Here is a 72,089-nt window from a genome sequence, read left to right on the forward strand (position 1 = left end):
GTAAGCAAAGCAAATAGTGACAGATTAGGTTAATGAACATTTGTCAAATTTAAAAAAATGCATATTTTGTGAATATGCATTCTGAATAAAATCAATTAAAGTATCAGATATTACATCACTGCTTATTTTTCCTTGTGTAGCTGTAGATGTCTCGTAAAACTGGATGTGCCTTGCTCACTTTACATATCGATAACCCCAGTGGTGAATTCACAGATTTCTCTGCATTTTTTTCTTTCCCCTTTTCTTTCTTCAGTTCTTTTATGATTTCATAAAGCAAATTTAACAATTTTCCACAGTTAGACTGCAGGTGTTAGCTCAGCAAAAGCTATATAACATTGCATGTGAACACACAAACATACTGTTCTAAAACAACCAAATGGTGTTGTAAACTTCCACGTGCAACAAGATTTCGCGTCATTAGCAATAATAACACTATATTTTTTCTGAGATGGTGGGAAGTAGCTGTGCTTTTATTTCACATACAGCTTGCTGTGTTTCTGCACGTGAATCTAAAACCGACTTATGTTTTTATAATTTGGACAAAAATTATAGAGTCTCGAGCCCTCCATCGCTGGCTTGAAGTGTGTGTGATATTATTTAAAATGTTTGCTTTACTCCATTATGTCTGCATCAACTCACACCCATGTAGGAATATGCAACAACAAACTGAATAAAGAAAAGATGAAGACATTTCAAAATGAGGCCTATGAGTAACATTGCTACACACGAAGCTTGTGAAGCCGAGTACTGAAAAACTAGTACCATGTTTCAGCTAATTCCATCAGAAAAAAAGCTCTTTTTCTGGTCTTAGATTATCTTCTTAACACTTGGGCACCTACAGGCACACTTCACTAATCTGCATGTGACAACCACCCCATGAGACCAGCCTGACCTTGCCACAACCATAGCTTTTACTCAACACTCAACATGGATGGATGGATGGATGGATGGATGGACGGACGGACGGACGGACGGACAGATGGATGCTTAACAGCTTTACCTGAGTCTTAAGAAATAACAGAAGGAAGTGGTAGAATATCTGATAGATATGCAGTATTTGGATTGGTGGTATGTTCTTTGAGGGATTCTCAAACCAAAACTGAGCCCAGGTTTAAAGAAATCCATATCCACTACTTATCACAGTGCCACCCAGTGTTCATGTTTCCTCAGCCTAACTCATTTGATCAAAAGCACTGACAGAAACAACTGAAAGAATTCATTCATTTTTTTCCATCCAAAGACTTGTGTGCTGTTAGGTGTTTGATCTCTCACCTTCCTCCTCTTCAGGTTGCGATTGGTGTTCACCAGCCCTCATTAAGGAGCAGTAGTTAGAGGAGTGGATTTCCTGAGACAGACGCCGTTTGTTAAACTTACTCATGGTAACTGCCGAGTTCTTCAGCAGTTGTTTGAAGAAAAACTTTTGTCACACTCACCTCATGGTTCTATTCCTTCCTTGCAGACCAGACCATTCTTCTCCATGTGATTCTCTTCGACTTTGCTGCCGTGCTGACTCTCCCTTTCAGTGGTGGAAAAGAAATGTCTCATTGTTCCTCCTTTAGAAAGAGCACCTACTAGTGCCTGCCCACCTGTCCGCCCTTCAACGCTCGACCTCTGTCAGTGGATAAACAGCAGAACAAACCCAATCAACAGCAAACCACAAAATATTAGCCAACCTCAACATCTGTGGATGCACTTATCGCGCCTCCTGGATCATCTTCATCTTCTCTAACCGTAAGAACATCTTAGACTCCTTCTTCTGCCAAGAACTAGTTCAGTGTGCACTTTCAGCCATTAACAACCTGCAGCGCGGATCCAGACAACGTTCTGTAGAAAACAATCTCAAGAATCACCTTCTCTGTTCAATTAACTTCTTCTACCTGAGTCTGGAACTGTTACCTACTATAGAGTCAGTCCATTCAAACATGACACAATTGACTTGTAGATATATTATGCTTAAATTATACTAAGTACTATGAATGTAAAGATAAAATAATAATTTCAGGTTTAGCACATTCAGTATCAAAGTTTGAATAGATAGTGCCATATTTAAAGCACAATCTTGAAACTATGTTACCTTCAGTTTTGTAAAAATGTATCAAATTTGACTTAAAAATGTGACTTCATAATTTAAAGCCTTGAAGCTGCAGCTCTGAGGAAGAGCTACTTCACAAAGGTGCCCCTCTATCTGTTATTCTGAGAATATGGTTCTGAATGAGAACATTATGTCATGAAATACAACGGGTCTTCTTGGTTGGAATCTAAAGCATAATTTTAGACACCATTATGGTCTGTCAATACATACATACCAAGCATAACTTCTTTATTTGGGACTAGTGCATTTTTTAAGTAAAAATTATTTCAGCACATTTGACACTTGTAACTATTTATGTCAATAGTTTCAGCCTTCAAAGGCAATCATGTCTCAGGAAACCTTTTGGACTCAATTAACTGGTTAGGGTGTGACATCATGAGTTTTCCAATATTTATTTTCCCACAGTATTTTAATGTCTTGAGATGAACCTTTTTTCTCACTGTTTTATTTCTGATGAGAAATCCTCATATCACTTGTGAGGTCTATATCTTTACAGGTTGTGATGTATTTAGTGATAATTGTTTGTTGGATATGATTTTATTGTTGCTGCTGTGTGTTTTCATCTGGTTTTCTGCTTTAATTTCTCTCATAAATCTAGGTAAATTATATATATATATATATATATATATATATATATATATATATATATATATATATATATATATTTCTTTTTTTTTTTTTTTTTTTTTTTTTTTTTTTTTTCTCACTACATATAAAGATGTGTGTGTGTGTGCGCGTATGTGCGTGCGTGTGTGCCTGCGTGTGTGCGTGCGTGTGTGTGTATGTGTGTGTGTGTGCGTGTGCACGTGTGTGTCTCAGTAGCTCTGGTGGTCTCTGAACTTGACTTTACCACTGTTTTCCGATAGTGTAACCAATGAAGTGCAGTAATGGAGTATAGTGGCCTGAAGTGTAGCTATGAAGTCTTCTCTAATGACTCTAGCACATGTGCATCTGGCTTTAAGCCCTCTCCTTAACGTCACTGGACACTGTATACTTTGTGCCTGAATGTGTGTGTGTGTGTATGTGCCAGGACAGCAAAGCTCAGGGCACTCCAGTGATCTCATCTGCCCTTAAAAGTGCTCCTGCTCTGGCTATGAAAGGGTCTGTATTTTTACACACATACATACACACGCACATGTGTGTCTTTCTATCTTCACAAGTACTTTGCACTGACTTCATTCGTTTTTCATTCATTCCTAGAGCCCAATCTAGACCCTAATCCTAAACCTAACCATTACCAGAATATGGCTAACCCGAAGCATATTTAAGCTTCATTCATAGTTTTGTTCTAAATCTAACCCCAAACCCAAAAACAGAACTTTTTCTTCTGGCACTTCGGGCCCCAGAAGAAGCTGTCGGTCCCCACAAGATGTTATTTGTTGGACATATCGGGCTTATGATGTATGAGGTACAAGACCACACACACACACACACACGCACGCACGCACGCACGCACGCACACACACACACACACACACACACACTCACACCTCTACAATGTATGTGTTCTGGAGGTTGAATCTGAAGGAAGTCGCCGGGCGACTGTACAAACATAATGCGTTTCCCCTCCTCATTACAGAAGCTTCCGTTTTCCCTCATTGTTTTTGTTCTTTTTTTTAACTGAACCTTTTTAGTTTCAGGTACAGATGTTGCAGCGCCATGTTGGGTCTGTGTGTTGCCGTCTGTTTGCGTGTGTGTGCATGGGTGTGCGGGTGTGTGTGTGGTAAACAGGCTGCTTTGCTCTGTGGAAGAAGGAATTTCCCCCAGCAGTCCCCATCAGTAATAGTGCCTGTAATGAGCTGCAGCTGTCAGCGTGGCTTCCTCACACACACATTCACATAAAAAAGCACACACACGCTCGCACGCATACACACTTGCTGCAAGGAGGAAGCAGTGAGTCACCCAGCAGTGTGCCGTCATACTGTACATCGGTAAACAGGGCAGCTCATCAGACTGCTCATCAGACATGAGACCTAAAAAAAATCTCCACTGCTTAAAAGATCTGTTTGCAAATTTACTTTGTAGTTTGTGGTTTTATGTTGTTTTACAGCTTGGAAGCTTGCAGAGCAACGTTTGTGATACCGTCAGTGTTTGCTTATTTCTTCATTGCCGTCAAAAATCCCTTTTTCTGTCTTTTTTTTTTTTTTTTTTTTTTTTTACAGTCGAAAGAGGCCCAGTTTGTATTTTACTGAATGCTAATTCTCTGTTCTTGGTGGTGCAGATGCTCTGGGCACAGAGAGCAGGCTTGAACTGTTTATGTGCTGCAGGATGTCTGAAACACGCATCTCTTTTGTTTGGATCTGGAGCATCCGACTGTAAAATCAGGTTAAATATGAGACACTTTCACATGCTCTGTATCTGGGATTGGTGTTGGTGTGTCACAGCCTCATGGAATAACGTCATAAGTTATAAACCACTATGTCTGAGTGCATTTGATCCTACTTAAGGCTGCTAAGAAAGAACATGGAAAAATATAGATCTAAAAATTTCTTTTTTCCTTACTTTTCTTTATCTAGAATGTATCCAATCTTTGTCGGTGCAAAGATATGAAATCATTTCTAATTTCAAATTTATTTTACATGTGTGAACAAAGGCAGCATTATGCAAAAAACACAAAGGACAATTTTATTGGCTTTATGGGAAACAGCAGTTTGGTGGTTCCTGCACAAATCACATCCGGGCTGAGCCCTCAACTTCGGCCATCCACCCAACCAATCAAAATGCAGGAACTCATCTGAGACTACAGACTGAGATCAAATGCAGTGCAGCACTAGACAAAGCAAGGAACCTGGTCTCCATTTTCTCCTCCCTGTTGACTGAACATGCATTAAAGCAATAGAAAACCTATCGGATAAGCTATATGTTCATGCTTTTCATCTGTTACTTGGACTTGCCTCTCTAATGCCACTGCAGGGAACCCCATTGCAAACCTTATGATTATTCCACCAAATATTGATTACTGAACTCTTCCTGAGTTAAAACATTAGTATAGTTGTTTCTAAATCAATATCAACTTGTTTTCTTTACATTATTTGAGACCTCACTGCTATGTCATTCTGCTTTCTGCTCATGTCTATTTGATACTCATGTCCCCTTGATGCAATACGCTCTATCTATTTGATGCCAAAAACAAAACAAACCACAAAAGCTCCATGGACTATAAACCATCATAGCTTATTTGCATGTGTGGTTCATTGGGGGTGGGCTTTGCACTCTGGAAGAAAATATTGCTGCACACTTCTGGCAGCTCCTGATGCTGAAGCTAGTCCCTTATACCTACCTAATGATTTGCTGCTAAATTAAGGAGCTATCTCTGTGTTTTAATGAGTCTGGACTGGCAATACCCATCTGGGTATAATCTGTGCTTTACAAAGATTCTTAAAACATAAATTGAGATTCAGTGAACTTTTATTCTATTTGTGAAAACACTGTGTTTGTGGTTTTCTTAGTATGGATAATACATTAATGCTGAGCAGCTAAAAATAAATTGTGCACCACCTTTCTACTGGTTAAAAAATTATTATGAGCTTAAGTGACAGTCAGTTTGCACTTCAGGCCCCACTCAACCTTGGGCTAGCTCTGCTCAGTTTTAGCAATCACACATATCTATAAATCAAAATCAGAGTAGAATACCTAAGCAGCATTTTCAGGTTACAGTTTGCTCACCTAATTTCTTCTGAAACTTTATTTCTTCTGAAATTAAACTTGATCCCCAAATTCTTTGCAAAACAAAGAAAATGGAGCATTTACATAAACTTCCTTTTGTTCTCCCTGGTGACTGCTGTTTTGCCTCGGTGACCTCTGCCAATTTTTATCTCATTTCAGTCCAACTTTGTAGATCAGACCTTAATTTTGAAGGCCGGATCACAGGACAGTGATGAATAGGCTGCATCAAGGAGGGCTTAAATTACCCCTCTCCCTGGTGGTAACACTGACCATAAGGAAAGGTGTGCGTGTGTGAGTGTATGTGTGTGTCGTGACCTAGTAAGAGCAGACAGAGGGAGAAAGAGGGCTGGTCAGCACTTGCCCTCTCAACCCTGCTTGCTCCACTGCAGAGGGAAGAAGAAGAAGAGAGAGAGAGAGAGAGAGAGAGAGAGAGAGAGAGAGAGAGAGAAAGGGAGGCGCACCGGATCTCTTCTCCCTCGCATCGTCTGCTTTTTGCTGCAAGTCTGTAACTTTTGAGGTTATTTGAGGAGAGTCAGATCCCGAAACGGCAGCTTTTTTTTTTCTTCTTCTTCTCCCTTCTTTCCATGTTTTAATGCAAATAGTTGCTCTGGAAGGTACCAAGTTTTTAATTGTTTCTACAAAGTAGAAATTTTAATAAAGGAAAAGGCTGCATAGAACTTCTAAAGGCCAAACCTGGAACTGAAGGCGTTTAAGCTCTCACACGTTTCAGTCATCTCTCATTTGACATACCGTTATTTGAATGGCAGAGAAAGAGCTCAAAAATCTAGTTTAAACTGTTCCAATGTCATTCTTTTAGTCAAGTACTGAAAAAAATATTTCTCAGTTGAAGTGATTTATCAAAACAGCCACTGGAATAGAAAATTTTATTCCAAATTCATTCCCTTTTGTTTGATTTTTTTTTCCAATTCTTCTTAACAAGCAGAAAAAAGTGAGTGATTATTTAAAATATCACAAAAATAATGCATTATTTTATTTAACATATTTAATTTGCAGTCGATCTGTAACTTTCAACTCTCTGGAAGTCAAATCAGTACATATTGTTTTGGAGCTGCTGTATAAAATGTAACAAGCTTTCTGCTATAATATGGGCAATATAATAAAAAAAATCTAAAAGCATTTTAGATTAGGTAGATTTACAAGCTTCTGAAAGGAGGTTCCCGTCCACACAAAATAAATGAGTTTGGGGGATTCTGGAAAAATTCTGACCTTAAGGTCTTTCATGTAAATAAACCTTCACTTTTTTTTTGTAATTACGTGAAAATGAAAGTTTCTGAAAAACAATAAAAACATAAACATCGCTGAAATAAAAGGTTGCAAAATCCAAAGCCCATTCCAAACTACAATTCTCCTGTTCTGTTTCCTGAACAGGTTTTTTGGTTTCCACTTCTGTCGCCTCTCCGCATCTAGGAGATTGTTTTGTTGCTTTATAATGTGGGGAGAACGATGAAAAAAAAAGTTTTGGAAAATTCAAATATTGTGTTTTATAACATAAGACTGCGGCGACATTGACACATAGACACCTCAGAACCACATCTGCCCGCATCGGGCATTTTTCACGCTCTGTCTCGATGTCCGTCCATGAAGAGCCATTTGCGGCACCTATTGCGCGAGAGACGATTCTTTCCCTGCAGCCTCCTCTTAACACACAGGCACACACACCCGGGCGAGTGAGTGCAAACACTGCGGAGGTTTCTGTGGTGTGTGTCTGTGGTGGGGGCGGGAGGACTAAAAGTTTGCGCGCTTGATGCTCCGTTTTGTTCTTTCGTTGCGGATGGAATCAGTGATCAAATGAATTACATGCGCGCTCATTCCGTGGATCAAACACGCGCTCACGCGCACACATAGGTTTATTTCTGTCTTGATCTTTTTGCAGACTTGTTTTGCAGCTCGTGCCGTGAGAAAAATCTTCTCACTTAGCGACTTTCAGAGAATATTAAATTAAAAAATAAATACAAAATAAATAAATGAATTTAAAAAATCAGCGTTTCTGGGAGGACATTGGAGATTCACAGCGACACTTTACACACAGGCCTCCTGGAATCATTACTCGCTCTGCGGCGCAGGAGTTTCCTCTTAACAAGCAGACACCCGTTAAATGGTTTCAGTTTGTGCTGCTCGAATTTATTACAAATAACCATAAAATAAAAGTGAGAGAGGAAGAGAGAGAGAAAGCAGCACCAAATCCTGCAGTGAAACTCTTAGGGCTGGGCTTCTTTGAAATAGTTTCACCTCTCGAATAGGAGGAGCGGTAGGGGAGGAATGGCACAATTCAGCTTATTTGGCAGCAGTAAAAGTAATCCCGGTCAGGTCGGTGATCATGAGGATGAATGATGGAGGAAAAGTTGCAATAAGGGCTGGAGTCACAGCTGAAGAGTTCACGTTGGATCCGGGTGCGCGTAAGACATCAGAGTCTGTTCGGGAAGTTTTTATGAGGCGGTCCAGTTGCCTTTCGTCTGTGGAATACATCTTAACTGCATTTGTTGGACTTCACGCGTCAACTGCGTGCTTGAAGTAGGCCCATTTTCATGTAACGTCCCCACGACACGCACAACACACACACTGAAACTGCTGCCTTAATAGCTTAAGTTTGAATATATATTTTCATATCATTATTTCTGATATAATCAAAATAGCCGAAGCGAGACAGTGAAGGAGAACTTCTCCAAATAGCCTACCTCAGCTGGCAAAACGCCTTTTTATGGCTATTTGACTTTTCTTAATTTTTCCCCCACACAATATGTTGAAAACATGATTTCTGAGCTGATTTTTCCTGTCCAAAGTTGACCAACAGAATATTTCAGACACAATTTCAACGTTGTTTTCGACAAAAGGGTCCTAGCAGGTTTTGGCAATAAGTTTTTATTTTTTGTCTTCTTTCTTTTCTTAACTTTTTTTCTTTTTAGACCTGTGGAGAGAAACCCCAACACATTCTAACAATTCCACTATCAATATATTAAATTCGAGGTGATTATATGATGATAATTTACTGGGATGATTCAGCCCCCCCCCCCTCCTCTCTCTCCTTCTCTAGGATCAGATCTTTACTTTCCCAACAAGGAAAACACACTCCGGCAATTCAAAGAAATCTATCCAAACGTCTCACATGAAAAGATCAAATAAACACAACATGTTTTAAACTGTGGTGCAACAAATGCTTGCTTGACATATTTGGGTTTGAACACAACTACTTTTTTGTACTTAGTAACTTGGAATAAGTGTTCATTTTCATTCATCATTTTTGAATCATTTTAATTCTTTTAAAGCGGAGCAAGGGAGGACAGTTAGTGATGAAAAGGTGCACTTTCTATGCGCCTGAACGCCATTTTTGTGTTTATTGCTGACTCTTATTTTGACATTATTGAAATAATTTCAATAAGTTATTAATGACGCCTCGTCGTTTGTTGTTTTCATCCTGTTTTTAGTTGTGCAAAATGATTCAAACGATCATCTAACATCATCAGCAAATCGTGGACTCGGGCTGAAGGAGCGGATGAAAGCGCGTGCGAGGTGTTCATGAATGGCACGTTATCCTCTGGGAGGGGTGCTGTCGTATCGTGTGTGTGTGTGTGTTTCCCTCTCTCTCTGTGTGTGTGTGACACTGATGGATGCACCAATGGAAAGACGGACAGATGCTTGGGCGGATCTAACGGCAGGCGGCGGCGGAGCGGCGCGCACAGTCGCGGAGAGATCGCGAGCGGAAACAACGTCGTTTCGCGGACGGAGGTTGATGATCGCAGCGGAGGGACTGCTTCGGTTTGATGCGCGCAAATTGGAGGATTTTACGAAAAAGCGCCTCGTTTTTTCTTTCTTTCTATTGACCAAACAGTGAGAAGGTGCAGCAGCACATCTGGCCCAGAGGAAGACGAGAAGAGAAGAGGGAGAGGAAGAGAAAAGAGTGAGGGAGTGAAGAGGGGGTGGGGGGGAGACAGCTTCTGGCAACTCACCCTTACCTTCCTTGATCTTCTGTTTTCTCCACAAAAACCTTACATCCACTGATCCGGAGACTGCCGCCTAAAAACACAGGAGAAGATTTCTGCCTCACTCCAAAATAATTAAAAAATAATTAAATAAAATAACAAAATAATAATCTTCAATAAGAAAAAACAAACACTGAACTGTACAAAACTGAACTGACAAAAGTTGTGAACTTTCTTGTAAATATCTATAATGACAAGTAAAAAAAGGCAGTAAGTTTACTAAGTTCCACTTTGGTCGGAAAAGGTTTTGCGCCTTTTGAGAGCTCAGCGCGCCGCTGCGGGATACGATCTGATTCTGACCTAAACAGCTCATCTCTACGTGAAGGAAGAAGAAAGAAAAAAAAAGAAAAAGCAGAGACGGAGAGAAAATTAAAGAAAAGAAAGAAAAGGAAAGGAAATCATCACCGGCAGCCGGGGAAGAGGCTGACAGCGCGGCGCCGACGCTCGGCTGCTCCGTGCGCTGCCTGGAAGCAGCCTGGTCCTCCTCCTCCGCCTCCTCCTCCTCATGTACATTATTACAAACAAGGGAGACCCAATCAAGCGCGTATCTCATCGATTCGCGCACTCGCGCACGCACGCGCGCGCGCACAGACGCACGTTGTTGTGAAGGGCGCGCGCGCCCATGCTGACTGTATGACTTGCCCCTCAGCAGATGTTTCAAAGCGCTTTCGGACAAAATCGCGGAGCAGCCTCCACCGCCTCCACCGCCTCCTCTGTCCTCTGAAAAAACATCTTCACGTGGCTCCTTTTATTATTATTTTTTCTGAATGAATGGATGTGTACGAGCTGCTCTCAGGCATGTTTCAGCTGTTGACTCTGACTCTACCTGAGAAAACCTATGGACGGTGAATCAGAGCATCAACCTGTGAAGTAAGTGTGGATCTCCGTTATTGTTTCTTTAAAAAGAAAAAAAAGAGATTTATTTAACCTTTATTTCCACAATGAGATTAAAAATGTCTTGTTCAACAGAAACCCGGCTCAGGCTGGTCAGCAATCGGTGTGTTTTTGGTGAATCAAACTGTATTCTTGAGTCCGGTGTGCATGTCCGAGGAAGGGAGGGGGCCGGGGGGCTTCAGGGATAAATCGGAGGCTAGAATAAGACAGGAGATGTCAGAAAGAGAGTGAGAGGGGTAGAGCCTACTCGGTGGAGGCAGAGGGGAGTGAGAGACGGAGAACTGCCTATCAGCGGCGGAGCGGCGCAGGGTTTCAGTTGTGTCAGCGCTTGATGTGTGGAGCTTCTCTTGTTTGCGGACTCTTGACTGACGCAATCATCTGTTGTTTTTTTTCCCCTCCAGCTCGCCTGTTGCCGCCTCCGACACAGAGTAAACCCGGAGGATCGCAGGGAGACACAAAGCGCCGTTTTTCCCTCTTCCTACCGCCGGAGGATCCGCCGCTCCGTCAGGTCCATCGGAGCCGGAGCGGAGCGAGGCGGCGGCGGGGGGAGGCAGCGCGACCGAGCGACCGCCACGCGGAGCTCCTGCTGCCGCTGCTGGGTCGCTCTTTCCCTATCCTGATTTTTTTCTTCTTCTTCTCCTTCTTTATTTCTCGAAAACTGTGCCTGTTCCTCTACCTTCAAACACACTCCCACCTCGATCTATGTGGGAGCCGTGAGAGCGGAGCCAAGCGGAGGGAGAAACTGGATCAAAGCTCCCTTGGATAACCCCACCCCCCAAGCCCCCTCAACACACACACACACACACACACACACACACACACACACGCACGCACGCACACACACACACACACACACACACACGCACACACCACCACCACCACCACCACCACCTCCCCGCAGCCTCGTTTCATCGTGGCCAGAGACGACTTCCCTGCCGGGCCCCGAAGCCGACATGCCGCGGAGGAAGCAGCAGGCGCCCCGGCGCGCCGCAGGTACGTGCTGGCTTTTGTTTCGCATGTTTTACAACTATTGCCCCCCCACCCCCACCCACCCACACACCCACCCACATACACACACACACACACACACCCCCCACATACACACACACACACACACACACACACACACACACACACACACACACACACACACACACACACACACCCACACACACACACACACACACACACTCACCTCTTCTACCCCCCACCTCCCCAGCTCTGGAGTTCACCTTCTTTCATGTATTTATTTATTTTTTGTTGATATTTAAACAACTGTGAGTAGCTTAGCATGAGTCTATATCAGAAAAAGAAAAAACAAATCAGAAAAAAGCATTTCTCTTTTAGTATTTTGTGGAAACTGGCCAGACTTGCTAAAACTATACCGAAATGCAAAAGTATAAAACAATACGCATTTCCGCTCTTATTGGTGAGGAACTGTTCATTGGACGAGGTCAGGCTCGGGATGTTACCTGATGCTGCATCGGGACGTTTTTGTTTTTTTTCCCACATCATTAAAAAAAATAATAATTTAATCGTTCATCATGTTTTAAGGAGACAGTTTGAACAGACAGATGCTTCCTTCTTTTTTCATGTTCACATTCAGAAATCATGGCTTGTTTATAATTGAGAGAAATGTTAATTATAAAGCAACCGCCCCACTGCTTCTCCTAAAAGGTCACAGGTCACCTGGGAGCATGTGTCCTTTCCAAAGTCCCAGTGTGATGGAAGTTTTTTTTTCAGCGCTGTTTTCTTTTTGTTCTTCTGGAATCATTTACAGTTTTGGGTTTTTCTGCCTGTAGATATTGACTTAGTAATGAAGGATCTACAGTCAAGGTTCGCTCCATCCCTCCGCTCAACATAAACACATTACTTTGATGCTTGGATTTCTTTTAAGATGATACTTATTGTTCCAAATTGTATCTATTTTTTGTTTTCTTTGAATGAAAATGTACGTTTTTATTGCTTCTTTTAAACAGAAATCTTTCACTATATTTTAAGGTCATAAAATCCCTTAGAAATATTTTAACATATTTAACATAGCCTGAGCCGGGTTTCTGTTCTTTATTGTTTTCTTTATTGTTAGTTTAAACACACTGATGTTTCAGCATCTTTGTGTTTCTTTCTTTTGCTTCCGAGAAAGTACTTTTTTTTTTGATCCAGTAAAGATTACTTCCCGCCCTGAGGGTTGGGAGAGTAAACAGGATGGAGGTTGGGGGGAGGTGGAGGCCTTTAATGGACCAATTGCCACCTTTGCCTTGATGTCTGATTGATCGCCTGTCATCTGTCTGTGCCTTTGATCTGTTCCTGCCCAATAAGTGTTAATAAATCAGCCTTTGCTCCTCCCTGTCCCTTGGTGAACTCTCCCCGGCAGGACAAACGGGCCTTCTCAGGTCCAGTCAGTCACTTCCAGTTCAGCACATCCTTTATTATTATTATTCATATTATTTTGTTTGATTTTTCTCTACTTTATGTGTGTCCCACAGTCCTGTGCTATGTGGGCCGCTATACGCTGATGAGCACTCAGACTGCTACTAAACCCAACTATTAGCGTCAGTGGAAAAGAGCAGCACTGCTTTTGCTCCATCAGAGGAGCCGTCACAGAGACTTTGTTTCATATTTGATTTAATTGTCTGCCCTCTGACAGCCACATTCATCAACGGCCCTAATGGTCAATCAGACATTGGCACGGAGACACATGCGCGCATGGACACACACACACACTTACGTATTGTCAGTCTGGAGACTTGCTTGATCAAAATGTTTTAGTCCTAATGGACACAGTGGGGGGTGAAGAAATGACTGGATGGATGGATGGATGGATGGATGGATGGATGGATGGATGGATGGATGGATGGATGGATGGATGGATGGATGGATGGATGGATGGATGGATGGATGGATGGATGGATGGATGGATGGATGGATGGATGGATGTGCAGCAGGAGGACTGCTGCCTTGTAGTGGCAGAAAATGAGAAGATTTCTTTAAGGAGCAAATCAGGGAAACATGAGGCAAAAGGAGGAGTTCATTCCAAGCCGTCCTTTCTTCTCTACTCCTCATCTTTCTCTCTCTCTCTCTCTCTTTTTTCTCTCTCTCCTCTCCCTCACCCCAGCTGCAAGCTGTAAGCTTGTGCCTCACAAAGAAGTGATGACAAACTGATTGCGCTTCAGTAATGGCAACAGTTAGAAAAGGAATGCAAATGATAGGTCTTGATTAGGATTTTTTTTTTCTTGTTTGTTTAGAGTTTTCGCTGTCCTGCTTGTTCATTTGAGAGCTGTGCGGATTTTAGATTTGACCACATGTGGTGTGCTGGACTTCCTCACCACCACAGACACACAGCCACACACACACATACACTTCCTGCCCAGGTGTCGCAGCGCGCCCAGCCAGCTAAACAGAGAAGTTGTTTTGCCAGCTTTATTAGCGTTCTCCTAATTAGCAGAGCGTCTGATGGTTCTCCGACAGGCCTAATGATTGGAGATGACAGGCTCAGCACACTTGTCACGCTCACCAATTAAGTGTACTCCATGCCTCCATGAAATCAACTGCATCTTTCTGTCGTCCTCATCTGTGCCCTAACTCTGCCCCTCCGACAGAGGTGAAGGTTGGGGCTTCCTACACAATCTTGAGAAGTCTGAAAAAGAATTGAATTTGAGTACGGTAAAAATGATAATGAATCACGTTTTTCTAAATTCTATATTTTTATCAATTGTTAAATTTTTTAAACAAGAAATCTGGATTTATAGACAAATATCATTGTTTAGCTTTGATTTGCACTGTGCAACTTCATTTATTTTGGTTTTTAAAATTTTGAAGTTAGTATGTTTTATGTATTGTCCGGTTTGATACTTTCTGGGCTATTGTAATTCAAGCCCAACTCACTGACTTCCTGCACACTGCAGCTCCATCCAGCCAGTTTGGTAGCCTTTGCTTGGCCTTGTCATTCTTGCCTGTTGTAGAGTTTAGTGACCTAGAAAGTTAAGATCGGATGCCTAGAAGATTAGAATTTTAGGCTTCATTCTTATTCCAAGATCTCGACCATATAAATTAAAATTTCTGTGAAATGATGTCTTTATGTTGATTTATTTTAAAGAATGCTTTGATTTACATCACACAACTCAGTAATAGTTTTGTTTTTGGAGTTACTGAGATGTTTTTCTGGGTACCTCTTCTATGTTCATCTCTATGTAGATTAACAGAGTTTTAATACAGTGATAAATGTTAGATATTTTAATAGAGTTGATTTAATTAGTCAAGATAAAAGCATGCAAAATGTAGTTTTATCACACTGATGAATTTGGCACTGTGTTGTGTCATGATCTGTGGAACCTCTATAGTAGTACTCTGGTCAGTATTAATGAAAAAAACAAACAAAACAAATACTGGAACAATCTTGAAATTTTATTTTGGAGTAGCATTCAACTTTTGACATAATGTTCCAAACATATAGTTCCCAAAAAGCGTACAACACTAGTTGACACCAGTCCCAGGAAGAGTGGTGCTCGTTGTGTGGAGCCGGTACGGGTCTGTTTTGAACTGGCCTGTGTTCTGTCACAGTGATTCTTACAGAAACGCATTATGTGTTCCCACACACGCCGCTTCATGACGAGGGGTATTTATTGTTTCAGTGCTCCTGACAGAACAGGAAAAAAAAAAAAAAAAGAAAAGCTCAGGCACCCATGGATTTTTGTCCTTGGGCTTCAAACAGATCATTGTTACTGTGAAGAAAGTTCCAACATCAAATATCTAGAACAGTCTGTTTCAGGAATCCTGCTCCGCTTTCATCTGTCCATGTGGCTTCACAGGTCTTTCAAATGAAGAATGTTTCAGCAATAGATTGTCTCCACACGTCGCCATCGCCTTCTGTCCTCGCACAGACCCACCATAGATTGATGACGTTGACATGGGTCATTATTAGCTGCTCAATGACACTTCCCCCTATGTAGAAGATTTTTCACCCAGGTTGATTTCCCAGAAACACCTATCATCAGCATGGTGTCCAGAAGGGCTAAGCATGATTTATGTAAATATTAACATCAAGACAGATTTGCTTCTGTCCAACAGGAGATAGATGGCAGCTAAGGGGATAAAGCAGCTGATTTCTGTGATTTCTCTGCTTCTGAGTGTATGTGAGCACGCGTGTGTGTGTGTGTACATTTACAAGTGTGTTTGATTGATCGTAGATGAGAGCGGGAGATTAATCATGCTTGATGTGTTAACGTTGCACTCGCGGTGGATCTAAGTCGAGATGCAGTGGCCCATTTAAATACACTCCCTCACGCAGATTCACCAGAGGAAAAGCGGGAACGCAGGCACACAAGGAGACTGGCGGGTCTTCTCCCGGTTTGGCAGGAACCAGAACACATTCCTTACGGGGAGACAGGACAGAGAATCCTTTTGGTTCGCCGGAAAAATGCTGTGTAACATGGCTATCATTGGATGCTGGGGGCTCTTTGCTTCAGAGTTGAACATGAATTCAAATGAGGCTTTTTGAAACACATCAGAATTTGAAATCTTTTGTTATTTGAACCAGGTTTATTGAGCAAAAATGGAATACTGGCAACTGAATCTGCTTCCTGTAAAATAGTTGCAGCCTCCACGTCTGCCTCAAAAATGTACCTTTCGAGTTTACCCTTTCATATCTCCCTTTCCGGCTGAAAAAAAAAAAATCTAAATATAAACGAGTTGGTCTCTGGAATTGGAACACAAGTTAGCCTTTTCAGGATACAGTTTTCAATCTGGCAAAAAATGTTGCAAGCTATGATTTGTTTCTTTCATGGTTTCCCTAACGCTCCTCTACATTTCAAAGAAATGACCTTTAAAGCACAGCAGTAGAAGTCCGTCGTGGAGTAATGAAATTCAGAGGTTACTCATCCCTGAAAAGAAAGTCGTGTGCTGCAGTATCTAACGAAGTGGACGTGTTCCAAGAGTCTGCGAAAAGAAAAAACTGCTCCAAAATGTAAAAATACCTAAGTTAAATAGTCCATCTCCATTATTATATTTTGATGTTAACTGTGGGATGATTCTGAGACAGTGTTTGTCATCTTTTATGTCTGAGTTCAAATGAAGAATATTTGATTTAAAATCTACGACGCCATGCTGTTATTTAGTGGAAAATGGACTGAAAAGTAGATATTATTTTTGTGTTTGCGCATTTATAAAACACTTTTTACACATCATTATATAATTTTGACTTTTACAGGCTTTCTTATCATATTGACAAAACAAATATAATATGTATTGATTTTCGACTTAATAATGTAATTGAATTCTGATGAGAAAACTTTGATAGATATCAAATGTTTGCAGGCTGGGTGACGAGATTTTGTGTTACGATATTAAACTAACAGTTGTAATGCATTTTTAAATGTTTACATCTGTTTTCATGTAATTAAAATAACTTCAGATCAAACTCTTCATATATTTGTTCTTTTAAGTATTTGAATATGTAGAAACATTTTTGATAAAGAATAGTGAGTCTAAAGTAGACAGGAACTTTCTTATCACTCGAATGTTATGATAACCATAAAGAAAGAAAAAAAAAAAAATAGCCTGAAAAAAATTAAAAATAAAATGTAAAGCATGACCTAATTGGTTTTGTTTGAAACTAAATATTAGAAACTAGAACAGCTGCTAAAATAACACCAATCTCTTTATCATTTGTTATTAACACTTCGTTACCCTCAGTAATGAAGGGTAATCACATTACCCTTCGTTACTGAGCTTTTGCTTTTTAATTAAATGGATCAGAAATAAACTACATTCAGGCTCACTATCATACTACACATGCATTTTATTTATTTTTTTACAAAGTTCTAAGTTTAAATGAATTAGATTCAATCTAAAGACAATGCTCAACTGAAACAACAGAGCCAAATAAAAAAAAAACAAAAACCGACAAATTTAGTAATAATTCTAACTAAATATGCTTAATGTTTATTATTTATATCTGCTTGGTCACTCTACCTTTTTTAAGTCAACACTCAGTGTCTAACAAATTAAGGCTAGCTAAATGACCAAACATTTTATGAGCTTCAGTAACTTGCAGCTTCAGTCCTTCAGTCCTTCTGTGTTTAGCTTGTTGGAAACATGCATCCAATGTTGTGACCTTAAATGATTAATTTTTATGACCTGAAATACTTTCAGCAGACTTTCTTTTAAACTTTCTTCAGCCCGTTGACAGACGGCGCCCAACAACAAGTGGGGGAGGGGAAAGGGCTATAAGTGGCAGTAGAAAACTCTGGGCAGTCCAGCACTTTATCTACTGTATTATTAGTAGATAAAGTAACCATACAGACAGAGTTAACAAGCTTACAGTATGAAGGTCGACATTCACTTTTAAATGAATGTCCAACTTGTGTCCAACTTCTCAAAAAAAGTTATTTTTATATCATTTTCATCTCTAGATATTTGGAATATCAGGGTTAAAAATCTTGTGGAGCTGAAAATAGAGAACATCAGGCGCCACAGTTCCAGATCTACCCTAGACCAAAATAATGAAAGGAATTGAAAGTTTATTAGTTTAGTAATAACATGCTTATTACTCAGAGTAAGATGTCTTTTCTGACCTATGAATTGGAAGTTTATGCGTAGTAAACACTTAGCATTAGCTAGGCTAGATGATTATTCATCTCCTGCCACTCATGTTCTGAGCATTCCCTCTCACATGATAACTGGAAACAGTGTTGCCTTCATAAGAGGGCTGAGATGTGTGTCGCTAGTATCAAAGAAATCTCTTTTTGGTATTAATACACATATTTCCAGTGAACTTTCTGCTTTATTTAAACCAGAAGGAAATGTAGCAGCCTTTCTTCAGTCAGCTAACGGGAATCAACAAGTGTAGTTAGCGGCACAGCTCGCAGACAACTTTTGACGAAAATAATTTGTAACGGCAACAACAATAAGAGACATTTTTAGCAGCTTAGTAACTAATTTTCAAACCCCTGAGGTGTAACCTAATATTAACCGCTGGACCTTTGCTAGTTCTAATGGCAAATTTAAAAGACACATTGTTAGAGACAGATCGTAAAAATTAAACAACTCCATTTCTGGTTTTCATCCTGTCGCTGACTGAAACTTATTGTACTTAATGATAGCTTTACATAGAGATCTTTAGCTAAAAACACGCTCTGTTCATTGTGCCTCGATGTGCCAGAATCCTCCTCTCAGCCTTACTTTGTGCAGAGTGAGTTTTTTCCCAGGCAGCAAACTGACATGGTGATTTGTTATGCCCCTCTTCTGCTTTTTTCAGCGCTCCTGCCCCACTCTGCCACTCTGAACCAAAAGACAGAGAGAGGAGATATGAAGTGGGAGAACTCTAGCATGGTTGAATATTCTATCATCGCAAAAGACAGAATGGGAATGAGATTGTAAAAAAGATTATGGGCATGGGCAAGTAAAGGTAGAAGTGAATGAAAAAGCAGACAAACGACAATCATTGAGAGAGAGAGGAAGAGGAAGAGAGAGAGGATCTGGAGCTCCCTCATATCTTCTCCCTTCCCCTCCATTTCTTGAGGATAAGTGGCTGATGGTTTATAAACAGTGTTTCTTTTCCTCCCTCTCCCAGAATCTTCCGTCATGGCTCCCATTAGGTTGACAGCTGTCAATTAGAGCTCCCTTGGTCTGGCGCACTGCACTTTATTGCAGGCAGTTGATGCTGTCATTTTGCTCCCAGTTTCGCCTTGAGCGTTATCACGAGTGCTCAAACAGTCAATAGCTGATGCATCAGCAGTTATTTCTTAAATTGGCTCACAAGGCTGCATCCTTTTCTCAAACCCCCAACCCCCTCTGCCTCCCTACCCCTTCACCCCCAATTCTTTTCCCTCTCTGCTCTGTCTGCCTCCTCCCTATTCTCCTTTTCTTCCCCAAACATTATTTTTGAGGAGAGAGCTATGGATTGTGGCTGCATCCGGGTAAGAGCAAATAATTCTGTTTTTGTCATCACAAAGAGATACCTGACCTCCAATTGAACATATTTTTTAAAATTGTTTTTGTGATTTATGAATTTCAGTTTAAATTGGTGGAATTAAGCCTGGTGAAAAGTGAAAACAAACATAAAAAAAAAAAAAAAATCAGAAGAAATAAACCTGTGCCAGTTTTCATTGTGGTCCAACAATACTTGAAGTCTGTAGTAAATCTGTGGGGTTTAAAAGCTGGAAAGAAACAAATGTTAAATTCCAGTAGGCATTTTACAGACATCAAAATTCTGAAAAGTTACGCTATGAAAGCTAGATTTTTCTGTCATATTGTTCCTAGACTGTATAGTCCTCTGAATGAGAGTCCAGTGTTTTTTTTTTTTCTTTTTTTACTTAGAGAGCTTTGACCTTTCACCTTTGGTTGCAGTACACTGCAGGTCAGCTGGTTGAAACTAATACACTTTCTCACTGGAATGACTAAAAGCTCTTCTATACTTCATCTGAAGCAGTCGACGCGCGGTCACATGGTTGCAGACCATTTGTATTCACACACACCTTTCATACAATGACCCAGACCATCCGAATAATGAAAGTGGACTAGTTAAAGCAAAATATTGGCTTCATCTATGGATGAGGGCCGATTTCAACAGTTTGGATGAAGTGTGGGAGAGCCGTAAATTGACTCTCTGCAAATACCTGTCGTGAAAATCCCAAACAGTTATGGTTTGGAAACTAAAGGAACACCATCGCTCATTTTCATACAAGTTAAAGCTGGTTTTGAATAAAGATTGAAAATCAGGTTAACTATGTGTTATTTATCAGTTTGTAATACTTCAGAAACAGAACAGAAAAATGCTACAATGGTTTTGTGACAAGCATTTGAAAACTACAAAGTTTATTTTATTTTTGGAATATCATTAGCAAATAGTACAGTATATGAATACAGCATTACATACATTTCATAAGTAAGTAAATTATGATTATGATAATTATTATGAGTTGAAGTGGGGCTTCTTATGATATTTTTTGTTGTGTTTAAGACCAATTAGGTAATTTTTTGTTAAATACTGTGTTATATATTACTGACACTATGAAACAATATACTTTTTTTTTTATTCAGTTGTCATGTTTTTAAAATACCACATTTTCTCATGCTTTTGATGGTCTAATCATGTGTCAAGCAAAACGCTTGCGCAAAACGAGATTATATGTAGAACACACTAAATAATTTTCTCCTCAGCCTCATTAACAGCCTCACCTACTGTAGATTCATCAGTCAGTCAAGTTTATTTGTATAACACATTTCGGCAGCAAGGCAAGGTGCTTTACATCATAAAAACACAAACACTCCACATCTTTGAGTTTGGAAGTCCTCCTAGCCATAACCCTAAACTTTAGCTCCCTCCACAAATTCTTTATCGTTTTTAGGTCTGGAAATCAACAGGGTCACGCCAAAGCAGTAATACTATTTCCAGTCAGAGAAAAAATATTACAAAAAAATAATAAAACTTTAATCTCCCATGAATATGAATAATTTAAGGGTTAACTGTGATTATAAAACTTTCATAAAACTTACCCCTGCCAAATGCTTTTACAGCACTTGGCTATAATAGCATTTGGCAGAGAGAAAACTGATATTCTTCAGAGTCATTTAAAACATTAGGCCAGCTTACAACAGTTATTGTGAAGAATATTACTTCTAATTTGATAATATTAACAGGCTACATGCTAGCCTACATTCTACTGCGTAACACATGCTGACTGCCAGCACAGTCCCTGTGGAGCAGGGCTCTGCTACCTGCTCCGGGTTTGGCTCTTACAAACTTGGTCTGAAAACAATGAAGATACAATAAAAGTAATTTTGAAAAAAAGTAATACAATAAAAATAATTTTGAAAAATAGACATAATCAATGTTTTTCAGGGAATAATTGCATTTAATTTTTACATCAGATGTCTTATACTTTCTGGTAACAAATATGCTTGATAATACTTGTTGCTCTAGACGTGTTTTGTTCAGCTGGACTGAGGAGAGAAATGTTTCTTTGCTGCAGACCCCTGGTCTAGAACAATCTCTTTTTTCTTGATTAAAGCAACTTTAATCTATGAGAACAGTATGCTGAACATTAAAACTGTGACATGGGAGCTGGAACTCCAGTGGAATGCAGAGGACAGAGGAGAATTGTAAGTGTGGAACCATGTAAAGGCAGAAATGACATGCCGTGTAAATAAGATATATTACATAACGCTAAAAGGTCATCTTAGATAATGTATATTATGATCTGCCGTCATAAAGAAAATAAAATAATTTTGACCTTTAAAATGAAGGCAAGAGATGGTGTTAGGATTCACACATCTTAAGGTGGACATCATCACCTGTTATCTCTTTGAGATCTGCTGAGAAGTTGCCTCTCTTGTCCTCCTGGAAAGGTTGGTAGGTCATTATCACTCATAATCGTCAATGCTAAAATAACAGCAAACCCAATTTTGAGCAAAATTTTGAAATGTCGCATAAAGTAATAAAAAGTGAATTAGGTGCATTTACATCTATTTTTGGCTATAATGAAGAAGATGTAGTGGTTGCAAACTAGCATGGACCAAAGGTCACAGAAAAATGAAGAGAACCTTCCTCCCTGAAATGAGTATTTGGGCTTTGAAAATTCTCATGCCTCTGGTACGGCTCAGGCCCACCAGTGGATGGGACAGTTTGCTGCTTCAGAATTTATGTGGCCAATCAGTTTCCTTCTCCTCTTTTGTGCATTAAATATTTCAGAAAATCCAAAAAACCCCTAAAGTGAGATTAAAAACTTTTTTTTTGTAAAATTGAGTTAGTTGTTTTGAATGTTGTCATTTCCAGCAACCTTTTCTAATGTGACCCTGGAAAATGTGCATATAGACAAACATTGATGGAAAAACAGTTAACCGGCCACTTGGACTGTGAATCTAATGACAGGCGCACGGCAGAATCAGACATACCAGATATTTCTGCGCTCTTACTGGATAAAATACTGGCAACATTTTTGCTTGAATCACTCCTAAAAACAGAGGCATCTTTTTGGTGGTCCATCAAGTAGCAGTTCTTAACTCTTAAGAAGACAAACGGCCTCTGCTTGTGGTTAACTCGGATCTGTTCCATGTACTTCCTGTCATGTTCAGCAGGGAGTTACAGACTGAAGGACTCAGGAACTCTTAAGAAACAGCAGTGCTGCTTGGAGGATGAGTTTTCCGAAAATGTGTGTGTGGGTTTGTGAGTGTGTGTGTGCGTCTTTTGAGTGTCATCTGGGCCTGACTCCAGGTCTGGGTTTTTCTTCTTCTTCCCCTCGGTGGGGGTCGCCTTTATGTCTGCAGAGTGTGCGTGTGCATCAGCGCACGCACACTCTGCAGACAATCAGAAGGCTTTACCTCGCTTTCCCACGGAGGATTTGGTGGAACCCAGACAAGACTGGCAGCTATCAGTCTTGTTTGTGTGTGTGCGTGCATGTGTGTGTGTGTGTGTGTGTAACAGTGCTTGTGATGAAAGGCAGGGGAGCCAACGAGAACCCATATGAGGCTCTGGTAATCAGGGCCAGCCGGAGCTGACATCCTTCTCAGACTGACAGCTCCTTCCTCCTCTCTGCATCTACACACACACACACACACACACACACACACACACACACACACACACACACACACACACACACACACACACACCCCCACACGCACGCACACACACACACACACACACACACACACCCACACACACGGCTCTCTATGTACTTTATATAAAGGCCACCTTTTAGTCTCTGCCATAGGCCAGAGATCCTTTTCTTCCCTCTTGTTTCAAATGTTGGGAATCTTCTCGTCCTGTGTGTCTCTGTGGCCGTGTGTGTGTGCATGTGTATGTATGCGTTTGTTTCAGACTTGGTTGTGTTGGAAATCTTTTGGTCCCACAAGGCTGTGTTGTGAAATGTGTGCATAAGAAAAGTGGCCTGCTTACTTCTGCAGGTGGATTTCTGCGTTCTTTGGGAGGCAGGTGATAGAGAGAGGAAGAGAGTCGACCAGCTGAAAAAAAGAAGAAAGTGTGAGAGATGAGAGAAGAGGGGAAGAAGGCTGTTTTATTTTATACTGTGAGGGCCTGTTGCTAATTAATGTTTCTTGGTCGGTTTCTGTCGGAGCTGAGTAATGTTTTTGATCTTTATGCCTGATAACTGCATACCTAATGAGATTTCAAAGCTGGTGGAGATGGGAGTTGCTGCTCCCTGCAATTATTGACAGATGCCTTTTCTCCGCCACTGGCTGCCGCGCCATAAATCCTTCCTCAGTAATGAGCTTGAGAAGTGCCACCCTGCCAGTGAGCTAATGAAACCGAGCGGGAGGGGGGAGGGGGGGTGTCTGCGTGTGTGCTTGCGTGTTCTTGTGTGTGTGTATGTGTGTGTGCATGCCTGAAAAAGAGTGCATCACACTCCTCTGACACATTTTTTTCTCTGTAAATGCACTCTGCAGATGTCAGCCACCTCGCCTGGTAGCGACAAAGAGAGAAAAAGAGTCAGGAGAGAGATAGTGAGTAAAAGTGTGTGTTGGGTGGAGAGGGGCGTCCTGTTTCTCCACTTTCTGAAAAGTTGGAGGTTGGGGTGGGCTGGCTTTTGGGGCTGAGGGGGTTCAGGTTACAGCCTTTAACTGAGGCTATTTGTCTGTTTTATTTGAAATACTAGTAACTTTGTTGCCAAATGGGCATTTGAGCTGCACTTTTCACATCTCCTTCTTTTCTATTTTTCTTTTTTTTTTCTCCCCTCACCAACTCCTGTCCAGTTCAGCCAGCGAGTGCAAAGGTCGCCACATAAACAGAGAGAAGAGGCATGTGGCGTTGGAGAGAGAATCCGTGTTGAGAGACCAAAACTTGCCGCAGTAAAAAAAAAAAAAAAAAAAAAGATCCCCCTCGGTGTGTGTCTGGTGAGGACTGGAGCACAGCTTTAGAATCCTCTCTGCGCTCCAGAAAGGAGCGCAGAGAGGATTCTGTGTAACAAACAGCCTGGATGTGGCTGTTTGTCGCGTGTGTTCGGAGTTTTCCAGAAAACCAGAAGAGGAGGGCAGGCCGCGGACGAGCGGCGACTCTCTGCCAAACAGTTGATTTCCCCCTCTCATCGTCGGCACATACATCACAGACCCACCCTTCTCTTCTGACACGCTGACGTGTGTCATTTATCAAACAGGGCCTTGCCAGGGCCTCACGTGTGTGTGTGTGTGTGTGGGTAAGGTGGGAGGGGTGTGTTGGTGTGTGCGCACACTAGCACATATGTGTGCCTTCGCGGTCTTCCCTTCTTGCCTCTGAGGTCCTCCAAGGGAGGAGTGAAGAATGAAAAGCGAGGAGGAGAGAGAGGAATAGAGAGGAAGAGGGTGATTATTGGTTGAATGCGTGAGTAACAGAATGAGAAAGGATGGAGGAGAGGAAAGAATCAGTCACACGTTTTTCACAGAACTGATTTCCTTTATTGCCTGTGGGAGATCTGGGAGCAGAATAAAAAACAAAAGATTTTACATGTTTAAGTATCGGTATCAAGGAGAAACAGCTTGACAATAAAGCAATAACAGTATGCATTGTGATCGATGTGATCAGTTTCAATAAATAATATGTTTGATAGAACTTTTAGTGTTCAGTATATAGAATATTCACTGAACTCTGATCCAGAACACGTTCCTACATCCCCATGGCATTCTGGGAGATGTAGGCAGAGGAAAAGGCTTTGGCCAGTCAACCTCTCACAGCCAGCTAAGCTAACTGGGTGGCATCAACTCACTCACTCTCTGTTTGGTTACCTAGCAACAACCCATTGTGTAATTTACACATCTATCTATCTATCTATCTATCTATCTATCTATCTATCTATCTATCTATCTATCTATCTATCTATCTATCTATCTATCTATCTATCTATCTCTCTATCTATCTATCTATCTATCTATCTATCTGTCTATCTGTCTGTCTGTCTGTCTGTCTGTCTGTCTGTCTGTCTGTCTGTCTGTCTGTCTGTCTGTCTGTCTATCTATCTATCTATCTATCTATCTATCTATCTATCTATCTATCTATCTATCTATCTATCTGTCTATATGTCTGTCTGTCTGTCTGTCTGTCTGTACATGTGCAGTAAGTTTAGGGGTTTGACCAAAATCTTTGCTTTATACTGTAAGAAATACATGCTCAAGATACATTTTACAGTTATAATGCTTATTTGTGTTGTGACATTTTTAACAAAACAAATATTTCCTTGTTATATTTAAAAAATAATAATAATAATAAATAAATAAATAAATACTATTACATTGTGGCATTTTCACTCAATATGAACCTACAGTGGGAATCTCACACTGGTCCATGTTTACAGAGTACTTTACGTGTGTGTGCAGTACAGCATCTTTAAATATTCACACTCATATTTCAGAGGACAAATTAATATAGATTCCCGATTATGGCTCCGATAATCTCTTTGATTCAAATACACATCCATGTTTTTGTAACCTTAATGGGTATTTGCAGGCATGCGTCCCTCATGTCTGATGTAACACACACACACGCACACACACACTTTCAACTGCATGTACAAGTCTCCCCTATGAGTTCAGGTCCTGTGGTCGGTCGGTTTCTCGCTCTCTTCACTTCTCCATGATTCAAAAGGAAGCCTTACAGAAGATGGATGCTCCTTAAAAAAGAGCCTGTTGATGGATATAAGTCTGGCCTACTATTCGTCACAGCTGTGTTATTTAGACTGGGTAGCGACACAACTGTAACCTGAGCCACCGCGATGAACATGTGTGTAGTACGTGTTATGTGTGTGTGGAAGAGGCAGGAGATTTGACAGGGAGATGGTTGGGGTCTGAACTAACAGAGAGACATCAAAGAATGTGCAAGGAAAAAAAAAAAAAAACTAAAACATGATTAACCATATTCTGGTTAAGCAGACGGGAAGAATCGGTCCGATTTGAAGAAAAATCAGTTCACATTTGTGCCAGTCAGGGGGATGCAAATGTTTGTATATCTATAACATGCACACTTCTCCATCAGGAGTGGAGCGGTGTGAGTCCAGCAGCGAGACAACAGAGTCACTGGATAGATTCACCTTTTAGGTTCATTGGATAGAACAACCATGGAGTTAGAGTCCAATGAGCCTGGATTGTTCCCAGCCGGTCAGCATTGAGCGGCGTGTGGGTCACATTAGGCCAGAGGTGGATCTGAAGACGTAACAATAAATCAAGTTCATCACTGCATAATAATAGACTCTTACTGGGAAGATAGGCTTTCAATAGCAATCATTTCCATCCAGTCATACAGATCAAATCCACATCAAGTGTAATCTCACCCACCTTGATCTGGTTCTGTATTCACTGATTCACTACTCATGGATTTTTCTATGGAACTTTCTTCATCTTAATCTTTAAAGCATGCAGAATGATTATAAGAGATATAAACATTTATTTCCAATCCAGTGCAATATGCATACAGTTTTCTGTCTGTAGAATTTGTTCATGTAAAATCACGTGTCTAAAACCTTCAGTTTGTCTGTTTATTTGGTTTAGCAATAAAAATGTCATACTCATTTTCTGATCTTAAAGCTAAATGCGTCTAAAGAACTTTGTACCAGACATGACTATGATTTTTTTTTCATGGAGTTACAGGTTTGTAATCACTCAGATAATACCAGTTCTTCACATTTCAATTGATAACTATATCAACAACATAAGCAAAATTTTCAAGAATTAAAAAAAAATATATATGATGCAGCTAAATTACCGAATAGACAAATTTTATGAGCTCAGATTTTATTTTAAATTATTAAGGTCATTCAACCATCAGATTGGTGCAAATTGTTATTCTACCCATTCAGCTTCCTATCATATCAAGAAGGCCTGATCATTCATTCTTTAGAAATGTGAACACTGACGTTAGCATTGGGGACGCTGTGCTGCTGCCACATGTTTAGCATTGAGATGCTACTTGAGGCTTGAATAGCTGCGCTGACAGGCTAACTCCTTTTAGCACAACTTCAACACAACAGTAATCTTTTCCAGCATCCCAGATTGGTTTAGTAAGTGGAAATTTAACCCCAGTGGACCAAGAGAAGCAGCCTTGTCGTTCGTCTCTGTAGTTTGTGTTTTTGTATCAGATTTACGGCTGAATCAGAAACATGTGAATAAAAATGTTCTGCCTGGAACAATAATGAACAAACACGTTTAGCGCTTTATAATAAACATCATTAATTAATTAAAATTATTGTGCTATTACTATTTTTAAGTGAAATTAATTGTACTTTGGTACACGTTCACAGAAAGTTTGTAATGCTAAGTTAACATTCAAAGTATTAGGAAGACCAAAAGAAGATTTTACTCCTTTGTTTTGAATTATTATTGAACTATATATTGAAACAAGTCATATTCTGGTTAATTATGCACATATTGTTTTCTCCATTTTGAGTATTTTATATAATAATATATTTTGTTGATTATCAAGTGCTGTTGGTGTTTGACAGTGCCACTGAATTATCCCTTTCATAAAGCCTTTACAATTCTGATTCATGCTTTCACCTAAAACCTAATCAATTCCTGAATAAAGACGATGTATGATCATGTCAAACGGAAGGAACAAAGACCTTTTGTCATCAACAGAAACAGCATGAAGCTGTTTTGAATTTCAAACATTTTGGATTCCCAGATTTTCTCCCTCTTTCCTGTCCACAGCTTCGTCCCTCTATCCTCGTCCCGCTTCCCAGATTTCTATAGCGCCCAGGCAGACGTGGTGATTTATTGTGGCCATCCATCTCTTCCACTCATCCATCACCGGCCGGTTGCTAGGCAATCATGGCAGCAGCTGTTTGCTTTTGAGTTCGACGGAGGGGCCGTCAGTCAGAGGCGGCAGGTGAAAAGCATTACCAACACGTCGTTGTCACGCCGAATAATTAATCAAGGGCGGGAAAGATAATTAAAAAGATATGACCCTCGCTGACTTGGTCGTTGGTTTGCCCAGAGAAGAGGGGAAGTTTGGGGCAGAGGGTGATGAGGGGTGGAGGACTTTAACATTGTCACTGCTTTGCAATATTATGTTCAAATTTGTTCTAGTTTCTTTGAGAGCTATGCCAAACTCTCCTCCTTCACACAATCTTGTATTTGACCTCTTCTTTCCCTTGTGACGGAGTGGAATAAGTGAGTGCTGTTAAAAGTGGCACACATTTAATTAATTAGGAGAAGATGGAAAGGAAGAAATGAGAGGAAGGATTAAAAAGAAGGCCTGGCAGAGGGAATAAAAGAGCTCCTCGAAGTGATGTGAATTCATCCGTCATCCCCGGTTGCACTTACACAGCAAAATGCAAGAAACCGGACACAGAAAATCACCTGCCTTGTTTTATTTCTGGGGAGTTAAGTGTTACTTTGTCATTTCAGTAGATAAAGTGTGGACACATGACAAAAACTGTGTGTCTCATCTAGATAAAACATTAAAGCATTTGTATCCGTGTATCAGTTTTGATAGACCTCAGTTCTGAATAAGTGTGTGCGTGGACGTGTGCATGTGTATGTTCACAGTGTTCAGAAGCATCAGGACAGGGTGGGTTACTTTTAGTCCCATGTTGTTTTATTTATCTTTCTTTCAGAATCCCCTGATAATCTGAGAATGAATTGTCAATACTCTAAGAGCCCCCAAGTGGTCAGATAATTAATGGGTGAATTAATCAGAATGTACATGATGTAATCAGTGTCACACGTGTTGCATAAAGCATAAAGTGTTTTTTAAATTTTGTTAAATAATAGATATTAATGGGTTGCTAATGCAATATTTAAATTGCAATAGCTTTTGTGCATATGTATGGTACATGTCAAATCTGTATTGGTCATATGGCAGAAATTTCTTGACAGTAATTTTGGAACATTAGTTTTATGGAATTATGTCTTTCTATGCTATTTAAAAGGGAGGGAGATATGCAGTACATATAGAAATCTTGTCAAAGTGACTTTGACAAGATCTGTTTGCAGTACTAAATTAACTAAGTAATTTGAATTTGCTCATCCATGTCTTTATTTAGCAAAGAAAGACAACACTGACTTTTTTTGTCCAAATTTTGGCCAAATGTCAGTGTTGGTTGGGTAATTTCACAAATCACAAACACATTTCAACCACATTTTGACTTCTACAGACATGTTCCATCCTTTCACTTTTTTGTTGTAAATTGACCAAGATTTGCTTTCACTAGTGGAACATTATGGCTACAACACTCCATCTGATATATTATAAAAACTTTTGAACCACAATTTTATTAAGACAGAAACTACAGATTTTATTCTGAGTCTATATCACATTTTAAATTCAGATCTTAAACACAAAGCAAATGTTCCTGAAAAAAGAAAGACATATATATATATATATATATATATATATATATATATATATATATATATATATATATATATATATATATATATATATATATATATATATATATATATATATATATATATATATGTTGAGGTAATAGCTATATGTCAGAGAAAAGAGGAAAATATTTACAGTTCAAAGAAAGATTTAAATTGATACTTAAATTGGTTATTTTAGCTCATGCATGAGAATCAATTAATGATATCAGAGACAGTGTTGTATTCAGGTTTCTTAATAATTTTCCTTTTAGCATCTTCAGTCTATGGTCAGGTCATCTGAGTCAGATGTCTTATGGGTCATGGAGGTTTGTGGATGCACTGAATGATAGTTTAAAACTGGAATGTCTGTAGCTTGACCTGTTCTTTTCCCAGTTTGAATTTGTCTTGTGCTCCTTGTGCGCAAACAACTTAGAAACATAATGTACCAGAGGGAACAGATATTCTAGACCTTAGAAGATTTGCTTCACATGTACTTAGACTTTCACCTTCTGACCGATGAATAGAACTGCATTAATAAAATGGATGGTTGTATTTTTTGGTGAGTTGTTCTTCATTACACCAGGTACAGTGTTAATATTCAATAAGAGGTTCAGTTTATTGCCGAAAGAACATTTTCCAGATTGGTAGTGTTGTAAAGGTGTTTGTTTTGACAATGATGAAAAGTGGTAATATATTCAGGGTGTCTGTGCATCCTTAATAAGTCTTAAATTTATGCATGTAAAGGTAAGGCTTTAAAATATCTTAAATGCATTACAAAGTTTAAGTTGACTTCAAATATTTTAACCACAGGTTACATTATTAAAAAAAAAAAAAAAAAAAATATATATATATATATATATATATATATATATATATATATATATATATATAATATATATATATATATATATATATATATATTTTTTTTTTTAAAATATATATTATTTTTTTATTTTATTTTATTTTTTTCATTTTCTTGGATTTTACCATAGCGGGACTATTTATTGTTGTATTATTGTATGCAGTTTCTGTCAGACATTCTTTAACACCACTTGAGGACACACACACAAAAAAAGCTAGCGAGGTATTCAGCGAGGGTATTTAAGCTGGCTAGGTAACTGATGATACATTTTCATTTACCCATAAAGAACACAAAAAGTCAGCGAGCTAAATAGCGAGGGTATACTACCAACTATTATATCCTTGCCAGTTAGCTAGATAACTTCCTTGTGTCAATCTTGGGTAAGAGACAATTGATCACCAGTTGGGTTCTCAAACTGTGTATGCTGAAGAATCAGATGCTGAGGAAGGCAGAGTAGAGGCTCTTACCCAAGGCGGTATATCTTCCTACACCACAGAATAGAGAGGCAGATGCTCAGCAGTGTGAGCAATAGATTATGTTTGTAATACGTAACTATTAATATCTGTTTTTGCTTTTTAGAGGATAATCTTGCTTTGGGCATAAACACGGTCTTCAATGAAAATAACATTTCTTAGTTTATTCAAACAGGAACAACAAAAGTGAAACTAATATCTAAGAAGGCTAAATTATTTCATGCAAAGCATCCATCCAAAATCTCACAGCAAAGACATAGATCGAAAGTTGCATATAACGACATAGAGGCAGAAAAGAAAGAGGGTTTCACAGGAACCTGACAGATATCTCCTGAGGAAGTATGAACCGGCATAACTATAGAAACACAGAAAGGAGTGGAGGGAGGTTTGGATGGAGAAGGAGGCAGGGCAGGCATGGGAGCCGTGGAAACAGATGCAGCAGACAGAGTATCAGTAAGCATTTAACATTTTGCTTTCTACATTTTCTGTCACTCTTCCAGGAGTGATTCAGCCTCGAGCTTTGCCCCGGGTTATATTCAGTCTCACTGAATGATTCCCTCCACCCAACACTCACACACACGCAGAGGGAAGCGCACATGCATTTTTATTTTATTTTTTATTTTTATGTTGTAGCCATTATGCAATGCACAAACAGAGTGGAGAGATTTTATTATTTTGTAAAAAAAGAAAGAAAAACAAAACGGATGTGATTGCAATCACCCTGAAAACATCCGGACAGAGGGAGGGAGCTGGTGTGTTAGTGTGTATGCGCCGCAGCCTTTCATTATCACTTATAACCCAGTCAATGCAAACTTGATTGGTCAACATGTAGCTATCGATTCATTGACCAATATAAGCCAGAATGCTAAGAAGTCCACCCTGTACACAGCTACAACGTTCACTGTGAAATCTATATCGAATTAGCTTCCACTTACATCTGAATGTCTGAAAACGGAGCAGCTTACGGTAATGTTTCCTTTTCTCTCTTTTCTCTGAAATGTTTGTCACCAGAGGTCAAACCCCAAATGAAATATGATCCTACTCTACATTTTCTGAGCTTTCAGGAACTTTTGTCAATCATTGAAAGAAGAAAAAAGAGAAATCAATAGTGTGCTAAGTATCTACTCTCTTGTCACATGGGCTTCATTTTGCTTGGTTTCACTGTCCTCCCATCACTGTCCGCGCTTGGCATCAGCGTAATCAAGTCGAGTTTTGATATAAGTTATACTTTCAAAATTACACAATTGTTACTTAGGTTTAATACTAGAGTCATTCAACAAGATTTCAGAAAAAGTACTGACATGACACAAATTTTCTTAAAATTTCAGAAATTTTGGGGGGCACTGGATGGGTCAGTTTCAGAGCGCACACATTGTGCAGAGGCTGTTTACTTAGACACGTTTCTCCTGGGTTTGAATCCAGGTCTCAGGCTATTTGTTCCATGTCTTTCCCTTCTCTCTCCACTCTACTTCTTGGTACCCAAAAATATTATTTTTGTGTTCAAATTGTGCTAAAAGTAGTGCCCGTCATCAAAGCTATTCAAACCTAGCATCTCAAAGCTAGTGTCAGCATCCACAATTCTACAGAAATATTTTTATTTTTTCAAAGATGTCCCACGAATGATCAGGGAAACACTTGAATGCTGAATGGGCATCATTGCATTTTTAATCAAAAGTGCTGTGCTTTTGATTAACAACTTAAAAACAGTAAATATATTTGTTGTTGAGTTCATATATTTATTTATTTTGTAGTTTACCTGCATTTTTTGCACTGAAAATGTTGCTCATTTTTCCTACATGTAGATTCCAATTAAATGTGATTAATTGATTACAGACCCTGCCATTAACTGTATTAAAACAATTTAATCGAGTTCCCCTACTAATAGGCACATGTCCTTACATCAGACAGGGTGGATTACAAAAAACTCTAAAATGATTGGTTGTCAAAGCTGATGCAAAACTTTGGTCATTGACCCTGATCAACCCAAAACAACTAATGGTGCAAAAACAAGAAACACAATGAGTTTTAATAAAAAACCCAAATACCGTAAATACCAGCTTGCTGTCCTGTCTGTGTGTATAAGCAGGTATTTATTTTACTTGTGTATCAAAATAAGCACGATTGAATGGTATATATAGAATTCTATTGTGTCTTAACAGTTGGAGGAATTTCTGGTCATTTCTAGTGACACTTAATTGGAGTTGTGAGTTTAAATGAATAGCAATTACATAATCTTATACATTGTAGTTTTAGGTTTTGTGCTAAATACAGTGACTATGTGAAGCTGTTTTATTTCCATTTATACTGTGACAATCTTTTTTGTTTTTTTTGGTGCAAGGGTTGATGGATGGCCAGGCTGCGTCATTCAAGAATAGCAAACAAAAATGAAAAATTATGTTCCTATTTTCTTGAAATGATGGAGCATCTCAAGGCTTATGGTGCAAAATAAGCCTTGTAACATCCACAATGTAACATCATTTTGGATGTAAATATTAGTATATTAAAATTAATGAGCATTTTCCCAGAGATAGTTTTGTCTGGTCGTGCACAAAGCATAAAATTGAAAATACTTCCAGCTGTCGCTCTGTCAAATCTTCACACCTTCAAACTTTTAAGTTGCGTAGAAATATATTAATATGAAACACAATTTCGTCAGTTTATGTTTTCCTACTACAAATAAATAATGTCATAATTTATTTATTTATACTTGTAAAATTGCCTGGCAGTTGTACTTTGGTGTATGCGTGTGCGTGGGAGTGTGTGTGTGTGAGAGAGAGACAGACTTAGCCAGACAGAGAAAGCTCGCGTCTTGCTGTCAGAGGGGAAACAATGTTAGACAAAATCCTGACAAGGCAAAGTGTTTATGGATTCCACAGACATATAAGAAACCAGCACCAACACAATACACACACATGCACTCACACCAGACTTCTGAAAGTACGTGTGCTCTGTGTATGTTTGCGTGTGTTTGGGTGTACTGTATGTTGTAAATTGCACTAATCAATTGTGGCCTGTGTCAAGGCATGCCAGACCTGTCTGTTTTACATTTGGTCGGGGTTCTGGTGTGTTTGTGCATATGTGTGTATGGCTGTCACGTGACATCCTTCACACAGCTCCTCCAGCTCCCACTGGTGTGTCTCCAACACCAGATACTGTCGGTTTTGATGTTGAATGAAACTTTCGGGTTTTCACATGGAAAATCTTCCCGGAATGAATCAGAGCATGAATTGCCTGGTTTTACGGGTTAATTTTAGGTTCTATATGAGTTGGTAGATCTTGAGTCATGGAGAAGAAACACACCCATACCCACACATTACTGATGTATTTTTGACAATATTTGCTTAGCATAAACTTTTTTTTCCTCATACTTTAACATGATCTTTTGGCCTAATTAGCTGATTAAAATTGGTGCACTCCTTAATGGCTTAAGTCATTACTGCTTTTGTATGCTTATCCCGCTGCTAGTCTAAGACGCCAATAGTCGGCTCTTTGAAACTGAATACCCACCATACTAAAACACACATGGCACCCCGCGGCTAAGATGAAAGGTTCTGGTGCCTCAAAAGGACCAGAAATCTATCATGAAGAATGTCTGCTGCCATACTGAACGGTACCTTGACACTAGCCACATGGTAAAACTACACAGAAATGTTGTTACTCAATAGCTTCAGCTATCAGGCTTCATTTTAATTGCACCTTGTGACATAAATTATAGTGAGATTCCTTAGATTATCCATACGCTAAAACTCAGGTTTACCCCTATTCTTTGTTACATCATTCAAGCTACTACACAATGAAAGGGGATGTGTCTATGTATACACCTGAAGCTGCGAAGAGTTACTTTGTGCGTTAGCAGTTTTGGTCATTTCGTACACAACTTGTTTAGGAAATTGGCTAAAATACCTTACTACCAAGCCTAAGGAACTGCTTGCAATGTTTAAGTTCATGGATACATAGTGGTTCATTGCAAAACAACAAAAGCAGGACTGATGACATGGTAACGTGTAGATACAAAGTGCTTTATCAATTGGCAAAGCGTCAAAAGAAAACAGAATGTTTTAGAAGAACAGATGTTTGATGTATTGTGATGTATTGTGTGTATTATTGCATTGTTGATCTTCTTTAAGAAGCACATAAGGATAACATTTTATTCCATCTTTTGCTGGTAGATGAGTGGTAACATCAATCAACTGGTGGGTCTTACCACCAGATGCATGAAACTCTTAAAGTCCAACTCTTCAAGAGGGGAGAAGCATAGCCAAGAGTGGCTGGCAAGAGACAGTCCAGGCTGGGATCCACTGCTGGGTGCTGCCTTACCATGGGCACAAAACTCAAAGTAAATCCTCCCTTCTTTGCTGGAGGTTTGGATTTAGGATTTTCTCCATTACTCTGAGAAGTGTGGTCCGTGCTAGTATGCCACCTCTATATCTTGTTTATTAAAGTCATAGCGTCATCATCTGACGAAATCATGTTTTATGTAGCCTGGTTATTTTGCTGCAAACCAGCAGATGGAAACACACTTAATTATTATTATTATTTTTTTATTTTATTTTTTGCAGTATTTTGAAAATGTTCTCAAAATTCACCTAATCTGCAATTTATTCATTCAGTTTTTTTTTTTCGACATTTCAAAAGTTTGCTTAATCTGTCTGTCTATCCGTCCGTCCGTCCATCCATCCATCCATCCGTTCCTGGACCAGAAGTGGGGAACACCATGAACAAGTTTCCATCCATCAGAGGTTGAACAGATACATATTCACTCATAAAAAAATGAAGAAAACTAGATGGTGAGCTCCTGTGAAAGTACAGTTTTGAGTAATGAAACGGAACATGGTAAATTCTGCACCATTGATTCAGTTTGTGCTCTCTATTGAGAATGGACTGCATTGAGACAGGACATGAAGCAGCGTGACAGCAATTCAGCAATCACAAAATCAGTGTGAAACCTTTAAAATCTTTGTAACATTAATCATCTTCAATACTTAGACATGTTTACTGTTACCGATGTAAGTGTCCAGTCAACTTTAAAAGCTCATAACTGTGTGTCAGCTTAACTGTGTTTTTAAACTGAAACCCAACAAAAACAGGTTGGTTAGTGTGTGTTTGCACATCAAAGCCAGAAAGAAAAAAAAGTGTGCCTGTAACTATAAGCCTCATTAAATGAGGCTCGTACATGGCTCGGTGCTGTAAACATGCTAATAATTCTTAATGACATTCTCTTACATTCATATGCATGTGAACTGTAGACCATTAACCCCCGAAGTCCCATCCTGCTGTTCATCAGCACACGGTGGCCACCACTGCAGGGTATGGGCTCTCTGTTTTTCCATTAATACCCAGAGATTGAAAGTAACATTAGCCGATAAAGCTGGGGCTAAGATGACATATACACCATAGATGGAGGAATTAAAGCCTAATATAATCATTCGGCCTTGCATAGGGAAAAAAAATAAAAAAATCACTCATCACCGTGCCCGACATTTTGATTTCCGATCTCTGGCACGGCACACAGGCTGGACGAAGACTGATTTCTCTTTTAAGCAAAGAGATTCTTAAGTGATTTTCTCAAAGGGTTTAAACACATACTTTAACCTTGCGCACAAAATGATACACTTCAAAATAAATACACAACGTATTGATTTCATAGCTCTTAGAAAGGCAGTGTGTAGGTGCGTTCGCGCACGAGTGTGTTTTAAAGCTCTCCATCCGGCTGGTTATTTTCAGAGCAAGTGGAGAGCACATCAGTTTTTATTAGATTAATAAATCACCTTTGTTGTCAATCAAGCAGCAGAGAATAATTGGATATGGTTGAAGCCTTGTGTGATGGATTATAAATCATTCAAGATTAAATTAAAAGATAATGCACAAACTTAATGGTTTGTGTTTTGCAGTCTAAATTGCCTCAGAGCAGCCCTGTTTTCCCGCTTTATTGGGAGCCGTTTCTCTTTCCCCCAAAAGCACTCACATTTTACACCTTTTTATAGCCCGGCCTGTTCTGTTCTGTTTTACATATTTCTCTTTTGCTCTTCTTAAAACAAACACGCTTTTAGATCAGGTTAATTTTGTTTCCTTTGTCTTGTGCACATGGACACTTTACATCAACGTTTGTTATTTGGCTTTCTTTTAGCCAGTGGGACTTTAATACAATCATTTTAATTAAATAACAAAAATAGATATTAATGCGTTAAAAAGCTTATTGGAATTTTTTATTGTTTTCTAAACACTGGTTCTGGCCATTAAGCGTTTCTGGTACCCCTGAAAATCTGACACACAGTGACATCTTCAAACAGCAGAGTTAGATGACAAAGCCACTTATCTCATCATACTGGAGGTTAATTTTTTTCTTTAAAAAAACTGCCCAATGAGACTCTGGAAAAACCTATTGTTGTGTTCAAGGTGTGTTGAAAGGAGTTAGCCTGTCAGTGAAGAGAATATAATTACTTTAGACATAAAATACTGTTGTTTGTTTTCATCTTTGAATGGTTTAGCACCGCAACACATTGAAGATCTGCTGTTATTGTATCAACCTTCCAGAACCTCTCAGGTCTTCTGGTTCTGGTGATGCAGAGCAGACTTATCAAAATATAATAATTATTATTATTATTTTCTTTTCTTCTCTGAAGAGTTTTTGCGGCGCTAGTTGCTTGTATTTTTGACAATAGACAGACAGGAAAGAGGGCAAGGAAATGTCGCCGGGACCGGGAGTTGAACCCGCAACGTCCGCGTCGAGGACTGAGGCCTCCAAAAATGTTAACACCCTGTGCCACCACAGCACAGTTAATTTTTAATATAAAAATAAAAAACATAATATGACAATATGACCCTTTGCACCTGATGTCACTCTCTCCATCACGATGGATGTCCAAACCTCTGCTCTCCTTTAGAAAGCCTGTCAAGCATTTTGCTTTTATTTAGTTGATTTCACAGTAAAAATGCTCACAAGGTGCTGTGCATTCGGCTGCACAAACAGACAAGGGTCAAAACCAAGCTTGTCATTTTATTTTAATGAGGAACAATACAGCGATGAATAGCAGCCAACAATCATAATGACTGGCAGCTCTTGGTGTAACCATGGATTTACAGCGAACACTTTATATAAGGTAAGAAGATAAATGTTCATATACTTTATAAATATGATTAGAAAGATATCAAATATTGCATTATCAAGAACATACCGTCTAACAATGCCACGCCATCATGTATGGAACAAAAGACAAGCATTTTTTTCACATTTTCCTTCTGTACATTTATAAGGCTGCTCTGGTTTAAGGGGAAACGCTGTTTATGACATAGTGACATAAATCATGAGGTGTGAATTCGGGAAAAGTCGGTAATTTCATCAACACGTCAGGCGGGAGGAGGTAAGGGCCGGTTTCTAAGTTAGCTGTTTCAGGCTTCTGTAAATAACGCCATCTATGAGCCCCAACCATAAATGTTATATCATGCTTCACTGATATAACCTGATTGCGTTCACAGACAAATTAGCTTGATTCCAGCAAGAAGAAACAATGAATAAACTGACAAAAATAACTTGGAAAAACAACGGTAGCCACTCAGTTCAATACTCCCGATTCTCACTTCTGATGTAGATCATGACACTTGAAATGACGAAGAGTCGCAGTTCCAAAGGGTCAATACTAGGGTATCCCCTTTGTTAGGAATTCTATTTGAACCTAAATAATGTAATATTATCTGGAAGTCATCTGGCTAATGCCTCAAGGCTTCATGCTAATGTCTAAGCAACAAATAAATGCAAATCAGTCTGAAAAATAACAATACAAATGGGTTGATAACTATAGGGGAAAAAAAAGATCTGTTAAAGCACCCTCAGTAAAATGCTTGGCTCCCCCTTAGCACCTGCAGAAAAAAAAAAAATAAATGAAAATTCTGGAGCCGCCACTGGAAAGACGAAGCGCAGAGGCAGGCAGCAGGAAAAACACAGGGAAAAAGAGCTATATCATGTATATTATCCTCCGGCCGGTAAATTTAAGGGTGTCCGTTTGCGTTGGAACAGACCGGGCGTTATCATAATCGCCTGCTGCCTACTTGACAGGACCTTAAACTGATCCTGTCATTTTATTTACACCCAGACCATTGTGCGATTTACTCCGAGACGCACACGCATGCTCACACGTACGCAGACACTCCCACCATTCCTGACTTTCCCAGTGAGCCCGGTCTGCTGGGCTGGATGACATCTTTTGATCAGAGCTGTCCAAAGAGATCAGAGCAGACTGGCAGGTAATAGATACCTAGCAACTAACCAGACTGCTCTGCAAAGAGTGTGTGTGCTTTCAAAAAGGTGCACACATGGATACGTGTTGCAGAAAAACAGAAATTTCCTCTGTTTTATTGTCCTTGCAGCATTTTTTATTTTTTTTTTACATGTGTGAAAGCATAAAGTACAAACTGTTATTTATGTGTTTTTCCTTTCTCTTTTGGCCAATCATGCTTACTGTCAATGAGACTGAGGAGGAACTGTGAGAAAAATCAATAAATTAAAGAATAGAAAGAGAGTGAGGTCAAATAAATGCATCTGTGTGATCTGATCAGATCTGAGATGATGAAGGCAGTGGGAGAATGAATTAAAGTGGAGGGCTTTAAAATAACCAAATGAGAGATGATGGAAATGATAAATGCTCCTCTGCCCTGCTTGGCTAACTCTGCACACCCCTACTGTCTATTTCTTCTTGCCAAAGTACAAACACAGCCACATACTCAAATTCAGCCATCCATCTGTGTGTCTCCTGTGACGAATGCTCGTGACCCCAGGTTGCCCCAGACCCATTCAGACAGACTGCTCTGAGCGCAAGCTATCTGACTAACAAAGAAGATCCAGAGAGTAATTTACTATCATTCACCCCCTAATAATATTTATGTGGCGCGGGCAACACATCGTCTATTCGCTCAAACACTAACAGACTGATTGTCATCTCAAAAGAAGTGAATTAAGTCATTTGAATCTCAGAAGGTTTCTGAAAAATATTGACCTTCTTTCTAGCTGGCCGTTCTCTAGCTGTGCCTGAAAATATGCCTGTTTATGTAACATTCTCTGAACTGCTGGTCTAGTGGTTACCAATATTATCCTGCAGCAAGAAAGTACCATGTATGGAGCTATATTGGGGCTGTAAAGTTTGTTTAAAAGAAAATAAAAACTGAAACTGAAAAAGAAAAGACTTGAACCTGAAAAAAAAAAGATTTGAAACTAAAGAAAAAATGTCTTGAAACAGAAAAAAAAAGAAACTGAAGAAATGTTCAAAACTACTTTTTTTTCAGATTCAAATTTTTTCCCCTCAGTTTAAGATTTTTTTTTTTTTTCTTTTCAGTTTCAAACTTTTTTGGCATGGAGGCAGAGGGTGTGAAACATGACTGATACACTCACTACAAAAGCTGGAAACACAGTCCCAGCTGATGCATTCAAAACATCATTGAGATTCTTTGTGTACGTGATTGGTTTTGAAAAATAACATGCTTCGCTGATATAACCCGCTTATGTCAATGCACCACATATGAATCGGTGGAAAAAATATGATGTAGACCAGGGGTGGGCACTCCTGATCCTCGAGGGCCGGTGTCCTGGTCCAACACACCTGAATCCAATAGCTGAATCACCTCCTAAATGCAATCAAGTTCTCCAGAGCCTCGCTAATAACCTCATTATTTGACTCAGGTGTGTTGAAGTAGAGATACATCTAAAAGTTGCAGGAGACCGGCACTCGAGGACCAGGAGTGCCCACCCCTGATGTAGACAAATAGTCAAAATCGTAGTCCATGTTTAACATTTCCCACGCTGTCAAAGTGAAGCAGATGATCTGCTGCTGCTGCTGCTGCTGCCTTCTCAAAGCTCTACTTACCTCAGCCTCCTCTTCTGACGCAGTGATAACAACAGCCAGGCGTCATCTTATCTCACAGGGAAACTGAGAAATGGAAGCCTGTTTACAGGTGTCTGTAAAAAGTCAACATAAAATGTCAAAAACAAAGACATTTTTGAAATTGCTAAGTTCACTTCATAACTGGTGTATTGTCCATTGCCCCCAAAATGTTAATGGGACATCTGCAGAGTTTATTGAAAAAGAAAACCCTACCAGAGTCAGAGTGAGCGGTCTTCAGATGAACATTTAGGACTCCTTTATCAAATGAGCTGTACAATTATTCAAATCTCACTGAAATATTTCAGTGAGATCTAAAAAATATGGCCGTATTGCTTCAATAACATTTTTAATGACCTTTCTGTGTTTGTGTGAATATAAATTTATATATATATATATATATATATATATATATATATATATATTTTAAATTCTTAAACTATAACTAATGTTATTTTATTTCTCTCTCTCTTAGTCCCAAACTGTAAAACAGCTGAAATACTGACTTCCTTTAAATCTTGACTAAAAACCCACCTGTTTAGAATTGGATTTGAAACGTAATCAATTACAAATTTAATGATGGAACTTGACTTAATGTCATGTTTTGATTGTTGATTCTATGTTGCATGACTTTGTGTTTTTGTGTTTATGATGTAAAGCACTTTGAAACGCCTTGCTGCTGAAATGTGCTATACAAATAAAATTTGATTGATTGAAATACACTCAGGCTTATTGCTACTGGGTGTAAAAGTGACAGAACTAAAAACTACAGATGCATTAAAAAGGCAGCATGCTAGTGTTGCACTCTAGCATTCTTATATAGAGCAGCATGCTTCTTACTCTGCATGTGGCATTTTTACAAAATAGCAACTGTACTAAAAATAAATGCTGTTCTTGTATGAACACACACACACACACACACACACACACACACACACACACACACACACACACACACACACATCGGCATGTCAGGATCTCTCTAACCCAGACATGCACTCTTGTGTAGGCAATGTACGGACAGCATGTGAATATGTTGTCAGGAGCCCCCAGCTGAGTGGCATGGGGAGATGATTAGCCAGGCTAACATGTCTCCCTCTCTCCCCCAAACCCTCTCACACACACATACATGAGTGGGCAACAAGCTACATCTGTGTTTCTGAATAATCAGAACCAGAGACAGATGCGCTTTCTGCTGCCATTCTGAGTCTGAGCTGCTGCACATGCTGCTAGCATGGCTGCTGTTTACTGCCTTAAAAACAGAACATCTACAATAAACTGCAGAGACAAATCCAGAGCAAAGCTACAGGTTTGTAGCAACACTTGCACAACTGAGAAGTTTTTCATTTTTGTTACGGGAGAAATAAGAGTACTTTTCTTTGTTAGATAGAAGTTCAAATGACATTTTAATGTTCAGTTTTATTTTTGTTTACAAACCTACAGCCAGAAGTTTACCAAACGATTGACCCAAGTCAATCAACTCAATGGCAACGCTTCCAAATACTGAGGAAAACTAGGACTGTTGTCAACTTATTGTCACTGTTTATCACGTTTTCTGACTCCTCTTGTGAACTTATTTCCAAACAACTGAAAATCAATCTAGCCACTTCTTTTTGTTGTTAGGAGACTTTTATCGAGAGAACGCTCTGCGGCAGGCTGTTGTAAGTGAGCAGTGAGAGCGGCTATTAGCCGCCGTTAGCTTCTCCTTCTTCCTCAGCAGCTGCATTCAATCTGACAGTTCAACTCAACACCAAACCTTCACCAGTAGCCAGAGCACAGCAGACCCATTCCACTCCATGTTCACACTGCAACTCAGTCACAAAGCTGAGTCATGCTCTCATCAATGCTCACCAGTCAATATTGTGATGCTCACATCTCCAACTCATTACTGACTGAGTTTCCACCAGGCTGGATGGGGAGGGAGCGTTAACACAAAGGGTTAGCATATGTCAAATTGTTTTTGAGCTTCATGTCATGTTATTCCCTCATCAAAAACATTCCTGGAGTGTTGCTTAGATTCTTTCATAAATGCTTGAGAAGTCCTTTAATTCCCAAGACTATCCAGCAGCAGTTTAGGAAACTTTTGGTGGAACTACAGCATCTGAGCTTATTATAGAAGATACTTTACAGATCAACACTGGTAAAGCATTATTAAAGAGTTAACAGAGGAGCCATGTTGTGATGACTTCTTGAGGGTGGAGTTTCAGAAAGAATCTGAAAAGAGACAGAGGCCCAAATTTAAGTCATTCAAACACAAACTCAAATTTCTTGTAAGTCATGTTTGATATATACAGATTTTTTTATAACAACTGAATGCATTGTGTGCCTAGAAAATACAAAACACCACCCCTTTAAAAATCCTTGTTTACCCAACTCTTGGAGTTGCAACAAAATGAATAAATACTTAACACAACGTACTACTGTAAGTTTCTTTTATCAGCTCACACATTTAAATTTAAAATCTAAAGCAGGCAAAATGTATTTGACTTGCAGAATAGAAGTTAGTAGACACAACTAAATGTGGCTGAGATGTTTGATGGTGTACCTACTGTTGGCTGGTGGGTTTATGGACCATAAGAGGTCGGAGTTCATGGCCTTTATGAGTTTATTGAACATGTTTCATTCCACAGTTTGGTTGTTTTGACCTGCTTATTACTGATGGGAGCTGATTAAAGGGAAACATGACTGACTGATCAGCTGACTGATTGGTGCGTCTTTGAAAAATACACACAGCAGGTCCTAGAGCTTCCAGCAACACGACTCTGCAGTGGACGAGGAATTGCTGCTCTCGACTGTAGTGATGCTAAAACTCTGTTGCAAGTTTAGAAAGTCATGTTTAAAGAAGCGATTCAATTCGTCAGCCATCGCGGTCGATGCAACACCTCTCACAACCTGCAGCACACCTCATCAGTCCTGAGGCTCTCGCACCAAGCGGCACACTCACACACATACACACGCATACACACACCCATTAAGTCCCCCGACTAATATGTCTGCGCATGTCAAATCACCATAATTAAGCATTATTGATCTCAGATTCAATTAACTTTATTAACGTGGGTTGCACTGGTGATTAGAGAGGGTTGGGGGGGAAGCGAGGGTGAAGATTAGAAGATCTCAGCGGGTTGGACAACTTAAAGCGTAGAGCACTGAAATTCACTGGGAAAGGTGTAAGGAAATTTGTCTCGGTGTGACTGGAATGTTGTGGCTTTTGTTTCACAAAAAAAAGAGTGATGTTTCTTCACCTCTGGTTTTTCTCCTTCTGTGGAACACACACTCTGAGAGAAACAGCTTGATCCGAGCTGAAGTGTAAACAGGCAGCGCTGACGTGCCTGTGTGTCTGATAGGGCTGTTAAGTGGTTATATAAGCATGATAAACGGTTTCCTAACATCATAACATCTGCAGAATGCTAAAAGATTTCCTCCCTTTATGGGCAGACAGGAACACAAAGATACTCAGCTTCATCATAATTACAAGGGTTTTTGATATCAGTGAAACTCTAAATCTTCCAGGTTGGATTTTGTGTTATCGAATTAGCAGAAATGTTAACTTTGTAGTTTGAGTAGAACCCACTGAAATCCTTGCAGCTTGAAAAGAGTTAGCTGTTTTTTACTTTCTCTTTTGCTTTGCTGAGCATGATTCTCCTGAGTTTGAGCTCCAACGTTCATCCTCTCTCCTGCTGACTGTTCATCAAGAATTCACTCCATCTCTCTTTGCACTAATTAAAAGAGCACCTGCATACCTGGTGTGTTGGCTCGCTCTCCTGCTGCTTGTATGCAGTGTGCCTCTCCATGTTTAGCTCAGGATTTTAGGTCGTGGTGTTGTGAACTTTTCATTCTGGGCCAAAGCCAGAGGCCTTCAGGGGATCATTTCTGCAAGTCTTTCTCCTTCTTCAGTGTTCACATATCTGTGATTTCTTCTTCTCTTGGTTTAAATCTCTGTACAAACACTTCACTACTTTCTGACGAATGAGCAGCTTTATTCATGTTGCATTTTCGGGTGTGGAGCATCAGAATGTTTATGGCCAGGATCAACATAACATATTTTGCTGGATGATGAACTGTCACAGTCATCATTGTGCTAAAAGAAAATGTTGTTCTGAGGCCATTTTCAAATAATGTAAAAAAAATGCAGAATAGTTCAAGTTTGGCTTCTCAGAAACCAATAAACTTTCATTTAGTAAAGAACACACAAGAGTAGAACTGAAATATATTTGAAATATCCCAAATAAAATAACCAAAAGCAGTAAATAAAAGGGAAGTAAAATCCATTTACAGCAGAAAGTACAAAAGAAATTGCGCTTCAAACAATATGATTCTTCAGAATGGAAATTATGGATTTAACTTTAATTCATCATGATATATATATATATATATATATATATATATATATATATATATATATATATATATATATATATATATATATTTTTTTTTTTTTTTTTTTTTTTTTTTTTTTTTTGACAAAACTGCATAGGAAGTCTCGTCTGCAACAGAGCGTTATTGAAGTCAACAGCATGTACTCCTGATCATCTTTAGTTAGTGAACAGTTTGTTAATGTGTGAATCACTGAAAGAGGAACAGGAGAACAGGAGAAAATAAATTTATTGTTTTCAATTTGATCTGCCAGTATCTGCTGAAGATGGCTGATACTGATTTATGACAGTGATCGGTGCATGTTTAGTTAAATATCAGAAATTTGTTAAAAAAACAATAAATAAATAAAAAAATACCTGCTTTGATATTACATTAAATAATTTAAATTATACAGTGGGCCCTCGACTTCCAGTCATCAGCTGATTTGCAAACCTGGTCCCTGTTTTGTTTTTTTAAAATAAAAGACTTAAACCATTTCCCAGAATTTCCTCCCAGATTATAGTGTTAAAATTTGTAACACTATAATCTCTCTCCCTCTTTCTCTTTCTCTCTCTCTTTTTTTACATGAAAAAGTCCAGAGGGGAACCTTTGCATTCAAATGTTTCCGGTACACTTCTAAATCTGACGCACAGGCAACATCTGTAAACAACAGTGATTGATGATAAACATGCTTTATTTGGTTCCTTTGGAGGTTAATTATTGCTTCAAAAACCGATCTGATTGGACACTGGAAACGATTATTGATGTGTTCAAGTTGTGCTGAAAGGAGTTAGCCTACCTTTTGTCTTCCTCCTTGTTTTTTGCTCATAAATATCACACGCTTGCAAGCATAGGTATTCAGGGCAAAAGTAGCATTTCAATGGTAAATATGTAGCAGCAGCACATATGTCCCAAATGCTAATGTTAGTGTCCATAGTTCAAATATGAAGAAGTTCCATGTGTTTCAGGATCAGGAGTTCCTGAAACACTGGAAAGTTGTATGTCTTGAATAACACTTTGCTCCAGAATAACAGAAACAATAAATATTATTTTTAATACGTTTACTTACTCTGTTTTAGCAACAAAAATGTTTTTTGAATTGAAAATGTTCCTTATTTGTCATTATATTCTTTGAGAAAAACTGTGATGAATTTGACTGAAGTAAACTCAATGGGAAATTTTAAGTCAGACCCTCCACTATTCCTGACACTATTTTACTGAATTGCATATTTTTATCTCTCAAAATCAAAACAACAAAACCTCAACTTCTACTGTATTTCCATAAATGTGTGTTTATAGGCAAGTCATGTAGTAGTTTGATTATGTTCTGTCAGCCTGCATTATCTCTGTCAGATTAATAAAACTAAAATAACACGTTGCAATGTGGGGCTGAGTGCTTTATACAGAGACTCACAGAAATAAGGTAAAAAGTTTGAGCTTCACGATGCTGCAAACACCTTCCACATTTAAACTGAGGACGACTGGGAATGAAACCATCAGTTCTCTAACTGACACATGTTCTACCTTCACAGCTGTGAATGTAGCAGAATACAATTATATACTTAATAAAATGACAAAATATTCCAGAGTGCGTCAAAAAGAATAAGTCAAATGCCACAGCTCTATTATAAATTTTAATACATAACTTGTGACTCATACTTACTTATCTTAACAAACGATTTTAAATCCAGGCCAAAGTTTATCATACTTTTGACTTCCTCCTTGTTTTTTGCTCTTAAATATCACACACTTGCAAGAACGCAGATGTCTGCACAAACATAAATAAACCCATGCTTTGTTCTCATCACACAAACGTAGCTCGTTGGAGCTGCACTGTGAGTGTTAAAGGTGATTCCTCAGTGATGTTTGTCCTCAGCTGGAGCGCCGAGCCGCTGCGTTCCACTGTTTCCTCAGTCACAGTGTTATTCTCTTAAACAGCTGTCGTTTTGGCTGATGCAGAACAGATGGCATGTACATGAGGGTCTCCTCCGCTGCACGTATGTGCAGGCGGCGGATGTGTCTTTGAGACAGAAGGCGAGAGAGAGAGAGAGAGAGAAAGAGAGCTCCTGAACAGGGTGAAGCATGAAAACACAGTAATCTGTGTATTGTCTACACCAGTGTTGATAATGCAGCAGAAATGGATCATTGCTGTTTTGAGTAAGCTGTATTTCAATGCCATAAAAGAAAATTTACATAAATGCATCCAAGCGATCATGTGTCATGTGACCCAACAATTTTTTAGAAGCTGTTCATAGTGGCTTGTTTAACGCCTCTCAGATGGATCCTCATTGTGAGACTGAATGCTGGAACAGATTGCATGTTCAACAGAGAAACTGAATGCTTGCCTGGAGGCAAAAAGTTGCTACAGTACAACACATGTACAACTGGTGTGTGTGTGAGAGAGAGACTCTGGGGCTCTGGGATATCTGTCTGTGTATGCATCTGTTTATCTCACGGCACTGTTGTATCATCGCCGATGACAACGGAGGACCTGACAATGACAAAGGCACGTCTATGTTTTGTTGCTCATGCAGCATCAGCTCATGTTCAACCCGGCACAACCTGATAGACGCTAGCTGGCAGCCTGCACCGCTGCACTGTGTTCACACATCCGGAGTCAGACTAGAACCATTTGAAAATCCTGAGTGAAACAACCATAATGTGGAATGTTCAATTTATGTTAGTAGAAGAAAAATCTATATCTGTTGTTTCGAAAAATAATTTTACAGTTTTGTATATCTCCCACTATTTTATTTTCTGGCTGCACTCCCAGCAGAATGATTTAAATGCAAGTAAATGCAAGACATGTCCATCAAGTGCAGCATATGGAAGCAATATACACCTATGCTTCAGTAGGTTCACAGTTATCCTCTTTTCACCACAGACATAACAGATGCAAATAAGTGAAAAAACATTTTTTTGAATACTGTTTTTATCATTTAATTTCCCACTTTTATCAAAACTTTAAGAACATCTCACTGGAGGACTCTCGTGAGAGCAACATTTCAAAACCAATGCGATGCTGCAGATTGTAAAATAGTGGAATGATGTGTACATTTTAAATTCATTCATTTACAAATGTGAGATGAGATGAGCAAATGATGAATTATAATTTTGAATGTTTTATTTATTTTGTCAAGACAGCAATTGTCACATTTTTTTTTCTCCAGCATGAACATTTCTATCTGCTTTCAGCATATGGATTTTTTTACCCATTTAACCTAACCCAAGCATCTCTGGTCTGCCAGAATGGCAAGCAATTCACTATAAAAAAGCTATAATTGACAGTAATATTAGTAAATATAGGCAGGTTTTTTCCACTAAGCCTGTGCTTACAGCGTCAGGTAAATGTGGATAAACTGTATCAACACATAGAGATGCTTGGCGCTCTGAAGTTCTCCTTGGAGCTATTCTGGTTTTGCTTCTCTGCTCAGAGTTAGAAACAAGTACAACCTCTGGTTCATATTTAACACCCACAGAAAGCATTGTGGAAGCTCCCTTCCATGTATACATATACGGTTAGATGAATGATGACAGGAGCCACTGATCGTCACAAACCCACCGGTTCCACATGCCCATCTTTTTGCTTTTTTGCTAAGAAGAAGAAGAAATACTTCTTCAAAGTGCTAAATCATACAGAGGTTTAAGTATGAATGTTACTATGTTTGTTTGGTTTCTCCTTATTGCATGAGCATAAATCATTTCTCATCTGATGCTGTTTATGACTTTTATACCCCTAACAACAAAACTGAACATCCAGAGATTTACCAAGATGCGAGGCTGTGATTTGTCTTGATACTTATTTTTCTCTGTGCGATTTCCATTGTAATATTCTTAAACTAGAGGGATTTGAATATAAATTGAAAGCTTCAAGCCCTCTCCCTGAAGCTAAACTGTAAATAATAACCTAAAGTTTCTTTTTTTCTAATCTTTGGTAATTGAAGCAAATGGGTTTTACAGGGAGAGATTTGTCTTAGGCAAACATACATACATTTTTTTTTTATGTATATATATTATTATTTACGAGGAGGCGAAGGCTGAGCAGTGTAATGAGTGAAAATGCATGCTTAATTTAAATGGCGAGTGTGTCTGTTATGGAATGCATTAGAGTCTGCAGAAGAAGCGTAAGACATATTAATTGACAGACAGGAACCGCTGTCTCCGAGGTTGATACAAGTAATTTATTACTTCAGAAACGAATGTCACTGCCAGAATGTGCTTCATTAATTTCAAATTTAGTTTTAATTTCAAGCTGTTGCCCCTTGAGAAGAATAAGGTGGCAAGTTATGTTTGAGAAGACATTTTTTCACTCTCCTACATTTCATCATTCTTTTTTTATCCCTCAGTTTCTCTGTCTTTATTCCTTTTCACCAGTTTATTTTGTGTAATACAGAATTCAGGGGTTGGGGATTGCAGAGCAGGGGAGTGATATTCTAAATATTGGAAAATAATGTCTGTGTAAAAGTGTATCAAAATAAATACTTAGAAAATTTGTATTTTTAGGAAGATCCTAACAAAGTTCTGTATTTGTTTTGCTCTCTTTGTCTGAACAGCTTATGTCCCCGACGATGAGAAAGAAGTAGCCTTGTTGGACGAGGACCTTGATGGAGAAGACTCTGCTCAAGAAGGGGAGGAGCCTGCAACCAAGCTCCTATGTCAGGACAAGGATTTCCTTTTCAAGGACAGGCCAGAATCCACTGGGATTCATGACTCCCCTAATGCGGCAGACTTTTCTGGTCAGGACCTGGACAGTGAGTCTCACTTGAGTGAGTCCTCAGACAGAATGTCTGATTTTGAAAGCTCCTCATTGAAAAACGAGGATGACGTCCTTCTTTCTAAAGACCTTTCCAACGAATTGTCCCCCTCCTCCTCTTCAGCCGTCATGGCTGCAACCAATGCTGCCGCCTCGGTAACCGGAGATGAGGCAATATTGGCTGCAACAAGTTCTGTGGCTGACAGCCTCGAGAAAATGAAGGCGATTTACACTTCCTTCCTGAGCAATTCCTATTGGTCGACACTGAATCTGAACTTGAGTCAGCCGCCAGCAGAAAAGCCCCCTCGTAGTCACAGCAGTAGCAGTAGCAGCAGCAGCAGCAGCAGCTGTGGTAGCGGAGGCTATGACTGGCACCAGTCTGCTGTGGCTAAAAGTCTCCAGCAGGCTTCCCAGAACCACCACAACAGACTGAGCATGGTGCAACATCCCACAGTGGCGGTAACAACAGCTTCTACAGAACCTAACCTCTTCAGCACTGTTCAGCTGTACCGGCAGAGCTCCAAGCTCTACGGCTCCATATTCACTGGTGCCAGCAAATTTCGCTGTAAGGACTGCAGTGCTGCGTACGACACTCTGGTGGAGCTCACAGTGCACATGAATGAGACGGGCCACTATCGTGATGATAACCATGAGACAGACAGCGAGGGGGCTAAGCGCTGGTCCAAACCCAGGAAACGCTCCCTCCTAGAGATGGAAGGTAAGGAAGATGCACAAAAAGTACTTAAGTGTATGTACTGTGGACACTCCTTTGAATCCCTTCAGGATCTCAGCGTCCACATGATCAAGACAAAACACTACCAGAAAGTGCCTCTGAAAGAACCTGTTACACCCGTAGCCGCCAAGATCATTTCCTCTGCTCGAAAAAGGGCCCCAGTTGACCTGGATATCCCTAGTTCACCCGATTCTAATGGAGGCACCACACCGAAGCCAGCCTCATTCAGTGACACTAATGACATTCTGCAGAAGATTAGCAACCCGTACATTACACCTAACAATCGCTATGGACACCAAAATGGTGCCAGCTACGCCTGGCAGTTTGAATCCAGGAAGTCACAAATCCTCAAATGCATGGAGTGTGGCAGCTCACATGACTCACTGCAGGAACTAACTGCTCATATGATGGTGACAGGGCACTTTATTAAGGTTACCAATTCTGCCATAAAGAAGGGCAAACCAATTATAGAGTCCCAGGTCCCACCATCAAACTCTTCAGTTGAAGAAAAGGTCCAGTCAGTTCCCTTGGCTGCCACAACGTTCTCCTCTCCACCCGCCCCTGTGCCTCCTCCAACTAGCATCTCACCAATGGCAATGGTTGTGGAAATTAAAAAAGAGGAGAAGGAAGAAGAATGCACCCAAGAGTCCAACATTATCAATGCCAATAACCACAACAAAGATAAGAGGACAGAAGTAGAAGACGAATCTGAAGAGAAGTTTGATATTTCTTCAAAGTACACCTATCTGACCGAAGAAGACCTGGACGAAAGTCCAAAGGGGGGACTTGACATTCTCAAGTCCTTGGAGAACACAGTGACCTCAGCCATCAACAAAGCCCAGAATGGTGCTCCCAGTTGGGGTGGGTACCCCAGCATCCATGCAGCCTACCAGCTTCCAAATATAATGAAGCTCTCTCTTGGCAATTCTGGAAAGAGCTCTCCCCTTAAATATATGTTTAGTGGTGGGGAGATTCTCTCCCCTACTGGCAAAAGTCAGCCACTGATTTCCCCTCCCAGCTGCCAAACCTCTCCACTACCTAAAAATAACTTTCAAGCAATGGAAGAGCTAGTTAAAAAAGTGACAGAGAAAGTTGCTAAGGTAGAGGAGAAAATGAGAGACCCCGGTATGATTGCGGGTGATTTACCTCTGAGGCGAACGACGCCCTCTCCCTGTGTCAGTGAAACAGAAGATCTAATCCGAGGAGAGTCGCCCAAAAGAAACACTGCAGAAGACTGTAAAACCCCAGAAAATACAAGTGTAGGGGAGGTAGAACAAGATGGAAAGGGAACGAATGAAAAAGATTCCAGTAGCAGTGCTTCCACAAAGGAGTCTGGGGAGAATGGAGTGGAGCCCACTGCTGTAACACCCCCACTGCCTGCCTCTCTGTGTGGCAGCACGGCTATTATCACAGACCATCCACCTCCCGAACAGCCGTTTGTCAACCCTCTCAGCGCTCTGCAGTCAGTAATGAACGTCCACCTGGGGAAGGCTGCTAAACCTGCCCTGCCCTCGCTTGACCCCATGAGCATGTTGTTCAAGATGAGCAACAGTCTGGCAGAAAAAGCAGCAGTGGCTTCCTCCACCCCACCAGCACACACCAAAAAAGCCAGTAATGGTCATTTAGATCGCTACTTCTACCAGCAACATTTCAACAACGACCAACCTATAGATCTCACTAAAGGGAAAAATGCTGATAAAGGAAGTAATGGTGGTTCTTTGGGTTCAACTACACTTTCTTCTACTAACTCCACCCCATCAATTTCTCCCTCTTCTGCTGTCACTATGACAAAGGCCTCCGCTACGGTAGCTTCCTTCATGTCCACGTCACCTTTGAGAGAAAATGCCCTGTCAGACATTTCCGACATGCTGAGAAACCTCACAGAAAGCCAAGCTCTGTCCAAGTCCTCCACACCGACCAGTCAGTCTGAGCGCTCTGACATCGAAGGTGCCACACAAGAGGAAATCGAAGATGTTTCACCTGCTCAGAAGCGCAAAGGCCGCCAATCCAATTGGAACCCTCAACACCTCCTTATATTACAAGCCCAGTTTGCTTCCAGCTTGAGGCAAACAAATGATGGCAAATACATGATGTCTGACCTGAGCCCACAGGACAGGATGCACATCTCCCGTTTCACAGGTCTGTCAATGACTACAATATCCCACTGGCTGGCCAATGTGAAGTATCAGCTGAGAAGAACTGGTGGCACCAAGTTCTTAAAAAATTTGGATTCGGGCCACCCAGTGTTCTTCTGCAGTGACTGCGCATCCCAGATTCGCTCACCGTCCACTTACATCAGTCACCTGGAATCCCACTTAGGCTTCCGTCTTCGCGACCTGGCAAAACTTTCCGGGGAGCAGTTGCTCAGTCAATTATCGCAGCAACACCATCACCAACATCAACGCCACACCAAAGGACTTTCTGAAAAACTCTTCTCCAATCTCCACCTATCCAGCCACCCGCTGCCATCCTCCCTCCCAACCTCTGTACCAGTATCACTACCGATCTCGCTCTCCTCATCCTTAACAACGTCTATGCCGTCAACTGAATCTCCATCTTCCTCTCCTGATGATGATGAAAGCGGCGCGGTCTACCAGTGCAAGCTGTGCAACCGGACATTTGCGAGTAAGCACGCTGTTAAACTTCACTTGAGCAAGACACATGGGAAATCCCCCGAGGACCATCTGATGTATGTGTGTGAGCTGGAAAAACAGTAGCACTGGCTTGGAACGATGCAAGACTTTTACAATGCAGCTCAACCTACTGCTGTGCCACTCTTTTGAGTTAAAACTAATGAAACTGCACAAAGATGCCATTAAACTACTGCTAAGAGTGTTGGCACATTGTTTTGTTTTTGTTTTTTAAACTTGAGTTTTTTTTTTTTGTTTCTTCTTGTTTGAGTTACATGTGAGGAAGACCTACTGCAGTCCGAATCTCTTGATTTAACCTCTCTTCTCTGACTAAAATAGATTCATACTTGAAGCATTTTTAACTAAAAAGATAAAGTTAAATGAAAGTATAAAATAAATTCTAAAATGGCAAAATGAGTTTTTTCTCTATTTAAAAGAAATTAGGTTTATTGATATTTTGGCTAAGCTGCATGCATATCAGTAAAACAATTTTGTTAAATATTTTATACCTACATCTGGTGCAATTTGTATGTTTTGTGTTTTTGAACTCCTGTCTGCGTGTTTTTTTGTTTTGTTTTGTTTTGTTTTATCCATGAGTCAACATTTAAAATCAAACCTTGTGCGTACTTCAAAAGATAAAAATATAAGAACTACTGTACACTGTTTTTACATTGCTTGTTTTCTAAACATCCGCAGTGATGAGTGTGAAATCCCAAAGTTTATTAAAAAGAGGATTCTTATCTAAGTGTCAGAATTTCACCCGAAGCTTAATTTTTTTTTTTTTTTTACTGGAAAATGCTAACAGGTCTTAATACAAACATTGTATGGAGAAGAAATAAAATGTAATATTTTGCTTTGATTGATCAGGGACCTATATAATTCAGGTCTATGTACTATATGTAAATAATAATAATAAAACATTCAGTTAATTCCTGTTTAAATTATGCATCATTTCTATATTTTTTAAGTTAAAAGGATTATGACTATTTGCTAGTGCATACTATATGAAGACAAACTTGTTTTGCACAATAGTTTTATAAATGTGTTATGTATCTGAAAACACAACAAAAAGGGAGGTAAAAGTGCAAATGTTTTTATTCCCAGCTCATGCTCAAAAAATTAAAATGTTCTTTTTTTTGAGGAAAAAAAGAAAAGATCTGAAACTGCTCTACACAAGCCCCCTGTGTGAACACTAAAAATATTAAAAGTTGTACAAAAAAAAATCTTACTTTACGAATATATTTCCTGTATAAACTGTTATTTAAAAGCACTCTTGGTTGTTTCATATTGTTGAATGCCTATTTGATTGGTCCTACTTTTTTTTTGTTCTGTCTAATTACTCTGCAGTGATTCCACACTGCAGCTTTATCTTTTTGCGATATGAAAGGTAACCATGGTTACACTAACCTCTTGAGTGACAAGTTCTGCTACATTTTTTGGCAGTTCATTTGCTGAAGTAACTGACATCTGCCAGAGAAATAATAATAATAATATAAAAAAAAGTACTTATGTGTAAAATATCGGCATGTAAACAGCACAGACACTGTTATGCATTCTGTGCTGTTTGTCTCTCTCTCTCTCTTTCTCTCTTTTCCATTTCATTCTTTGGTTTTCTGTTGTTGTTGTTCTTGACAATGAATCCCCATTATATGACTTCGTATAACCTTGTTTTCTACTGCAGCATTAAAAAAGAAACTGTTTTTTGCAATAATGTGCGTGTGTACATTCTGTGTGTCATGGCTATCAATTAGGTGTATGCTGTGCAGTCCCTAATGAGCACATTAGACTGGGAGTGTGTCAGCGTCTGCCTGTGACGAGCTGCAGACTAGTTTACAGTGAGTGGCAGCAGCGGGGCCGTGTGGGACACACACACACACACACGCATGCAGCCACACACACTTATATTTAAACATGCAAACAGAAACCATGATTTTTGACATGCCTGTAGCTTTCTCTATTGTGTTAGTAACTTAGTCTGTGAGATGCCAACAGATGCCTTCTTAGACACCAAGTCATAGGTAGATAGATGGATAGATGGACGGAATGACGGACAAACACATAGATAGATTGTATCAAAAGTTTGTAACGTCATTATTTCGTAAAATCTAAAAAGCAGATAAATCAGACTTTTAAAATTATTCATGTGACATAAAATTTTTGCAGACGTAGTGAAGGATCCTGAGAACCATAACGACAGCAGCAGACACAGGATATTGGGATTTGATCTCCCATTAACATTACACATAATACCACCTAAACATTTTTTCAAATCTTCATAATGTCATATGTTACGATATTTCATTCTGGTTTTGTTGCAGTTTCACTTATGAAGTTGCTCCTTTAATTAAAAATAGTTTGAGGATTATCGTCTCTTTTCATTTGTGAATTCCACGAGCAACATTTTCTAACAAAGTAACTTTTTCTTAACGTAAACTTTGAGTTGAGGTTCTGTTTTATTTTTATTTGAGCAACATTTTACACTGGTAACTTTACTTTTATTTAATTAAAATATTATCGAAGTAACTGTTTACGTGAGTGCATTCTTTTTGTACTCTGTGATTCAAACCCAAGACCCGGCGGCTGCACATGTTCACCATGATTCAGTCACACTGCAGTCAGTGAAAATCATGAGTTAGAGACTTAGACAATATGACAGGCTGTGCAGACAGACACCAGGTCAGGTATTGCAAGTTTTCATATCATATACAAACCACTGTGTACAATATGTTCATAAATCATATTTATAAAAACATCAATTCAAAAATGGTTGGAGATAATGATTTACACATCATCCTGAAAACCCATCTGTGTGGGTTTAACCAGTTGGGTTGTTCAGTGTAAAACTAAAAGGTTTTTTTTTGTTGTTGTTTTTTTTGTTTTTTTTTTCCCCAACTATGGATTTCTTGCATGAATTTAAGATCAAAATAACTTCAACACTTCCTTTTTTTATTTTGCAAAAAATGTTTTGCAAAACTTTGACGAAACACAAAACATTTTATCTGACATACAGAATCTGTTCAACAAATTATAATATTACTGAAAAAAAAATCAAGAACTTGATCACTAAATTAAATACATTACATAGATTATTGCACAGAGATGGATTTTTGAAAGACTTTATTTCTGTTAGTGACGAAAATTTTCCACTTAAAGTTAATAAAAACGAAACATATTTAGTAAAATAAATACATCATTAAAAACATTTATTACAGAAATCAAGTATCTTCTCTGCTTCACTGTAAAATCAAAACCAAATAATAACTTCTCTGGATTACATGAGAAATGAATTCATAAGGACCTGAATGGTTTCCAAAAGATGCATTAAATCTGTCGATTAGAGATGAGAAGTGAATTTATAGATAAAAAAGATCTCTCTTTTCTACAGGTTAACGCAAAAACATTCTAATGAATGTGGAAACTACACACATTACATATGCAAACAGCCTCAATAGCACCCAATCTACAGGTCTGGAAACCTCCACATACACACACTTAAAACACAAAGAAGGCACTCACACACACACATGCACACGCACACACACACACGCACACCCCCCACACACATTTTTGTCAACAGCCAGGTACAGGGACTTCATCCACAGTGACAAGGTGCCACAGTGTGTGAAAATGTCAGCCTTCAACAGTGCTGCCTGAAGTCTGGCACCGTATTTAAGGCTCTCATTAGCTTCAAAGAAAATATGCATTAGACTGAAGTGTAAAAAAGCCATTTTCTCTCTTGCAGTCCTCACAGCCATTGAACAAAAGCAAGGACTTATTAAGGTAAGAAACAAGCCAGCAGGAAGCAGTCGGCACACCACTGGTTCAGCTTACAGTCAAGGAGTTACAGAAACCTATTCATGATGTGCCCTAAAACGTCTCGTCAAGTACACAGAAAGAAATGAACCCAAATCACTGATATCGTATATGTTAGAAAAAAAGATGTATAATAAGGTTACTAATGCTACTTTGTTTTAGCATCAACACTTTGATTAGCGCATGAACAATACTCAGATTACATCACAGGTGATCTTAAGTTTGCCAAATAAATTGACTTATATTGGATTTTGAGAAAGTGCTAAATTTATGTTTGACACAAGTGCAACTTCCTTCTTCATGAAATGCAAACTGGAACAGAGCAGGATCAGATTTTTAGTAGTTGGAGGATTTCTCTTTGTATTGGTTAAAGACACTGAGACATTTCTCCCTCCTCTACTGAGCTTTGGATGGTGCTTTCACACCTTCCCAAACGAAAAGGTCGAGTTTGTTCTAGTCAAACAAACTGTAGTCGGATTAATGTGCGCTAAACAGGACTGGCGTGAATGCAGCCTTTATCAAACTGATTCATCAGTAGTGAACCTTTCTCGGGCACACAGAAGAGGTCATGGTCACTAAATAACCCCATCAACAAAAAGCAAAGCTCCTGAGGTTCCCAGAGAAAATCTCTCTTCCCCCACTCCAGGACTGTGGTTTGAGATCTACTCTGTGAGCAGAAGAAACCGAATTAAAGACAACAGGCAACCCTGGCAGAGTTCAACCTGAACTGGAAACAACCTCCAAATATTTATTCAGAAGAACATTGCTGTATGGAATTTTCAGGTGAAGAAAAACTGAAACATTCAGGCGCTTTAAAAGATTCAATAACACTTAATTGCTTAAAGCCGGCTCTGCCACTGAACACTGGTGATATAACATGAGTTTGGGAGAAGGTTCGGTCTGCTAATGTAACACATCTTCTTTGTGGTTCGCACAATGCAGCCGTCAGAATCTCCGAGGGACACGGTGAGAGACTCTGCCACAGTAAGCTGCTTACACACATTTGCAGAAGGTGTGCTACCGATTCAAATGGCTTCATCTAAAACAGGACTGGTGGGAATACAAGCTCAGTGGAGCCACTCCTCACAATGGAATCACAAAGCATAACACAAATAAAGCCAAGGTACAAGCAAACACACTCCTTCCACAAACACACACAGGAAGAATGCCCTGTCCATCCGAGTTCCTCTTGATTTCTTTTTTTAATCATGTTCCCTTTCCTTCCATTCTGTTCTTTATATAAGAACACAATACCACAGTCACAGACACAGAGTTTCCCTATTGACATAAGGCTCACAAGGCAATTGCTCATTGATTTACTAAACATTTTAGAGTCTATGGCTAGTATTAACAGTTTAGATTTTCTTACTCCATTTAGCATAAGAAAACTTGATATGCTAATATCCCTTTTGAGATTATTTTCATAGAAAGCATTTAAGGGCCATTTCCAGTTTTGGCAATAATAATAAATGAAATAACAGGTTATTTTATTTATTTGAAGCTGTTATATGATATATACAGATATTATATATTTTCATCTCTTCTATATTTCCAAAGCTAAATCTCAGAGAGATGTCCGATTTTAAATAGATATACAAAAGAAGACCCGAATATAAGCTATTGTCATTGCAGTTCCTACAATAAATTATTTACTTAACAAAACATCAGAAATGCAAACAGACAGAATAGTTTGGTATCAAAGTGATAAATCCCTCCAGTGTTCAGAACCACCAACTGGTGTTAGGGTGTTGAGAAATTTCACATTTATTGAGAATGAGCTCAAATTTCAGTGTAAGCAAGTCAAACTCATTTCATTTAATCTCAAATCATAGGTAAATATACTTTCTCAGTGTAATTCCTAGTTGGAACATAAGTTTGTCTGCTCATCTATGTTTCATGGCTTTGTGTTAGTTTCAATGTTACACACGAAGACTTATCGCAATATATTGTACACCGTTGTTTTGTATCTGGATTTTGCTTTTTCTTTACACAGCATTTTGTTTCTAATATATCAAGGGCAGAATTGATCTAATTCTCTGTTTTGGGTCTTTAAAGCAAATGATTGTCAGAATAGCTGCCAGTTTAACCTACGGTCAGCGCATTCAAGTGTGTTTGGATTTTGCTTCAAATTTGTAAAAATCCAACATTCTATATTCATTTACTATATTCAGTGAGAAGAGCTTTGCTGCTTTAAAAATTGAGAACAAAAGCAAATTTCACAACAATCTCGTGCTGTCATTCAGGTACAGCTTGGCATATAGTTTCTGTCGTGATGGCCTATCCTGAGATTTAAGTTTGAAGTAACTTGGCACTGCCAGGAACCAAGACAGCAATACACTGTGCTGATGTATGTAACATGGAGACATAGAGTACACAGCACACACCCGGATCCTGCCCTGCAGGGAGAAAACATTGCTGACTGTTCTCCAGTAAGTTGCAGGTTTTTTAAAGTTCCCTTAGATAAAAAAATAAAAAATAAAAATCTTACCGCCTCTCATGATTCATTTTAAAGTATTTGTAAACAATACTTCCCCTAGTGTTGCCCTCAGGTCATAACGTTTCCTGTTGTTTTCCAGAGTGCTAGAAAAAGAAGTGATCTCATTTCAGGTCCTATCAGAGAAACGTTTAGTAAAACTTGACTCAGTGCATGAAAAGTCAGTTCAGTTCCTCCATTACAATAAATAGGAAAATCATCGAAAGGTCCAACCAAGGCAAAATATGCACAGGAAATAATTCAGAGATTTGATCAGGTCACTTTCATTCTTTTCATTTTTTTCACACTTCAGTGTTTCAGCGGATCAAACCAATTTAAGCTTTAGTCAAAGACAACATGCAGATTTTTTTTTTTTAAAAGAGAAAAAAATATAAACCTACATGGTGTTACAAGCACAAACTCCTAAAAAATAACAGCTGGTTGGGCTTTACTTAGCAACAGGGACTGCAACCAAACATTTGTGAAAACTTGCAGTGAGTTATTTATTTATTTATTTTTTTGATAGCTTTGCAAGAGTTTTGATCCAATATTTTAAGCAGAACTGCTGTAATTCAACCACATTGTTATGTGTTTAGTCCGTTTTCAGATATAATGTACTGAACATGTTTTTAAACTTTGCCGTAAATTGACAGTGGGATTAATTCTTGGCAGATAAAGATATAGCTTCTGAAAATTGTAGTGACAGATCTTTTCCAAACATATCACCATGGAAATGACATCACAAAACAAAAGAAAGCAAAATGATTCCAGCTTCAATATTCAGCCTTGTATTTCAAGGAGAACCCTGAATGCTAAATATAACATGCATACTGTCCAACTAGTTCAAGTCAACAATTAGTATTGCCTGGAGTGACGGGTGTGTTGTAGATTATACTCTATGTTAAACTGCAAATAAAGGCTTTATAGTCTCATAGAACATGAGCAACACTCTTGAAATATAACTATTGTGGTTAAACTCACAATTTCTTTTTCTTCAGCAAACTTATTAAAATACAAATAACAATTTTGAGAGAAAATTCTGGACATGTGTGGATAATATAAAAAGTGCATTCCAGTATATTTAAATAGAAGAGCAGCATTCCCTTCTACGCTCTTCTATTTTATGCAGAGCAAGAAATTTCAGAGTGGCACTAGAATATAAAAGTCAGGCCTTGTGAGACATCTTTTAAATATTTCATTTAAAAAGCAGATAAATGTCATAATTCTACCTTCCAGTTTCTTCTGATGTGAGACTTTGATGTGCAGGTTCCCGGTCCAAGGCACACTTCCAGTCGTCATCAGAAGGAAGCCTGAGAACTCCAACCAAACACAATTTTCATATGTCAGTCCCATGATCAGAGACATGAGTGGTTGTACAAATGAATAACTTTTTCCACATCAAGATATTAACAAATCAAAGGTCTGGTAATCTATCTGGGAGAGTTTCCCAGGGGGATAAACAAGCAACAGACTTTCAGAAAGTAATAAAATGATGTTTTAGATCCATAAAAGCTTTTTTTCTTTCTTTCTTGAAAATACTCCATTTGATTTCTAATCCATGTGCCATGAAATTCTTTTGTCGCTCTTGAAAAGATCATTTTCTTTTTAACATAACAAGAGCTATGACATTAATCTCTTTTCAAATCAATTTTATGCAAACAGAGACCAATTAGCTGCAAATACAATTAAGAATTACACTTTTGGCAAAGAAAAACTGCCAGAAGTAGCAGAATGGTTACGCGACAGTACTGAAAACTTCTGTAAGCCAAGATGCAAAGTAGGACAAGTAAGTACTTCCATATGCCATGCTAGTAATTATCACCAAGAGGCTGAAATAAACTCATTTTTCCTGAGTGGCAGCTTGTATTTACACATTTTTTTATGTGAATAAACACAGAATCCTCATTCACTCATGTAATTAGAAAGTAAGTTCCAGTTACTGAACCCAAAGAAGTTGAGGTTTTGCAGCCCGGGAATGTGTCTGTTTTTTAGGAGTGTGGAAAAAAAGAAAGGAAAAAAAAATGAGATTTTTGGGGAACTTCCAAACTGTCATCTGTCTGAAAGTTAAGTGGAAGTATTTTAAGATTATTTCCTGGATCTAATGGTAGTAAAATTAGCTTAAATAATCCTTCAGAAAAAAAAAGAGAAAAAACAAAACATGTGCAAATGTTCCCAAAAAACAAAAATGAAAAAACATTTATGAAAGCACAACTTCATATATTTTTGCAGAATTGAATTATAACTGTTAACATTATGAAGAACCATAGAACTTTGTGTGAAAAACTTCATAACCATTGTGACAGACCAACACTAAATAGCTCAAACTTATTGCTTCATGTTGGTTCAGAAAATTTTCAGTAGAAAAGTATGAAAGGTGTGTTGTGCATGTCTATTCAGGCTGCTGCACTCAATAGTAGCCACACAGGCACACCTGCTAGAAGGAAATGGACAAAAGAAAAACATGAAATCTTCCTTTCAAATTGAAAATGAGTTCTCTTTGATTATGGCATGAAATTCCTCCATAAAATGGGGTTTTTATTTATTACTAGTTTTGGATTGTCTTACTATGGCCCTCATAATTGAGCAGTTGTGGTTTCTATTTTCAGAGGATACACTGAACATAAGCTTGAGACATAACCCAACTCTACTTTATCATCTTTCACACAGTTTCTTCTTGATGGCCTTTCATGTGTCTCTTGATCTTCAACAAGATGTTTGTTCACTAAGGTTACTTTCACACAGCAGGTGGATGCAAAATTGGATCAAACCCCAAAACTGGTTTACCCAAATCCAGTTTGGTATGTGGAACTAAATCAGATACATATCAGATCTCCAAAGCAGTCTTCTTGATGACCTCTCATGTGTCCGTCCCTTGATCTGCAGTCAGAGTCTCGCCTTTAATGCGACTTTTCTGTTATTGATGTCAAATTTGCACCATAATTCTGCACCAGAAGATGCCAGAATGGATATAAATAATGGCTGAAACAAAACAAGAATTGTGGAATTATAAATGAAGTCTATTCCACTGAAGTATATCATATCACAATCCCACCACTTCTGGTTCAACTCCACATCCAAACATACTTCTCTAGAGAAGCTGCAGTCAATGCTCCACTAAAAGGCTGTTAGTAGTTCTTTCTTTTTATTAACTTTGTTCTTCTTATTACAAAATTTGTGACAATTCTGTTGGCACCCATTACTTTAAAATTAATCCATAGACGACGGCATCCATTATCACCTCCATAAACGGAGCTCTGCTGTGTGACGTCTAGGTTATTCTGTGCATGCAAGTCGTTTTTGGGTCATAAACTCTCGACTCAGGAGTGTGACTTTGGTCACATCATTCTTAAATAGTACGAACTGAAATTAGATTTTAGTAAAAAAATCCAAGACCAGCAGCGTGAGCGAAGCCTGAGTGTCTCCAACAAACATCTGTTGCCTGTGCAGAACACAATTTACACTGACAAAAGATTACAGCTTTATTTTCAAGTTAGGTTATTTCTAAAGGTAAGTTGATTTTATTTAAGGGTAGTAAAGAAACAGGGATTGGCCACAAGGACAAGCCTAACAAATGTAGGGGCAGCTTTATGTTGTTAAAGGGTTAATAGAGGAGCCATGTTGTGAGGACTTTTTGAAGGCGGAGTTTCAAAAAGAGTAGGAGTTTCTTAAAGAGACAGATGCCCAATTTCCAGGCGTTTAATTACAAAGTCAAATTTATTTTTAAGTCAAATCTGATATGCAAATATTTTTTGTAAAACTGAAGGTGACATAGTAACTTGTGCTACAAAATGTCACTATGTTACTAGAAAACATTTAACACTGCCCCTTCAACTATATTGAAACCATGTATCCTTTGTCTTCCCTTCTGACTTGATGATTATGTCTTTTCAGTAGTATTTTTTATTATGGAACGTCACACTTTTGCTTTTGTCCCCCCTTTAGGATCACTTTAAGTCTCCAGCAGGAGAACAAGGATTTCTTTTCCCTTTCTGTTTGCAGATATTTCGGAGATCACACCCTCTAACCGCTTCTCTTCATACTCATTATCACACTTAAATTATTTCCTCCCGCAAGAAAGTTAATTAACACACATGTCCAGTCTATGTCTGGCTACACAAATTGATTACAACATCAGATGTTTTGTGTGTGAGCGTAGGCGTGTGCCTGTGTGTGGGTGTGTCGCCAGCCTCTGCAGCAACAAAAGACAATCGTCCCTGAGTGGGGCCTGCGGGGCTCTAATGGCAGCAGAAACATCACATTTGCCTCAAACTGAGGTTGTGTTTCCGCTGCATGCATCTAAAATCAGGAACATGTCTCTTTATTGCATGTGTTGATGAGAAGAGAGGAGAAATAAACACATGGAGATAAAAAAAGGAGATTTGTGTTAATCAAGCCAAGCAGAGACACACACACGCACACACACACACACCCACACACACACACACACACACACCCACACACACACACACAAATAAAAAACAGTTGGTAATTGAGGATAGGAATCTTGTCAATACAATAGAGCAGGACAGGGAATTTTAGGCTCGGCAGCAATAGCAAGTTTTAAGCATCATTTCAATCCTGAAGGGGTTAATTAAAGGCTGAGAGAAGAGACCTGCATTAATTATCTTGCGCCTTAAAATAAAAATAGGTTATTGAAGATGAGAGAACAGTGGTGATGCTTTGTTACATCAACATCAGCTGTGAGTGTGAAGCAAGTACTGGTTCACCTTTGAAAAAAGTCTCTATTGTTATGTGAAAAGACTGATAGTAATCTTTGTATTTTTTTGCTGCTGTGTATGCCATGGCTCTATGAATTTTGCATGGACTCTAATAAAGGGGGAAGGTGAAATGAATAAAGGATTCATTTGCCCCAAGGAGAGCAGAAACGGGGCATCTGGCCAGAGGAGCTGATGTGAAGAACTGATTCAGGGGAAGAAAATGGAAACAGGAAGTGTTTTCAGAAATGGTGAAGTGATGTGGGTTTGTCAGTTCAAACTGAGATAATTTGGAGATGGTTTCTGGGGTCAGGGCTGACCTTAGAAATGAGTAAAGAAGTTAGTCTGAATACACTGCAAAACCACAAAATCTACCGCAAATATCGTAGTATACATGAAATAAGAGAAAACTCACTTGCAAGCATCTTGTCATCAAGATATGTAATCTTAGTTTAACTCAATAATACCTTAACCCTGTAAGACCTAAGTTTCAAATCTCCACCAGGATATTTTTGCTTATTTCAATTGTACTCAGTTCTTTAAATATCCTGTGAGTGTGATAGCGCAGAGTGTGGCGGAAATAAGATACTGTAAATTTGGCAGGATTATCGCCGATACAATTGATCTGGAAAAATATAGATTTTTTTCAAATAGTACTTGTCCCATTGGCAGGTTTTTCACCTGTAACAAAAGTTTTTCCATGATGCCTTGAAAAGGTGGTTCTTTCCCTTGAACCATATATAAGGAAACTACAATTCATCAGAGGCACTTCTGTGAAAAAACAACGAAACAAAAAAGTATCCGTTTAGGACGAGACCCAGTTTGGTGAAAAAAGAATTGACAAGAGGATGGATTCATTTATGAAAGAAATTTGAAACACCAAAGAGTTCTGGAAAGAAAAGCTGCTATTGTTGGATTTCATCTTAGTTCAAAGTACCCTTATTGTCAATTTTGTAACTAAAGTGTTTCCATCATATTAGAAATAAAATTAAAATCATGTGTGAATAAGCTTGTTCATGATACAAGTCAGTAAAAACATGACAGCACAGGCAGTTACATAAGATATATCCATAATTCAGTCCTGGTTCTAGCGCCCTGACTTCTTGGGAGTGACTACATATGCAGCGTTTTGGGGAAATTGTAGTTTTAGATTTTACAGAAGAGTTAGGATTCAACATGTTGAAATGACACGTGGCCTTTTGTGAACCCTGGTGCTTTGACAACTCTGGTGGAACCAGCTGTACAATGTCTGTAAATAAAACAAAACAAAAAAAACATCAACCTCCAACTACTTCCTGCCATCTTCTTCATTTCCGGCAGTAGTAATGGACATCCATGTGAAAACATTGTTTCCATTGCAGTTTTGGGGAATAGATTAAATTTGATACGCCTGAAAAACCACCTCATCCCATTGCAAAAAGTTTCTATCGAAGAATGTGAGTTTTCTTTTTAAATTAGTCTGTTTTCATTAAGAAAATTTCTTTTCAGAAATTCAATTTGTGCAATTCTATGGTTAATGGGAGCTCAGCTAATGAGAACTGATTTTGGCAGTTCAGCTCCACCATGCGAAATGCTTGATATTATTTTTTTTCATAAGATGCAAAAGAACGTTGTTTACATTCCTGTATATCCCAAAGTTTCTTTGCAGGTGTGCTGATGGGCAGTTCACCTCTGTGTAAAACAAAGCTGGCATAAGGCTGATGGGGGTGAGGGAGAGTCCTCCATCTCTTCTCTCAGTCTCTCTCTTCATGCCTTTATGTAGTACTGAAAGGCTCATCAGGACTTGTCATCGCTCTAATGAATATCATTTAAATTACTTTGTGTATGGGAGCGAGTTTGGATGTCGATTTAATTTGTGCATGTGTTTGAGCTCTTGTGCTCGGCGGGGCGGACGGACACAGAGCAGCAGCCCTAATGAAACGCCCGCCTCTGTGACAGGCTGACGAGCCTCGACCCGATCAGCCGGGTTTGAGTGGAAATTCTGACGTGGTGGCGGCGAAAGGGAGCCTACCCCACATACACACAACCACATACACACCAACACAGACAGAGACAAAGATGCAAAAAACATACCAGCAATACACCAAAACGCTCAAACACACAATCACACCTTCTTGAGTAGGAATATTAATATGTGCTTATTTGCATACAGTCTCAACCAAACACACCTACAGAGACAAACATCAGCGCACGTTCAATCTGCATTCCAGGACATAAACTGACTGCTCATGTTATCGCGGCCTTCCAGCGTGTTGTGTTAGCAATGCTAGCCGGAGCACCTGTCCTAATTTACAGATCCTATCCACTTTCAGCGCAGCCCTACTAATGATGGCACTTCAGTGTCCCTGGGCTCGGGGAATATGTAAAATAACAGTCGCTCCACTCTGCTCAAGATGAGCCATACCAGCCCATAAGCATAGCCTTATCAAAATGAAATTACAATATATGCTGATACCATATTTCCACTGCCCCCACTCTGAATCCTCCCGTGTGCACTCCCACTGCCGCACACCCAGTGAAATATTACAACCTTTCCCAATGCAAAAGATATAAATCTGCATTGAGGAACTGCAAAAACAGCACAAAGCATTCCCTGGCTGGCCTCTATCTAGTGAACCACTTATGATTTAGCATTGCAGGTGTATCAAGAGCCTGCTATTTCTCTCTCCCTCTATTCTTTCTCTGCCTGTGGCACAGCGGAAGGCGCGGTTGCACCTTTACCCACTCAGCTGCAGCGCCCTGTTTCATTACTATCACCCAGACGTTTTAATTGAGTCAGATCCAATTATGAACCAGCAATTAGCTATTAATGTAATCAATTACTCCTCCACGGTTGTCACATCAAAATGCAACGCTGGTGTGCAATTGTGCATTTGGTACGTGCAGCATATTACAAGGTTTATCACAGTCATGGTAGGTTGGGAAAAAACAGAGATTTGATTGTTGGAAATAATAATGATAGAAAAAAAAAGGCAACAATATTACCGGTGGGGTTATGCTGTATTTGTGAAGTGTCTGACAAAGAATCAAGTCTACAATGTGAAATTTGAAATGGTCTTATTTATTTTAGTCAATTTTCTTTTGTCAGTCTTGAAAAAAGTTCACATTTTCCAAGGACTTTATTTCTTTGTGTTGGCAGAGATAGTGAATTTGTCTTACAACATACTTGGTAAGTGGCCCACGAGATTACAAAAAATGGTCTAAAGCTGAGAATTTTGAGAGGCAACTCTGTGACTGGAAATATCTTGTTATAAAAGTAGAATTTGCAGACTGGTTTGAGCTTCATAATATTGCTACAAACATGGTATATGGAACTTTATTTGTGAACTCAACAACACATCAAACCTTCACCAAATTATGACAATTAGAGATTGGGAGAGCATTGTCTGGTCCAATAGGTCTAGATTTAAGCGTCAACATTCAGATTGCAAGTTTAGGATTTGGGAGAAACAACTTGAAATAATAGACTCCATGCTTTGTGCTGACAGCTGAAAGTGGTCATGGTGTGATAGTGTGGGGAATAAATTTTGACAAACTTTGGGTCTTTGAGCATCTTTTAAACACCAACCTTCACAAATCCATTTCTAGCTTTTGATGCTCAATTGCAGCAGGATGACATGACAATGAGATCTTTGGTCCTCAATGGCCTCCTCTGTCATCCCATCTCACTCTAGAAGAGCAGAGTCAGGATGTAGTGGAACAGGAGATTAATATCATGGATGTACAACTGACAATTGTGCATAAACTGCGTGATGCTATCAAGACAAAATAGACCAAAGATGGATTAAAAAAAATATTTCTGAACACCTAACTGAATCTATGTCAAGAACAAAGGCAAATCTGAAGGCAAAATATGATCCAAATGAGTTCCAAAGTGCTCAAAGTGTACCTAATATAGTGACCAATGAGGACCCGTTTATCCAGGAATTGTTGGACTATGAAAAAAAATCCACATCAGTTCCTGATACCTTGTGTGATTCAGGATTTTATGGTTCTGGGCAAAATTCAGTCAAATAATAAATACTTTTTTTCAAAATGCTGGACAGAACCTTCTACTATGAGTAGAACACAGAAAACTAAATAAAAAATGTTTCTGGAAACATGAAGCTGATGAGAGGAAAATAATTTCACATGTGGGGTTAAAACTTATCAGGACACAGAGGTCATCACCAAGATCTCTATTCTCTTAACCAGCATGCATCTTGACAAGGCAATCAGCTCACCCGTTCCTGCCCAGCCCCTCCCTTAACGTGGAATTAAATGATAAGTTCATATTTGTAGGATGGTTGTGTGGAACCCAGTCACACCATGCTGTCATGGGAAGACGCTGCGTGACAAATACTCTTATTACCAGCCACCCTGCACCATGTCAGGAACACGGCTGACCAGCAGTGTTGTCACATGTGTGTTTGTGTGTGTAGTTCAGATCTGCTGTGTGTGATCACACACAATCTCTACTGCACAAACAGAACATGGCGCCAAATAAGCACTGTTGTGTCATGCAGTCGTTCAGCTTGTAGCTGATGGTTTAAGATATGCCCACAGAGGGCAGTTGGAGGTAAAGGGGACACTCACTGCACCATGTCACTGCAACATGCATCTCCCGGTAAATCAATGAAAGACGATGTGAGACCTGCATCGCAGCTGTTTGATATGCAAACGGCTCCTCCGAGTAAATTTACTCCGTCGCTGTTGGACGTGGAGTGCTGGGGAAGAGATTCCAGAGCCCAGGTGCATGGAGGGGGCCGAGGATGGAAGCAGAAGTAAATATAAAACATTTTTTAAAAATCACCTCCCGATGACAAAACAGATGAATCAGAACAGAAGTTTCTCACTGCCAAACTCCCAGTCCATGTGTTGTAACGCTGGGATAATCTCTCAGAAATAACAAAGATGTTTGGAGGAAGTTGGTCTAAAAGGGAAGCGAACACAACGGTTTTCACTAAATATCTTCATCAAAAACAAGAACAACAAAAAAAATAAATAAATAAATAAAAATTTTGGAACCGAGCAGCATTTGGTGTTTTCTCTGCTGGTGTCTGTGAGTCAGACACATTCCCTCCTGTTCCTCTTATGAGGTGGATCTTTAAGCGTGTGCTTGCTTTAATCCTGTGTGTGAGGCTCGGTGTACCGCAGGCCTGTTCTCAGCATGACTCCTATTGTTGCCTTCACTCTTTGTCTGTGGAATAATGCTGCCTCTGTTGTCTCGCCAGCTTCCTGCTTCAAACACAGAGCCTGGCTGCTCTCTGAACATCAACCCTCCTTCCTTCTCATCCTGCCTTTTTCCTCCATCTTTGTCTCTCTTGCTCTGTCGTTCGGCCTCTCATCTCAATTGTTTACCTCTTGTCTTTTTGGTCTGACTGGATCCGTCTAACCGGATTCTACATGTGCTCCTCCTATCTCTGCGCTGAAGGAAAATAAACCTCCTCTTTTGAACTCAGGGAGAAGAGTGATAGGCGTTGCTTTCCCTGAGCAAAAGAGCCAGAAAAGCGAGAGAATGAAGTAGCGTCAGATACCGATGAAAAGAAAAGACCAAAGAGTGAGATATGAACTGAAATGTAAAGTTCCTTTCAAGTATCTTGACACTCTTGAACGTGAACTCCACAGTTTGTCACTTCAGTCTTTTTTATTAGGAATTTATATGACAAAACCAGCACACAGCATTTGTGTACCTTTAAAAAAATCTTCTTTCCATGTCTTTCTTCATGCCACTCTTCTACAAGGGTCAGGTTTGTGAAGCCAATAGGAGTGTTTACAGTTTCTTCAAACTAAGCAGTGGATCTTTGCAGGTTCTCCACCGATACCTGAGGAGTTTACTTTAGGCAAAAGTACACAGACTGATCCATCGGATCTATTATGGTGTTATGGTGTTATGTATTTTCCAGGGATTTTATATTTATAGCGTAGTCAAGTGGCTATTTTAATAATGCCGTATATGTAGAACATGACTTAAAAGAAGCTTGACGTTTCAGTTTGATGAGTTGAAATTGGCCTTCGTTTCCTTAAATAGCTCCTGCTTTCTGACACAGCACAGCATTACAACAACGATTCTCCATTATGGTGTTTACAACCAATCCTCGTGTTGGACAGTGAAGTAATTTGTATGAGGATCTCAGAAGACTTGCAGTTCCACTGGGTGTTTGCTAATTGCTGCTGTTAGTCTGGGGTGGCTGAATGCTGTAGGAGGAGCTTTGTGGAAACAGGTTGAGTTTTGTGAGAGTTAGCATTTAGGCAAACCAGGATGATTGTCCCGGGAGACGCAAGAATTTCTCAAAAGTTCATGAGAGAATAACGTTATAACATCATGGAACCAAGCTCAACAAAGTTGATTTTACATGATATCCTCCACTTAAAAATAAATAAAAACACAGAAGTTTTTTAGACTCTGCACTGAGTCTAATAAACAGTAATGCATCTATTCTGTGTTTTCTGAGTTAACCCATGTCATGTTCTATTAGCAGTCATATGCACTCCCTCATTGAGCTACAGACTAACAACACATGCTGTAGGTCTCACTGTGTTACTGCATGAGAGAGTGGCAGAAAATAAACCTTCACAGTTTATTTAAAGACCAGCTTTAGAGCAGTTTTTCGTCCCTCACACAGTGTCTAACCACTGAAGGCGCACTGACATCACATTGACATGTTGGCACGTTGGCATGATACATGCTCACCATTTGGGTTACCAATCTGTCTCATTCGGGTTTAAATTTTATTCTCTTTGAACTACAATCCTACCGGAATATTCTAATTTTACCTGGTGCAATTTTTACTCAAATTGGTGTTACTTGCATCCATGTAAATGCAGATGTATGGGGTTTATATTTTATTAATGATGAATAAAATAAAACTCTGAGATAGTAAATGCTTTGTATTTGGTTTATTAACCTTTTTTGTTTTACCTAATCCTGCTTTAAACTTCCTCCAATCTCCATCTCATTCGTCTGTAGCTTTGCTTGGTCTTTCATGCACGTTGTTCAGTTTTATTCTCTGAGGTGCAAAACAGGATTTATTCTGAGACTAAATCAAACCAAAGAAGGTTACATTGGTTTTTATTTAGGTAAATCAGGGTAGAGGGGATGAGTATGCTGTGATACATCACTAGTTTCCTTTTTTTCAGCACTGCAAGAAGATAAGTAAAGCAGTGGGTTCCACTTCACATTTCAGGTTAATAAATCATAGAGGGGAGAAGCTTGTTAAATTGAACTTTATATAACTTCTGTGTAAAGGTCAGGTCTCTCTTTTTCAGAGGTAATTTAAAGATTAGAGGAGCCAGTGTTTCCATCACACTAACACACTCCTGCACACACACACACACATTTGAATGAGCATGGATGCACTTGGTTTTTTTTTGTATTATCTATTATTTCTATGAATAATATTTAATTGTATGTTGTTTTGTTTTATCTATCATCACTTTTTTGCAATAGGGCTGGGTCAGTTTGGATTTCCTCAAAGCTTAACTTATCTCTC

The 72,089-nt window shown here is 39.2% G+C and overlaps 1 protein-coding gene across 1 annotated transcript; it reads left to right on the plus strand.

Moving 5' to 3' along the window:
* The first annotated feature begins 11,487 nt into the window (after positions 1 to 11,487).
* tshz3b (teashirt zinc finger homeobox 3b) lies at positions 11,488 to 55,321 on the plus strand. Its single transcript, XM_055060105.1, has 2 exons — positions 11,488 to 11,643; positions 50,054 to 55,321. The coding sequence occupies exons 1-2, from the start codon at positions 11,604 to 11,606 to the stop codon at positions 53,701 to 53,703; spliced, it is 3,690 nt and encodes a 1,229-aa protein (XP_054916080.1). The 5' UTR covers positions 11,488 to 11,603; the 3' UTR covers positions 53,704 to 55,321.
* Positions 55,322 to 72,089: the final 16,768 nt, after the last annotated feature.

Source organism: Poeciliopsis prolifica, unplaced genomic scaffold, assembly GCF_027474105.1.
Source record: "Poeciliopsis prolifica strain line A6 unplaced genomic scaffold, Auburn_PproV2 SCAFFOLD057, whole genome shotgun sequence".
NCBI lineage: Eukaryota > Metazoa > Chordata > Actinopteri > Cyprinodontiformes > Poeciliidae > Poeciliopsis > Poeciliopsis prolifica.

What these genes read in the sequence shown, in the direction of transcription:
- tshz3b (XM_055060105.1), top strand. Translation starts at nt 11,604, where the DNA reads ATGCCGCGGAGGAAGCAGCAGGCGCCCCGGCGCGCCGCAG. An exon ending in GGCGCCCCGGCGCGCCGCAG is followed by an intron (nt 11,644 to 50,053) that starts GTACGTGCTGGC and finishes TTGTCTGAACAG; the next exon opens with CTTATGTCCCCGACGATGAG.